This window comes from Budorcas taxicolor, chromosome 13 (genome assembly GCF_023091745.1).
Source record: "Budorcas taxicolor isolate Tak-1 chromosome 13, Takin1.1, whole genome shotgun sequence".
Lineage (NCBI taxonomy): Eukaryota > Metazoa > Chordata > Mammalia > Artiodactyla > Bovidae > Budorcas > Budorcas taxicolor.
This window is the reverse complement of record NC_068922.1, coordinates 23,866,912-23,939,000: the sequence shown is the minus strand read 5'-3', so window position 1 is coordinate 23,939,000 and position 72,089 is coordinate 23,866,912. Positions and strand designations below refer to the sequence as shown.

The following is a 72,089-nucleotide window of genomic DNA, read 5'->3' as shown; positions in this document are numbered from 1 at the left end:
AGCTGGAGGCGCCCAGATTGCTCGGACCCCCGCCGAGGCCGGGAGCTGCGCCTCAGGCGAGGGGCTGTCACCGAGGAAGAGCACAGTCGATTTTAACTTCTGAAAAACGGGGCAAGGAAGCGGCAGCAATCCGCTGCCTCACGTCGCTGCCGATCTCCATCTCATTTTCGATTTTCTACTCTTTTGGTTTCAGATAATTGGGCCAGAGGGAGGGGTGCACAACCTGGATGCTGGGGACAATTGGCAGATATATATCTATGTATCTTGCTGAGGAAGGACCAGGAGAAAGGAAGACTGGAAATCTGACTGTTTTGGTTGGCTTTTGTCACTTATTCACTGTGTTCTCTTGGGCAAGTAGCTTAATCTCAGGCTTAGCTTCTTTATCTGTGAAATGGGAATAGTATTACCAACGAGTGATGTTTGCCTTTGAGGATTTTTATTACTTAGTAGGGAAGGACAATCTTTATGGTAGGTTGTTATTGTTTGTTAGCCTTAAAGTCAAGAGCTATACACAAACTCCAAGATAAAATATCTCACAAACACGAATCTTGGAAAACTATAAAGTGCTGGGCGAGGGGCGGAGGGCTTCTCACCCATCTCCCCTCCCTGTCCCGGCAGAGGAGACTCACCAAGTTGGAAGGAGGCCAAGAATGCTTTCCCCAACTGCTTCTACGTGAGAAGAGGTGCTGGGAGTGACAGGAGGAGAATTTAACCAACATACAGGCCATCTGACAGCGTTTGTGTGAGAGTGTGTGCGCGCGCATAGGCGCGCGACTGTGTTCAGAAGGATTAGATCTCCAATAAATTTACCATTTTCATCTATCATTGTCAAAAGCTTTTCTGCTGGTAGCAGTGACTACTCCATGAACAGCAACTTATGAAGCTCATTTCAAGAGTTAAGATGGCATGTTTCATTGAGAAAGGGCATTTCTTTATTGCAGTTCTGGGGCGTGAGAGTTCTGCAATGGGGAAAGTTGGGGGAATCCTCGAAGAGCCAGGTACGCTGGCCTTGGTGCTGAAGGTAACGGCCAGGCCTCTGGAGACAAAGTCCCTCAAATTAAGGGCCATTGTTAGGGGCTGCTCAAGGAAACGTGATTACACCCTCTTACTACCTCCTGCCTAGAGTGTGAGCTTGTTTCGTGTGTGTGTGTGTGTGTTTAAAATGAGAACCGCATGTTAAAGCGCAGTGCCTGGAATATAAACAGGCACTCAATAAATGTCAGTTACTAAATTTCAGTTAATACTTGGACACCTTTCTCTTATCCCCTTCCATGAATTACTTATTAAATTCAATGTGGGAAACTTTTTGCTAAGTAATAGTCTTAGGATATCTTAAAAGTACATGAATTTTTTTTCTAGCTGTCTGTCCATTTGGATTTAAATATTATTTTGGGAGAGTTTGGATAGAGAGCAACATTTATCAAAGCCAAGAGTTGTTCACCCAATGTTCTACTTTTGAATGGTAATTTGGTTCTGTATTATCTCTGGGTGCAGAATATGGTGATTCTATCTCAAGAAAAGAGATGATGACTGGGGCAGAGAGTTGTTAGAAAGGTACATATGGTTTTAATTAGTGATTTTTTATGAGGTCTCTGAGAAAACAGTTTGTACTGAGTTACACTGATGATTAAGGTTTCATGCATGTCATTTGTGGGGAATATTTCCCTTGGGCTAAAACATGGTCAGAAAACTAAGAACCAATATTTCTGTTCAGTTTTCTGTCACAGAATCTATTCAACCATTAAAAAATCAACCTGCTCATTCAAAACAGATATCAAGTGGAATGTGCACATATGTGTATTTTAGTAAGATGAATAAATGTGAATATTTGGGTTGAAAGCAGGAAAAATAAGATGTATTTGGGATTAAGTTCTGTATACTTGCTAGGGGCAGTCTCAAGTTCTCGCTTCCAATTTCCCAGCAGTCAATACAAAGAGGAAACACAATAAATCCTATAAATCCTATGATTCACCAAAAAAAAAAAAAAAACCCAAGCAAACAAACAGCTATTTAAGTTACTGATGCCTGAGAGAATTTCTTCCATGTGTCCCCATAAAATGATGATGCCATGAACATTGACCTCAACAATGTCCCTAAAGCAGAGAGATTTGGGCTGTGAGGACTGGCTTCTATTTTTGCTGTTCATTGTAGCCCTGCACTATCCTCTTTGTCTGAGTAAAGATAAAAGTGCTGAGAAAGGAACCCAGCAAATGTCATGCTTACCCACATTTTTAAAGGGATACTGGAATCTGAGTGTTGAAGACAAACTGTTCTGGGAATCCTCACAGTACAGTTGTTGCAGCTTCTGAAAAATTTGCAAAAATGCTCTGAGTACCCAGCCTGGAATCTAAGGGAAGATCAATGGCATGGCTGTCCTCGGAGAAGACGTGTTTGTGCTGGAGCCCTTGTAGCCATCTCTGGGCTCCAGCTTTAGTGCTGATAAAAACCATCTGTTTAAACTTCACATTCCTAGGCCCCTAACATTCTGATTTAGTAGGTCTGGGTTGCCTCAAACATACATCAGATCTGAGACTACCCAGACCTACTAAATATATATATATATATATATATATATATATTTACAATCACTCTAGGTATGCAATGAGATCACCAACATCATTTCCATTTCCTCTGGGACAGAGTTAAACCACAGTTCCTAGCCTCTTCCACAGCTGTGTGAGACTGAGTAATTGAGTCCTAACCAATAGAATGTCAGCAAAATGATGTAGATCCCTTCTAGCACTGGTCCCTAAAACCACTTTTCCCCACTTTGGCCATACCACGTGGCTTGTGGGATCTTAATCCCCTGACCAGGGATTGAACCCCTGCCCATGGCAGTGAAAGCATGGAGTCCTAACCATTGGATGGCCAGGGAAGTCCCTTAATACCACTCTTGAATCCTCTAAGTTGGTTTTCCCCCTGTCTCGTTATCTGCAGCTGGCTACAGAGCATCTGGCAGAGGACTCTGTAGCCCTGGATGGCTGCAGAGACATGTGCAGGTGGAGAGAACTTCAGCCACTGGGTGGGAAGACCATCCGTTACAAGTTGCTAAAGACCCCTGGACTGTGAAATGAGCAATGGCTAGATCTTCACGCTGTTAAGCTACTGAGACTTGGGGACTGTTTACTACAGCTTCTAGCTTTACTGGCCCTAATACACCAGGTTGATTCTAAAAAGGTCCCATAACCATGTTCGGTGAAGCACTACCTTAGACAGAACTATGGAGAAGAAACTCATTCAGCCTTCTGATGACCATTCATTGAAAGTGAAATTGTAGTCACTCAGTCATATCCGACTCTTTGAGACCTCATGGAAAGTGGCCCACCGGGCTCCTCTATCCATGGAATTCTCCAGGGAAGAATATTGGAGTGGGTAGCCATTCCCTTCTTCAGGGTATCTTCCCAACCCAGGGATCAAACCCAGGTCTCCCATACTGCAGGCAGATTCTTTACCATCTGAGTCACCAGGGAATTCATTAGCTTGTAAGAATAACTCAGATGATAAAGGCTCCCAGATGTAGTCCAAGAATGGGGAGAAGTTTCTCTCTGTGTGTGTCAAGTCACTTTAGTTGTATCTGACTCTCTGAGAACCTATGGACTACAGCCCGCGGGGCTCCTCTGTCCATGGGATTCTCCGGGCAAGAATACTGGAGCAGGTTGCCATGCCCTCCTCCTGGGGATCTTCCTGACCCACGGATTGAACCTGTGTCTCTTATGTCTCCTGTAATAGCAGGCGGGTTCTTTACCACTAGCGCCAACTGGGAAGCCCATGTGCTAGGAAGCCATGACTGCTATGTTTCCTGAATATTTCCCTCTTCTTTCTCTCTTGTCCTTGATCTTGTAACCACTGAGGGAGAAAGATGGGTCTCAGGAAAAAGGGAAGAAGAAGCACTCACATATGAAGACAGACTGTTATGGGGCAGACACTGTATTTAATACTTTCCATGCATCCTTTCATTTATGCTTACACATATTCCTTCAAATCTGACAGTCATTCTCAATCTCATATTCACATTCATTTTACACTGAAGACTCTAAGGCTTTGTTGGAATTATTGCTCTAAGCATTTGGAAACTTACAGGTGAGCTTCTAGCTCTGCTCTTTTAAGGAATCTGGCTTGGTGCTAGAAGTAACCCTGAGCTGTGCATCTTCTCAATGGGAAGATAAACGGGTGTAAACTAATGTTTAGTGGCATCTGTGGACTCAACCAGCAGTTTGGGGAGATAAACAGATTAACTGACCTGGTTCTGGGAGGAGCTATTCCAAAGGGACCCAAGATGAGCCTGTTTGGACTTGATAATCTCCTTGAACTCCTGGGAAAGGGACATGTTTTGTATAAAGAGCCTTAGAAAGGCACTATTTTTGGCTCTTGAAAAATCCATCTCTAGGGATCAATTCTAATGAAGCATTTTGAAATAGGCAAAAGGCTGTACATGAAAAGCTGTGCCATGATACTGCCTATAGATAGAAAAAGAGGAAATAACCTAAATATTGTTCAAGTTGATATGCCAGTTACTGATGCACCACTAAGTGAAAGATGTGGTCATTAAAATAATTACATGGAGAGTTTGTAAGAACTTTGAAAATGCTTACAGGATAATGTGAAGTGAAAGATATTAATATACAGGTTTGAATAAATCTGACTACCATGAAAAATAAAACATCAAAAACTAGTCATGCAGAAAAGATTAGAAAGAAATATACCAAGATATTAACAGTATTTGTCTTTAGGAGAAAGAATTTAGAGGTCCTCTCCCCCCACCCACCCTTATCTGATGTTTTTCAAATGTTCTCTTAAGCTCTTGAATATGTTTTCTAATGGAAATTCATAAAAAACAGAAAATTTCAGGGAATTCTCTGGTAGTCCAGTGGTTAAGACGCTGTGCTGCCAAATCAAGGGGCATGAGTTTGATCCCTGGTCGGGGAACTCAGATCCCACACAGTGTGTGGTGCAGCCAAAACATTAAAGAGAAAACTTCAAGTGCGAGGAATTTGTTTTTAGGGAAATAGTTAAGAATTAACACTTCAAACTTTTCATCTTGAAAGTGTGAAACACAGCACACAGACAGTAAAATGTGTAAAATATACAACTCAAGAATTTATCAGACAAGCACCCCGGTGGTCAACATCAGGCTGAAGAAAGAGAGCAGGGCCTGTCCCCCAGAAGCCCCCTCACGTCCCTTCCCTCCACCAGCCCCTTTCTGGCCCCTAGGAGCAATGCATTTTAAACTTCTCTGGGAACTCCTTTCTTTTCTTTAGAATTTTGTCTCTAAGTCCAAATCCACAAGTGCTCTGATTTCATCTGTAGTTTGGATGTCATGTAGATGGAATCAGACAACCTTCCTTTCTGTCTGCTTTCTTTTCTCCAACACTCTGAGCAAGTGCATCATCCGTGGTGCTGTGTAGTACTGCCTTGTATTCATGCGAATACACCCATCTTTCCTTAGCATTCTGCTATAGATGGTTCCGGTGTGCACCGCTATGAGTGAACAAGTCCCTTAGTGCACACCTGAAGACACTTTGACTATAAACCTAGAAATGGAACTTCTGGGTCATGGAGTATGTGTGTCTTTCACTTCAGGAGATAACTCCAAACTATTTTTCACAGTGGTTCTGACAGTTTATATTCCTGGGAGCAGGAAGCATGTACTTGGACTCTTTTTGAAGTGGGAGCATATGGTTCATAAAAGGAGATTCAAGGAATTGGTTTTCAGCCCTTTCCTTTTCTGGGACAGAGTGGGGAAAGTTTTTGTATCAGATTATGGGGTCTCCAAGGCTCACCATGGGGGCCACCATCTCTGTATGTTGGCTGACCAACATCTAACCTGACCTCAGAGTAAATCTGCCAACACAGAGAAAGCAATTCTCCACCCAGAGAACTCAAAGACAGTCAGAAATGACACTGGGGTGAAAAGACTTTAGATGCTGAAGAAAGAGTAAAACTCTGGATCTAAATGGATCTCACAGATGAAGTCTTTTTCAGTAGTTCTCAATCTGGGGCCTTTAGGAGGCCATAGAGGTGATAACTGGGGTTCACTGAGCATTATTTTCAATATGAAATAAAAGCTTAGAGAAACCAACCATTTACTGAGGATTGAAAAGGGTAGGATTTCTAAAGCTTTCCAGCTTGACTCTTGCCTGGAATTATTAATAGATGAGTTCATAGTGAGAGTCTGGTTAATTCATGCTCATTATGAGCTTTGGCTGAAAGTCAGATGTATCTCTGATGAATAAAAATAGAAAAATTCACTAAAAATTAACATATGCATAATTTCTCTCCCCGCCCCCCCCCCCCACCTTTTTTGGGCTGTGCAGCACATAGGATTCTAGTTCCCTGACCAGGGATGGAACCCTTGCCCCCTACAATGGAAGTAGGGAGTCTTAACTACTGGAATGCCAGGGAAATCCCCATGCATAATCCTGTAAACCTTGGGCCCATGAGCTCCGTGATGATGAAGAGGTTGGGAAGCATGGAAGGGTTTATCAGGCAGAACATGGGAGCTCTTGGCAACCCCTGAACACGCCCACAACTGCTGGCTCCAATAACTCCTTCTTGGTCATTCTTACTTCCTTGGGCAGGATCTCCCAGGGGTTCTCTCGTGTGATGATGACTTTTAACTATACGTGGGGGGGAAAGGTTTCTTAGCCTTTAACTGGCCTGTTCCATCAAAGTACAGTAAAAATCACGGAGATGATACCTCTGTAGGAAATACGCCTTGGGAGACAGAATGGATGTCACGAGATGATGAGTGGAAAGGCTGTATTCATTTTCTGTGGCTGTCATTCAAATGACTGCAAATTTGGTGGCTTCCAACTGTGCAAATATATTGTCTTACGGCCTGTAGGTCCAGCCTGACACAGGTCTCAGTGAACTAAATCAAGATGTCAGCAAGGCTACATCCCTTTCGGAGGCTGGTGAGGGGTGGGGAGTGGGTGATGGGAGAGGAATCTGTTTTCTTGCCTTTTCTGGATTCTGGAGGCTCCCACATTCCTTGGCTTGTTGCCTGTCTTTCCAGTGACATAGCATGCCTCTAACCAATTTTCCCCCTTGTCACACCTTCTGCATCCTTTTCCCACTTTTAAGAACCCCGTGGTCACATGAGTCCATCTAGCATTCTCTGGGGCCATCTCTCTGTCTTTCAGCCAGCTGATTATCAGCTCTAATTCCATCTGCCACCTTAGCTGCCCCTGGATGTGGAACCTACCATAGTCACATGTTGCAGGAACTAGGGTATAGCTATTCTCATCTTGCTATTATTCTGCCTGCTGCTGCTGCTGCTGCTAAGTCGCTTCAGTCGTGTCCGACTCTCTGCCACCCCGTAGACGGCAGCTCACCAGGCTCTCCCGTCCCTAGGATTCTCCAGGCAAGAACACTGGAGTGGGCTCAGACCATTCCTTACACAGCCTTGATTGACGTGGGGCTGGTCTCCAACAGGGAGGAGCCCTGGGGAGAGGCGGGGAAAGTGTGAAAACAACTGCCTCCCTGCATGTTCCTGATCAGGCAGAGGTGCAGAAAGACGAGCAAGTCCCGTAAATGACCTGACTGTGCACTGCGGTCCTGGAGGGGACATCCTTGAGTTAACTGAATTATCTATCGACTCTCCAGGTATTTTCAGGCCACTGCCTGACTTGTTGCTGAGACACTGAAGTGCTGGGTAGTGGTATGTTTGAGCCCTCTCCTCTTGCATCTCAGGAGACATATTGTCTGGAATGTTTCCGGGTGATTGATCGAGGGACTGTGTGTGTGTGTGTGTGTTAGTCGCTCAGTTACGTCTGACTCCTTGCAACCCCATGGACTGGCTTCCCATCAGGCTCCCCGTCCCTGGAATTTTCCAGGCAAGAGTACTGGAGTGGGTAGCCATTCCCTTCTCCAGAGAATCTTCCGGACCCAGGCATGGGACCCAGGTCTCCTGCATTGCAGGCAGGCTGTTTACCGTCTGAGCCAGAGAAGTCCAGAAATACCAAGTGGAGGGACTAAAAATACTATATATCAACGTGGTCATAACAGCTACAGTGAACTGCTATGTGCCAGACATCAGCCGTAAGTCCTTCATAGGCTCTGTCTTAATCTTTGCAAAAGTAGGCATCATCTATTATTACACAGATTTAGAGATGAGGAAAAGAGGCAGGTAGCCCACCCCGTTGGCCCTCACTCTCCCACAGGCAGGACCACATCCGGGTCTTTTCTGGAGAATGCTTTCCTCTCTGAACCAGAGGGCTTTGGGGTTGTGCTTTCTCAGCTTTTGCTAAGCCTCACAGAGTGCACTTGGCTGTCTGTACCTTCTTCCTTGCAGCCTGGCAAATGGAAGCAAGAAGTCGTTACATTTCTAATTGAGCGGATTTAAAAAATGCCAGTTCCCAGGAACGGATGGCAGACTGGCCCTAGGTGCCACCTGGCCCCTTTGAGGCCGCAGCGAGGCTGAGAGGGGTGGGGGGCAGGGGTGGCCAAGGGATTTAGGTCTCCTTTGTCCCCAAACTCTCTTGTTTCGGTGGGGCGGCATCTGTTGTGGGGGACGGCTGTCCTGTAATGAGGCTTGTGGCATGGCAGTTTCTGCTCCCTGCCCTCGTTGGCATGGGACCAGCCTTTCCAGGATGGGTGTGAGCCTGGTGCCCTCTTTTTGGAGGAGGAAGGGCAGAGCTTTGGAGACTGGCTTTCCAGACCTTCATTCTGATGCTTCTTTTTATTACTATGGTTCTCACTGGTCTCTCCTGCTGGAACCCCCACACGACCAAGGTAAGGTGCCTGGCTTCCGCCTACCTCAGTATCTAAGCTTGTACTGTTTCTGGGTTCAAATTATTTCCTGCATGTTACTGTTAGCGCTGAAGGAATTTTCTACAATGCAAATACCATCCTTACTCTTTGGTATGTCTTCACTCACTCCAGTGCTGAAACAGAAGAAGCACATATATAGTTGCTCATTTATTTGCTCATTTATTTATCCTGCTGAATTCTAGCAGAAATTAAGCTGTCTGGATTGCTGGCATACATGGACATCTGGTAGAAGTAACAGATCAGCAACTTATGAGTAACATGTATAAATATAAAATGCTTTTCCTGCTTTACTGAAAAATGATTTTCCATTACGTACATTTTATCCACTGAAACAAAGAATCATGTCAAAAAATTCTTTCAGCTGTTGTGTCAGTAACTGCTTTATATTTCATTAATGTGGTATGGCTTCTCCTTCTTGAAAATGAAAACAATTCAGGCAATTCTGTTTTCCTTTTGTCAGCAATCTGAGAGACCCCCAAACTTAGAGCAGTGATATGAAGAAAGGGAAAGTGGATGTTATAGGAAGCTTAGGGAGTGTGAGACTGGCTTACTGACAAGGAAGCATCACTGGAAGATGTTTTTAAAGCATTATACCTATGTTTTAAAATGTTTTAAAACATTATACCATAAACAAAGATGATTGTCCTCTTGTTAGAGCCACTTGATTCCTGATCCCCTGCCCCAACTTCCTTCACTGGTATCCACAGGGAGCCTGGCAAGATGGTTGCCATTGCGGACCCCCAACCAACAGCCCTGAATGAAGGGGACCTTCCACTCAGATCTGTGAAGCCTCTCCTCACCCTACCTGGTGATGGGAGTCACAGGCCAGCTGACACCAGTGAGTCAGAAAGCCTGAGGCCAGAGCAGAAGACTCCTCTGACACCAGAAGCCTTGGCAACAACTGCCGTTAGGATTTCCATCTTTCCCTTTTTTTTTTTTTCCCCCAGTTGTGAGTTTAGAGCTGTGAGTGGGCTCTTTTCCAGAGTACTCGGGGCTTTAAAGCTCATAACAGCCCTAGGAAGTTCTGCTGGGAGAGGATAGCCTTCACTTCAGCATGTTTAACTGTGCCGGTAGCCCCATCCTGCTGTTTGCTCATAGTGAGCTTAGGATATACTGCAATCCTGACTCCCCGCCCTTTCCCTGGTGTCACTATCAACACCTGTCTCCCCATCCCATACTTGTGCAGAGGGTTTTCAGAATCTGTGAGCTGGATGTTAGACAGGGCAACAGTGCATTTCATTTATTGGTGGGAGCCCATCATTCGACCTGCTTGTGTTTTGTCTTGATCTTGGCCATGTGACATGCAGGGTCTTAGTTCTCCAGCCAGGGGTGGAACCCATGCCCCCTGCAGTGGAAGCTTGGAGTCCTAACCACTGGACCACCAGGGAATTCCCATGATTTCTTTGAACAGCTTTATTGAGGATTAATGAACATACCATACAAGCCCATTTAAAGTGTACAATTCTGTGGCTTGTAGAATATTTGACATACTCTAATATACTATATACTATATCCATCGCCAGAGTCAATTTTGAACATTTTTATAATCTCCAAAGCAACTCCACACCTCTTAACTGTCACACCTCTCCCTGGCTTCTTCATCCCTCCAGCTCTAGATAACCACTGATCTCCTTTCTCTCTCTGTACATCTGTCTGTTCTGGACATGCCATATGATTGGAATCATGCAACATGTGGTCCATGTAGCTGGCTTTCTCCTCTGAGCTTAATGCTTGCAAGGTTCATCCATATTGTACATGTATCAGTCTTTTACTTCTTTTTTAAAATTTGGACATACATTGTATAATTTATTTTTAACTTTTAAAAGTGGAATTGTACTTGTCTTACAATAGTACATTAGTTTCAGCTGTACAACATACTGATTCACTACGTTTTAGATTATACTCCATATAAAATTATTATAAAATATTATTCCTTTTTTTCAAATAATATTCCGTGATACAAATATATCACATCAGTTGATGGCCATTTGGGTTATTTTCCCATTTTGGCTATTATGAATGATACTGCTGTGAACATTTGTGTACAGATTTTTGTGTGGACATATTTCTCTTACGTGTACACCTAGGAGCAAACTAGGGTAATTTTATGTTTACACATTTGAGGAACTGCCAGAACATTTTCCAAAGTGGCTGCACCATTTTCCTTCTTTACCAGCAGTATGGGCTTCGTGGTAAAGAATCTACCTGCCAATGCAGGAGACCTGGATTCAATCCCTGGGTCAGGAAGATCCTCTGGGTGGAGGAAATGGCAACCCACTCCAGTATTCGTGCCTGCGAAGTCCCATGGGGGAGGAGCCTGGCTGGCTACAGTCCACAGGGTCACAAGGAGTCAGACATGACTTAGTGACTAAACAACAACCAGCAGTATATGAGTTACAGTTCCTCCACACCTCTCCAACACTTGTTATTATCTGTCTGAGAATAGCCCCTGTAGTGGGTGTGGAGAGCTGTCTCGTGGGTTTGATTTGCATTTCCCTGATGGCTGATGGTGTCGAGCACTTTTCATGCGCTTATTGGACATTTGTATATCTTCTTTGGAGAGTTAGCTATTCCAGTAGTTTGCCAATTTTAAGAGTTGGGTTCATTTTTTAATAACAATAAGGTGTAATAGTTCTTTATATATTCTAGGTAGAAGCCCCTTCAGTTTAGTTTAGTCACTCAGTCATGTCAGACTCTTTGCGACCCCCATGGACCGCGGCACGCCAGGCTTCCCTGTCCATCACCAGTTCCCGGAGCTTGCTCAAACTCATGTCCATCGAGTCGGTGATGCCATCTAACTATCTCATCTTCTGTCGTCCCCTTCTCCTCCTGTCTTCAGTCTTTCCCAGCATCATCTTTTCCAACAAGTTAGTTCTTCACATCAGGTGGCCAAAGTATTGCAGCTTCAGCTTCAACATCAGTCCTTCCAGTGAACACTCAGGATTGATTTCCTTTAGGATTGACTGGTTTAATCTCCTTGCAGTCCAAGGGACCCTCAAGAGTCTTCTCCAACACCACATTTCAAAAGCATCAGTTCTTCAGTGCTCAGCCTTCTTTATGGTCCAACTCTCACATCCATACGTGACTACTGGAAAAACCATAGTTTTGACTTGATCGACCTTTGTTGGCAAAGTAATGTCTCTGCTTTTTAATATGATGTCTAGGTTGGTCATAGTTTTTCTTCCAAGGAGCAAGCATCTTAATTTCACCGCTGCAGTCACCATCTGCAGTGATTCTGGAGCCCAAAACATAAAGTCTGACACTGTTTCCATTGTTTCCCCATCTATTTGCCATCAAGTGATGGGACCAGATGCCATGATCTGTTTTTTGAATGTTGAGTTTTAAGCCAACTTTTTCACTCTCCTCTTTCACTTTTAGCAAGAGGCTCTTAAGTTCTTCTTCGCTTTCTGCCATAAGGGTGGTGTCATCTGCATATCTGAAGTTATTGATATTTCTCCTGGCAATCTTGATTCCAGCTTGTGCTTCATCCAGCCCGGCATTTTGCACGATGTACTCTGCATATAAGTTAAATAAATAGGGTGACAATACACAGCCTTGATGTACTCCTTTCCCAATTTTGAACCAGTTTGCTGTTCCAAGTGCAGTTCTAACTGTTGCTTCTTGAACTGCATACAGATTTCAGGACGCAGGTAAGGCGGTCCCATCTCTTTAAGAATTTTCCACAGTTTGTTGTGATCCACACAGTCAAAGGCTTTAGTGTAGTCAATAAAGCAGGTAGATGTTTTTCTGGAACTCTCTTGCTTTTTCAGTGATCAGCAGATGTTGGCAATTTGATTTCTGGTTCCTCTGCCTTTTCTAAATCCAGCTTGAACATCTGGAAGTTCTCAGTTCATGTACTGTTGAAGTCTCACTTGGAGAATTTTGAGCATTACTTTGCTAGTGTGTGAGTTGAGTGTAAGTGCAATTGTGTGGTAGTTTGAACATTCTTTGGCATTGCCTTTCTTCAGAATTGGAATGAAAACTGACCTTTTCCAGTCCTGTGGCCACTGCTGAGTTTTCCAAATTTGCTGGCATATTGAGTGCAGCACTTTAACAGTATTATCTTTTAGGATATGAAACAGCTCAACTGGAATTCCATCACCTCCACTAGCTTTGTTCGTAATGATGCTTCCTAAGGCCCACTTGACAAGTCCCTCACCAGATATATAATTTGCAAAAGTTTTCTCCTATTCTGTATGGTTTATTTTCATTTTCTTGATATCCTTGGAAACGTAAAAGTTTTAAATTTTGATGATATCAGCTTATTCTTCATTCGTTGCTTGTGTTTTTGGTGTCATACCTAAGAACCATTTCCTAAGTTTATGAGTTAGAAAAATCTTTAGGGCTTCCCTGGTGGCTCAGTGGTGAGCTGCCCATGCAGGAGACTTGCATTCAATCCCTGGTGTGGGAAGATCCCGCATACCCGCAGACTAGCGAAGCCCGTGTGCCACAGCTAGTGACCTTGTGCTCGAGAGCTCAGGAGCTGCAACTGCTGAGCGCACATGCCACAACAAGAGAAGCCACTGCAGTGAGAAGCCTGCACACAACGAGGGAGTAGCTGCTGCTCTCCACACCTAGAGGAAAGCCCAAGCACAATGAAGACCCAGCGCAGCCAAAAATAAATAAAAATTTAAAAAAATCTTCATCTATCATCCAACATATATTTTCTCTTTTCCATACTGGTGTCATCCTCTAATTTAACAAGCTGATAATGTCTGTCCTTATGGACGTGAGTAATACCCACTCCAGTATTCTTGGGCTTCCCTGGTGACTCAGCTGGTAAAGAATCTGCCTGTGATGCATGAGACCTGGGTTCGATCCCTGGGTTGGGAAACTCCCTTGGAGAAGGGAACAGCTACCTGCTCCAGTATTCTGGCCTGGAGAATCCCATGGACTGTATAGTCCACGGAGTCGCAGAGAGCTGGACACGACCGAGCGACTTTCACATAGTGTATAGTCAGTAAGCAGGTACACATCTGTGTAACCACCCTCTCTCTTATTTCCGGGCAGAACTCTGCTAATGCAGTGGGGGGTTCAGGCAGTGGCAGCACCATCCTGGGGTTCAAATCCCATTCTCAGTTTATATTATTCATGACCTTGGGCAAATTACTTAATCCTCCTCTTCAATCTGAAGTCAGTCTTCTCAGCTTTAAAATGTAGGTAATAGTAGTGAACATAAAGTGGTGACCACTCAGTCATGTCTAACTCTTTACGACCCCATAGACTGTAGCCTGCCAGGCTCCTCTGTCCATAGGGATTCTCCAGGCAAGAATACCCGAGTGGGTTGCCATGCCCTCCTCCAGGGGATCTTCCTGACCCAGGGATTGAAGCCAGGTCTCCTGCATTGCAGGTGGATTCTTTACCATCTGAGCCACCAGAGAAGTCCCAGGTAATTATAGCACTTATTACTGATTTCATAGGGCATTTCTGAGGATGAAATGCGTTAATACATATCTAGTGCTTAGAGACAGGCAGACACAGAGAAAGCCCTTGCTTGTTCCTTCCTTTTCTTATTTTACATCCTGTTCATGAGAATATTGTTTATTCCATAAAAACTAATTAACTCCTAATGTGCGCCTTGCACTCTGTTGGATTCTGAGGCTAAAACTTTTTGGAGAAAATTAAGACATTTCTTTCCTCAAGACATTAACAGTTTAATAAGGAATTCAGATTTTAAATAATCATAGAATGGACTTTGAGGTATAATTTTTTACAGAGTGAGTGGGATCTCAGAAGGATCCACTAGCCCCTGGCTGTGGGTTGACAAGGTTTAAGGGTGGGTACCAAGAAGGAGGGAGGGTATTTTAAGAATTCGGTTGAAATTCAGAGGCACTGTTTTCCCAGCAGTTCCTGGCTACAGAATGGCCAGTCACAGCCAATAAAAGGATGTTGTTGACCTTGACGGACAGTCTGCTAGGCCTAAAGCACAGCAGAAGCAGAAAAGATGCATCTGTGTGGGTGGTTCTTAATGCAGAGCCAGCCCCTACGATGTTGTTGTTGTCCAGTGGCTCAGTCATGTCCAACTCTATGCAACCCCATGGACTGCGCACGCCAGGCTTGTGGGTCCTTCACCATCTTCTGGAGTTTCCTCAAACTCATGTCCATTGAGTCAGTGATGCCATCCAACCATCTCATCCTCTCTTGTCCCCTTCTCCTGCCTTCAATCTTTCTCAGCAGAAGAAAAAATCACAGTCAAGTCCCCTTAAAAACAGATCCTTAAAATGTTGTCTGTTGAAAATATATGAAAAGTGATCAGCTCAATCTGGTAAATTGTTTATACTCATAAACCAGTCTCCCATCCCCTACCCCACCCCCACCCCCCAGCATTCTTGAGGATTTATTCCTCACTGTGCATCCAGTTAATGGTCTTTCTAAGGCAAGATTTCTCTAATTATTCTACTCCCTATTAAGAAGGCAGAGAATCTTCACATTGTTAAATACATCACCACAGCAGTATTATTTGTTTGTTTGAAGTCTGTGGGTTGCTAGGTAAAAAGATACAGAATACATATTTCTAGCTATGTTACTTCTGATTTTTTTTTTTTTAATGTCTGGGGGAGGGGGAGAGATGAGGGAGGAGGTTGGCCAGCAGCTTCCCAACCTCAATGAATGATTCTAAAGCAGTCATTTGGCTCCCTCTGGTGGACTTTTCCAGAATTACTCATTCCCCCTACTAAAACCTTGTTACAAACAACAAACTCACACTTGTTTGGAAAATGGGAAGATGCAATATAACAGTCTACCAACCCAAACTCTCAGTTGTATGTCAAGGGTGAGGGGAATTGGCTGATGTCTAGCCAGAGAAAGAGCTTAACGGAAGAGATAAAATTGATTCAACTCTGCCCCATGCAACAGAGATGTAGCATTTTAGCAATATTCATATATCAGTTTTCTAGTTACCAATCCTATCTATACCCTACCACCCTAGTCTACAGCAAAAAGCCCATTCAGATTCAGTACAACTCAGGGTCACACTACCCCTCAGCCCTCTTTAAAAAAAAAAAGTGTTCAAGTAAAATTGAATGACGCCCTCTATTGGCTCAGATAAGTCACATTTGTGAGATTTTTTTTTTTCTTCATTTGGAATACTCAGACAGAGTCTATGCCTAAATAGAGCTGTTTCTGAGGCTCTTAGACTTCCAGGACCCCCCTCCGCCCCCGTCCATTAGTTGTATGTTTCTAATTGTTTGATAAAAGATACTTAATTATAAACAGTCAGTGAAGTTCATGCACAATTTACATTCTGTGCATTGTGTGTGTACTTGGCTTGTTGGTGGGATATCACAGGGGTGGAAGATCACAGGGGTGCCAAGGCTTTCTGGGGTCCAAGCAATGCCCCCTGGAGGACAAAAGTGGGTCGGGTCAGACACTGCTCACCCCCTGAGTACTTCCTTCTACCTGTGGGGTCCTCTGAACTCCCTCCTCAGCCCCAAGGGCCAGGGTCATTTCCTGCCCACCTCTCTGTGATGCTATGTTATTATGTTATTAGATGGGACCAGTTGTGCCTGGAGCCCATTGTGATGGCTGAGCCATGGGACTCCAGGGAAGGGGTGTTTGTCCTTGGTGGCGTCTCGCTGTCCACAGACTTTGGCTTCAGTCCACTGACTCAGGGCAAACCGGAGGCTAGTTTCTCATGCGTTCTCTTCTCCTCAGCCCCACATGCGTCTTCTCTAACCTTACCAGGGCTGCCCTCTACCCCCACCCCCATACAACTTCTAATTGCAGTAGGAGAAAGTACTGGAAACTTAAAGGAGACACACTAAGCATTTGGGCTGTTAAATATATTTTTAGCGGTCAACTCTGAATTATAAAGTTTATCTCAGATCCAAAAGAGAAGGAGAATGACCCAAGAGGAAGGAAGCGGGGTGAGAGAGACTTTAATTAAACAATTTATATACACACATATACATAGGTGTAATAGGATCTATAAACAAAATGTACATATATATGTATATAAGGACTTCCCTGGTGGCTCAGATGGTAAAGCGTCTGTCTACAATGCGGGAGACCTGGGTTCGATCCCTGGGTCGGGAAGATTCCCTGGAGAAGGAAATGGCAACCCACTCCAGTACTCTTGCCTAGAAAATCCCATGGACGGAGGAGCCTGGTGCAAGCTACTGTCCATGGGGTCACAAAGAGTTGGACATGACTGAGCGACTTGTACATTAAAAAAATGTATATATATATTCTCTTTTCCTCCAGAAAGGTCTTGAAAAGGGGAGACATTTTTCAATTTATCTAAATATGAGTTCCAGCACTTCTTATGACTGTAACCACAAAGAAAAGTGTTGACAGTGATTAAGATGTCTAGGGGTTTACAGATGCTTAGAACACTTTCCTAGATTTCCTCAAATAGGGATACAGGGTTGAAAAGAATCTTCAGAGATCTTGTTGGCCAGATCCTGCTAATCTTCTGGATGCCCCAGTGATCTCCCCCTTAAAGGAAAATTGTATCTATTGCTTTTTTGAAAAGTCCTTGTTGTTCACGTGAATGACAAAACCCAGCTCTTATTCCAAAAATGGAGCAGAGTAAGTAAAAGGAGTGGGAGATAGCCCCGTGCTCGTGCAGAGGAAAGACCCCCAGCCAAGGTTCTCCACCTGACTGCTGGCAACGTCCCGGGGGGGAGTGGCTGACTGCTTGGGGCATGGCCCAGGTTGACCAGGTACCCAATCAGGTGCGCTCCAGCCCGCTCTGGGCCAGATGGTATGTCATCTGAACAAGATGTTGGGGATCACACAGGTTGCATGCTGTCTGACAACTTGCATGTTATAATGGTGCCCACCCTCCACCCCTGAGGATTCTCTGACAGATAGAGCTTTTGATTGGTCAGTGGCCTGAGTCACAGATCAGGCTCTCCTGTTATCCCGCTGTGAGCAGAACACACGGCCTTTGCACCTCCACCACCCTGGGCTTGGCCACAAAAAGTTCGATAAAACCTCAGGTTGACACCCACTGGTCATGCCTGGAGCAAATCTGCATCCAGAAAGGGGTGACTGGGGAACCAGCAAAGGCGGCCCAGCCATCCACAGAGAAGAACTGCGGTGTGGACTCCAGGGAATGGAGCGTGCTGAAGGGATGGGACTTCTCATTTACCACTTTTCGAGATTCCAGTTATCCTGTCTCAAAATGGCTTGAAGCACCAGCCAGTGCACACCTGTGGCCTCCCTTGTTTTGTTTCCACAAATCAAGCTGACTGGCGTCTAGTTGTGTGACCGGGGACCAATTGTTAATTCCTCTGAGCTGCGTTTCCTCCTTCGGGGCAAATCGAACTTGACTGTGCAGATCCACTTGGGTACCCACATTCTATCCGGTTTCAGTTAGACTTGAACTATAGGTATTTACCAAATGCTGGTTACTCGTATATGCCACACGGCGCAGAAGCCCTCTGCTCTGTTGCACCCTCCTTCCAACAGCCTTCTGAGTTAGGTCCTATTATTGTGTCCAGTTTTATAGGTGAGGAAACCATGGCACAGAGAAGTTAAAGGACTTTTTTAAGGTCACACAGCTATTGAGTGTCAGAATCAGGATTCAAATAGTAGCTGGCTTTGGAGGCTGAACTTCAGCCACCTGCTGTGCCGTGAGATCCTATCCTACAGGGACCTGCCCCGGGCTGCACAGCGGGCAAGTAATAGATTCCGAATGAAAGCCAGATTTCGTCTGAATCTAAGAGAGTCCATCCTTTCACCACTCTGCTGTACTAGCTCTCAAGTGCTGGTTCTAGTAGCAAACTTTTGTAAACATAAAGGCAAACAGGCAGGGCATTTGTTAATTAAATAAACAGTGGCATAGCCATGCAAAACAATACACTTTAACATTACATGGGAGAATATTTATTTACACGGGAAGGCGTTTATGATATATTAAGTGCAGCAAGCAGTTACAAAACAGTGTGTGGCTTAGATTTACATGCAATCCTGGAAAGGGTCATGAAAAAAATCATGAAATATGATTTCTAGCCTATTAGCTTGTAAACATGTAAACGTTCTGGCGATACTGATCCTGGTGGTATGTGGATGTTGTTGTTCAGCTGCTAAATCATGCCCATCTGTTTGTGACCCCACGGATTGCAACACGTGAGGCTTCCCTGTGCTTCACTGTCTCCCAGGGTTTGCTCAGATTCATGTCCATTGAGTCAGTGATGCTGTCTAACCATCTTACCCTCTGCCGCCCCCTTGCCTTTTGCTTTCAGTCTCTCCCAGAATCAGGGTCTTTTCTAATGATTTGGCTGTTTGCATCAAGTGGCCAAAATATTGGAGCTTCAGCTTCAGCATCAGTCCTTCCAATTGAATATCCAGGGTTGATATTGAAAGGCTGTTGCTGAGCTGTGAAAGATGCCAGGATTCTTGGCCTCCAGAGGAGAGGAATTCAATCTGGGGCCAGTGACGAGGCTTTATCACTCAGAGCTTTTGTGTAGTGAAGTTTTATTAAAGTATAAAGAGACAGAGAAAGCTTCTGACATACACATCAGAAGGGGGCAGAAAGAGTGCCCCCCTGCTAGCCTTTAGCAATATGTTATATACCTATCAGCAAGCTGTTAATTAGAGAAAGGAGATGTCTCAAAAAACTCTGAGTGGCACCAGGCCCCTCACCCACAACATGCATTTTGAGATAACATTGGCACCAGGTGAGTCATCCTGGGCCAAAAATGATTGACATGAATCTTGAAGAAAGGCAGGTTTCCAAGTAAATATATAGTTTCATTAACATAGATTAGGAGAACAATGTGTGAGTAAAACATACAGATTTGTTGAGCCTTTATTGGTTCTGAGTCTTAAGTGAACTGACTTGAAGAAAGACAGAGTCTAGGGTAAATACATAGTTGATTAACATAGCTTAAGAAAAACATTTCCATAAGAAAAACTCATTGATTAGCTCAAGGTTTGAGAAAAATTAAGTTCAGATGGAGCGAGACATTGTCATGGCAACACAAATTTTTTCTTTACATTTAAAAAAAGTTTTAATTGGAGGCTAATTACTTTACAGTATTGTGGTGGTTTTTGCCATACATTCATCTGAATCAGCCATGGGTGTACATGTGTTCCCCATCCTGAACCCCCCTCCCACCTCCCTCCCCAGCCCATCCCTCAGGGTCTTCCCAGTGCACCAGCCCTGAGCACACTGTCTCATGCATTGAACCTGGACTGGCGATCTTTTTCACATATGATAATATACGTTTCAATGCTATTCTCTCAAATCATCCCACCCTCGCCTTCTCCCGCAGAGTCCAAAAGTCTGTTCTTTACATCTGTGTCTCTTTTGCTGTCTTGCATATAGTGTCATCGTTACCACCTTTCTAAATTCCATATATATGCATTAATATACTGTATTGGTGCAACACAGAATTTTAAGGGAAATCTCCTTTTAATTTTGCATACAAAGGATCATGTGAAGTCGTGTCCGACTCTTTATGACCCCGTGGACTGACTATATGTAGCCTGGCAGGGTCCTCTGTCCGTGGGATTTTCCAGGCAAGAATACCAGGGAAGCCCCTTAATTTTGTATAGAGAAGGGGAAAAGAATCTGACCCTTGTAGAGTTTCCTCTTGCCACTCAAGAGAGAGATAAAAAATGTCTGAAACTTGCAGCTTATTTCCTCCATTTGGAGACCCCTAGTCTTTCTGCCTGTTACCCTCTCAATATCCTTTAGGATTCACTGGTTTAATCTTGCAGTCCAAGGGACTCTCCAGAGTCTTTTCTAGCACCATAATTCGAAAGCATCGATTCTTCTGTGCTCAGTCTTCTTTATGGTCCAGCTGTCACATTCATACATGACTAGTGGGAAAAAACATAGCTCTGACTATACGGACCTTTGTCAGCAAAGTGAAGTCCCTGCTTTTAAATATGCTGTCTAGGTTTGTCATAGCTTTCCTTCTAAGAAGCAAGCAGGAAACGTCTTTTAATTTTATGGCTGCAGTCACCATCCACAGTGATTTTGGAGCCCAGGAAAATCATATCTGTCACTGCTGCCACTTTTTCCCCTCTCATTTGTTGAAAAATGATGGGACCGGATGTCATGATCTTGATTTTTTTAATCTTGAGTTTTAAGCCAGATTTTTTATTCTCCTGTTTCACCCTCATCTAGTGACTCTTCGCTTTCTCCCATTAGAATGGTGTCATCTGCCTATCTGAGGCTGTTGATATTTCTCCTGGCAATCTTGATTCCAGCTTGTGATTCATCCATCCCAGCATTTCACATGATGTACTCTGTATATAAGTTATATAAGCACGGTAACAATATACAGCCTTGATATACTCCTCTCACGGTTTGGAACCAGTCTGTTGTTCATGTCTGGTTCTAACTTTTACTTCTTGACCTGCATACAGGCTTCATAGGAGACAGGTAAGCATTTTCCACAGTTTTTTTGTGATCCACACAGTTAAGGGCTTCAGTGTAGTCAATGAAGCAGAAGTAGATGTGTGGGAACTCACACGTATTATGGGAGGGAGTGTATATTGGCAAAATTACTTTGAAAGTTAGCTAGTCAGTCTTGAAATATTTATACCCTTCAACTCAGAAATTCTAGTTTTAAATACATATCTTAAGAAACTCTTGAAGAAGTGCAGGAGGCAGTTTGTGCATGGGATTTCCCACAGCATCAACTGTAAGAGTAAAATGTTGGGAACAACCTAAATTTTAATAATAGAGGAAGAAGTAAGGTGCTGTATTCATACAGCAATACTGCACAGACCTGCTGTTAACCTGCATAAAAGTCAGTTCAGAAATATAAACACCTTGACAGGACTTTCATTTCTTTACTAAGATGCTTTTATTTAATCGGAAGAAGATGTTGGCGTGACTGACACTTCTACAGAGTAGTCCAAATGTGTTGCCATCCGAACTAGGACAGTCTTAGGAAGGATGGGACAGCTGACAGATCAGTGCAGCCCAGCACATGGGCATAAGGTCATCCTAAGGACAGCCACCAGAAGTACTTTGTGCAGCTATGAGCCAGACGGCCAGCCACCCAACATGCATCGTCATCCAGTGGGGTACTTACTGGGCACCTACTGCGAATCAGACACATGTAGGTCCCGAAAAAACTGCAGTGACCTTGATAGCCTTGGTGGCTGAGCTAATAGCTTCTGAGCTAATACCTTCACTGAGCAGACTGGCCCTGCCTAGGGCCCCTTGCTCCAAGGCAGGACAACAGCAGACTGTGGCTTTTCAGGCTATACATGAGACTGGCCATTTACACCAGCGTAGGGAAGGGGGGTCAGGAGGGACTGCGGCTGAATGGAAGCCAGCAAATGGTAATGGGGATGTTTGCAGCCCATCGTTGTGACAGGAAGAATAAAAACATTCTCTTTTTTCTATCAATGTTTACTTTAACATTTTTAAAATTAATTTTTATTAGAGTATAATTGCTTTACAATGTTGTGTTAGTTTCTACTGTACAGCAAAGTAAATCAGCTATACATATACATATATCCTAAGAGGGGAAGAATGTTAAGTAATTATATAATTTATGAACTGCAAATGTAATAAGTGATTTCAGAGAGTCCAGGGTGCATGAATGGGAGGATCTGACGCTGCCCAGGACCTCACAGGTTTTCCTAAGGAAGTGACTGGAAGCTGAGACTTAAGAAAGAGATAGGAATGAGGCCAGTGGGAGGGACAAGGGAATCTACCAAGAGGCCCTTCTCACATTGAAAAGAATGAGCACGCAGCATGTCTGTGGATTCAAATGAGAAGTTCATGTGCTTGGTTTATTTTTTATTTTCCTACACTATTAGGAAAAAAAAATCCCATCCTGCTCTTCAAAGCTGCACTTCATTTTGAGTATTTGACTTGGCAATAAAAGGCAACAAAGGGGACTTTCTTGGTGGTCCAGTGGCTAAGTCTTCATGCTCCCAGTGCAGGGGGCCTGGATTCGATCCCTGGTTAGGGAACTAGATCCCACATGCTGCAACAAAAACCCGGTGCAGCCATATAATAAATATTAAAAAAAAAAAAAAGAAGGCAACAAGGATAAATCCTAAAGCAAGCACAGAGAATCATACCCAGTGTCTTGTAATAACCTATAGCCGAATATAATCTGCAAAAATACCGAATCACTATGCTTACCTGAAACTGACACAATATTGTAAATCAAATGCACATCAATAAAACTTAAAAGGCTTCCTGGTGATTTCGAGTAGAGCAGTCTGCAGACTCACTGGTTTGCTGGGATGTGCCCAGAGTTCCACGGCAGACAGAGAGTGGGGAGAATCCCTTCCTGATGCTGACCCTGGGGACGGACCCACCCCTGCTCCAGCACCGCATGGCCAGGCGTCCTGGGACATGTGCTGCTGGTGGCCCCGTGCTGCCGCAGGCCAGCAGCTGTGTTCTGTCAGGGCCCCTCTGCGTGTTTTTATGAGCTGACTGGTTTTGATGTCCCCAACTCCTGCTTGCTGCTTCCTGTGTTAGGGTTTTATCTTTCAAGTGGCCCCGGAATTCTGTATGCGGAGGAGCCCACAGTGATGGGACCCAGCTGGGATCATCATGCTGCTGCTGCTAAGTTGCTTCAGTCGTGTCCGACTCTGTGTGACCCTGTGGACTGCAGCCTACCAGGCTCCTCTGTCCATGGGATTTGCCAGGCAAGAGTACTGGAGTGGGTTGCCATTGCCTTCTCTGGGGATCATCATGAGACAGGGGCAAATCCTGCGCGGATGAAAACAGTCTTCTTGCCTCTGCCAGGCTGGCTCTGCCCTTTCCTCTGGGGCAGCAGCTTCACTGCCACGATCTTCCTGGGAATCAACCTGGGACGTTTGATCCAGGATTCATGACTGACCAGGGACACTGGGAGCTTACCTTCTATCTCTGGAGTGCTCCTTATTTCTAGGGCTGTTCATGGACAGTTAGGGCATTAATTTTGCTTAAGATAAAATGAGGGTTTTTTTAGAAAAATAAAAAATAACTTTTTTGACTGCCCTGAGTCTTAGTTGCTGCATATGGGATTTAATTCCCTGACCAGGGATCGAACCCAGGCCCCATGCATTGGGAACATGGAGTCTTAGCCACTGGACCACCAGGGAAGTCCCAAGTCTCCTTAACTTTAAAGATCTTTTTACAATATTTATTTATTTATTTATAAATAAGTTGGGTTTATTGGGTTGGGTCTCAGTTGCAGCACACCTTTCGTTGGGTCTTTTGTTACAGCACACAGACTATTTGTGACACAGGCTTAGTTTCTCTGTAGCATGTGGGATCTTAGTTCCTCCACCAGGGATGGAACCCACGTCCCCTACATTGTGTGGCAGATTCTTAACCACTGGACCCAGTGAAGTCCCTCTCTTAACTTTTAATGCCCAAATTACAATAATTAGAGGTTCTCTGGTGCCTTTCCTGGTGGCGCAGAAAGTAAAGAATTTGCCTGAGATGCAGGAGACCTAGGTACAATCCCTGGGTTGGGAAGATACCCTGGAGAAGAGAATGGCAACCCACTTCAGCGTTCTTGCCTGGGGAAAAATCCCACGGACAGAGGAGCTTGGTAGGCTACAATCCATGGGGTTGCAAAGAGTCAGACACGACTGAGCGACTAACACTTAAAATACACCTTAAAAAGGACATAGCTATCTTTATGTCTCCCAGTTGTTCTGGGGAGTCTCGGAAAGGGGTCATGGAGGCAGCCTCCAGCCAGTCTCTGGTGCAGTCACCAAGCTGTGCAGCTCCTGGTGGAGGCTCTTGGGGTGCAGGATGCGGTGATGTGTCAGTGGCGGCTGCTATGGGGACACCAACACTGACCACTCCCTCACCCCACCACTGACCTGCGAGGGAACGAGACACCGCTAGGACACCTGAAGAGGCTGGTGTAAAGGCTGCCCCCCAGCACTCTGCTGGACTATTTCCTCCCCTCTCTCCTAGTCTGTACTATTCTCCTTAACTATCTCCAGAAGACCTGCTTCTGATCCTTGTCCAAAATCTTACAAATTTTCACGAATAGAGTTCCTTCCCTGGATGGTTCAAACCCCATCCAGGAGGCCTTCCTCTGTAACACAAATGCTGTCATGCATATGGATGAACGCAAGCAGATCCGGGAACATGAGTTCCCTATACTGACAGCGTCACCTATACTAACAGCATCTGTGTTTGCCCCACCCCAAATGTCCCATCCCAGGGGCAGCTCTGTGCGTCTCATGAGCGCACAGCAGAATACACCATTAACTGGCTCTGATTTATAATAGGCAGGAATTAGTGATTGGAAACCAATTTACATCAGTTTATTTATTGATTAAAGGTAAACTGAATCACCCATATATTTTTTTCCATATTTATTTAGTTGGCCGGGTCGGGTCTTCATTGCATCACGCAGGATCTTTTGTTGTGGCGTGTGGACTCTCCACTTCTGGTGGGCAGACTTTGGTAGCTGCAGCACACAGGCTTAGTTGCTATGGGGCATGTGGGATCTTAATTCCCAGACCAGGGATGGATGGAACACGAGTCCCTGGCATTGCAAGGCGGATTCTGAAACCTGGACCACCAGGGAAGTCCCACATGTTTAAAAGGTAAAATAATTGACAAAAGTGGATAAAATTACTGGAAAATACATTTAAATGTAGATTATTCCGGAGTACACAAACATTAATAATAAAAAATTCTAGTGATCTGAAAGATTCATTTTGATCAACAGTCATTCAGAGGTTTGCTTAGAACTAAGGAGGAAATTTTAAATTCATTCATGGAAAACAGTGTTAAGCAAGCAGAGTAAGCACAATGATTCAAAAGCATTAGGAAAAATACCCCCCAATTTGGAAACAATTTTCTTAAAAAATACAAAAATTCATAGGACTTGTAAATGTTATCATCCTCATTCAAACTCTTACATTAAAAAAAAAATTATGGTGAGTAAAAATAATGCTTAAAGGCTCATAGAAGTTTGCCAGAATTTTGTTTGCAGTGATTATTTTTTAATTTGTTCACTGGTTGCACTGGGCCTGGACTGCCCCACATGGGCGCTCTCTAGTTGTGGCAAGCAGGGGCCATTAGTTGCAGTTTGAGGGCTTCTCATTGTGGAGCACAGGTTCTAGGGGTGCTCGGGCTTCAGTCGTTGCTTCCTACAGGCTCTATAGTTGTGGCTCAAGGGTTTAGTTGCTCTGCCACACTTGGAATCTTCCCAGACCAGGGATTGCACCCATGTCCCCTGCATTGGCAGGCAGAGTCTTACCCACCATGCCACCAGGGAAGTCCCTGTATTTATTTTTGTTTATTTATTTTACTATTTTTTACTTCTCTAGCTTTTACAATTGGTTATTCGGTGTCATAAAGCTATCACATATTTGGTTTGGAGGTGGAGCCACTTTTGTTAAGTGGAGACCACCATGGGGGTTCCCTGGGCTCCTGGCTGCTTCTTGTCTATGGCAAAACATGTGACACGTTGCTCAGCCATTCTAGAAGCATTGTTGAACTTAGAATGAACCATGGTCTAGGTTTCACTGAAGACCTTTAGGAGGGGGTGTGATCACCGTGGGTGTCATGGGGGCCGTGCTCTTGCCCATCCTCCCTGCTTGTGGATTTCCTGAGGGTCTCTGGGCCAAGGAGGAGACCTCAGGGAGCAGCTCTGCCCCTGCAGTCATTGTTCCCATTCTAGGATCACTTGTTAGCCTAGGATCTGGGGAGGTGCCATGTTTCATGTTCAGTGGAAATGGCCACCCCAAAGACCTCTCAAAGGGGCTCCTCCTCCCAGTCCTGGCTCAGGGCCCAGACCCAGGTAAGGGAGGCTCCACTCCTGCTGGGGACGATTCTTCTCCATCGTCCCTTCTCTTAGTGGCCCTCCTCAGTGCCCACCCCCAGTGCAGCTCACCCTGCCCCTTGTCCTTTTCATCCCCCTGTTCCTACGCCCTCTGGGGTACCTGCAGGAACAAGCATGAGGCCAGAAAGGCACCTAGAGGCAGCATTTCAGCATGGGCTGCCTCGCGTGCTCTCCTTCCCAGGGCAGGGCCTCTCCCATCTCATACTGTCCAAGCGCTGAGGCAGATCTTGGCCTCAGTCCTCAGCGTTCCGGCTCCATGAAGGTGGGTCTGAGGGGGTGCAGGATGGCCACCCATTTACATGGTGGAACACTGCTGAAAATGGAGCACAGAGCTTGAAGCTCTCAGAGACTCCTGGTGACCCCTGACGGTGGCCTTGCAAAGTCCTCAAGTGCATTCTTCTGCCCGAAATCAGGATAGTACCTGAATCGTTATGCAAATTTAACATCCTAGAGAAGCCGCCTAATGCAGTTTCCACCCATGAGGACCACCTTGGGAGAGGCTGTGAGGTGTGAGGGCTCAGGAACCTTGGGTATCCCAATCGTCATGAGCTAGTTCAGTCTCTCTGGGATTCACTTTGCTTAACAGAAAGACGCTTGCTCCTTGGAAGAAAAGTTATGACCAACCTAGACAGAATATTAAAAAGCAGAGACATTACTTTGCCAACAAAGGTCCATCTAGTCAAAGCTATGGTTTTTCCAGTGGTCATGTATGGATGTAAGAGTTGGACTATAAAGAAAGCTGAGCACCAAAGAATTGATGCTTTTGAACTGTGATGCTGGAGAAGACTCTTGAGAGTCCCTTGGACTGCAAGGAGATCCAACCAGTCCATCCTAAAGGAGATCAGTCCTGAATATTCATTGGAAAGACTGGTGCTGAAGCTGAAACTCCAATACTTTGGCCATCTGATCCAAAGAACTGACTCATTGGAAAAGACCCTGATGCTGGGCAAGATTGAAGGTGGGAAGAGAAAGGGACAACAGAGGATGAGATGGTTGGATGGCATCACTGACTCGATGGACGTTGAGTTTGAGTAAGCTCCAGGAGTTGGTGATGGACAGGGAAGCCTGGCGTGCTTCAGTGCATGGGGTTGCAAAGAGTCAGACACGACTGAGCAACTGAACTGAACTGAACTGAAAATGTACAGGGATTAGACCTAGTGCCTTCTCATTCTCTTCTCTCAGTGGCATTTTACGGTGTTTGGAGTCTGTTGGTGTCTGGGGGAACAGTCCTGATGACGGGATACTCTGTGTAGGTGAAGGAAGGGCTTTGCAGGCGATGGTCAGGGACCAGGGAGAACATGGATACCCCTGGCCTTCTGCCAGCACTCACCCTGGCAGGTGGTTTCTTACCAAGACATCAGTCCCCAGCAGTGGAGATCGCAGGGGAGTCTGGTGACCCCTAGAAGCAAGTCCGGTTCTCAAGTTAATGATGTGCTAAGAGATTCACAGACAAGAGCATCCTCATCATTTGCGATGCCTTCAGTGGTTCTGAGAGCTGGGCCATCGATGAAGATGCTGATCCCGAGCAAAGCTTGAGACTGAAACCAATCAAGCAGCCGTGTTTATAGATTAACATGTAGAAAATAGATGCTTTTAATTGCTAATTGTTCTTAAGACCCCTACTAAGATTTTTTTTTTTTTTAATGTGGCCTAAATGTTCTCCTCGCAGGCATGGGTGAAGGAATTACAGTTTATTCAGAGGCTGACATGCTGCTGATTGAAGTACAAAGCAGGGTAATCAAGGTTGGTTTTGTTTTTTGCATATGGCTTTTAACATTTACAAAGAAAATGATTTCAAGGGGTACATGCTAGAAAGAAATAAGCTGTAAACAGTTACCAATCAGTCAAATACTCCGATTACTAAGAATATCTCCCCCTCCCACCCTCATTTCTTACCACCCCTCCCCCATAATCAGCATATAAATGCAACAGGAATTATTCTTTTGTTCACGACTCTCGGTGGGGAGGGGATAAAGGGTCAGACTTAAGGGTGTCCCAAGCTCTGAGACTCCAGTTCCCTGGCTTGGATACCTTCACACACTCAAACCTCCTCCTTGACCCTGGCAGGGAGGCAGCCTCATGGGATTACCTCCAATTCAGGTGAAAAGAACAGAAGCCTCTTTGTCTTCCATCTCTGCTCCCCAGAACTAGACTCGGGGGGTTCCTCGATGATGCATTTTAATATAGGAGAAAGGTCAGAGAGCATGAGGAAATTGAGCTGACATAGACAGCAAGTCTGCAGAATGCCTATTCTTGGAGGAATTCCTCTCTTGCTGGAGTATTGAGAAAATAGCCTTTTCCTGGAGTCCTGCAGCCCCAGGAGTATCTTGCGGGACACCTTACAATGTCAGTGGGTTGACAGGCCTGGGAACCTCAAGGTCACTGGTAATATAATGTGTTCAGATCACCTTTACATTATGGAGGATGGATAACGCTGTTCAACCACGCCAGGGCAGAATCAAGCCATGGTGACCCTTGAGAAACATCCTTGGGCTATTTTTCAGGATAGGTGGTCTTAAAACCCTTCAGAGCGATGGGGTTTTCCATTGCTCCAGTACCCCTCTGGTCATCAATCAGCCTTCAGACTGAGGTCTACACCTTTTTAAGGCATGAGTGCCTTGTTCAGTTGTGTTTTTAATTAATAGTTATTTATTTGGCTTCCTCGGATCTTAATCGTGTCATGATCTTTCCTTGCGATGCATGGAAGGCTCCAAAGTGCAGTTGCTAAGTTGTGTCTGACTCTTTGTGACCTCATGGACTGCAGCTCGCCAGGCTCCTCTGTCCTCCATTGTCTCCTGGAGTTTGCTCAAATTCATGGCCATTGAGTCAGTGACACTATCTAACCATCTCATCCTCTGCTACCCCCTTCTCCTCTTGCCCTCAATCTTTCTCAGCATCAGGGTCTTTTCCAATGAGTCAGCTCTTCGCATCAGGTGGCCAAAGTGTTGGGCCTTCAGCATCAGTCCTTCCAATGAATATGCAGGTTTGATTTCCTTTAGGATTGACTGGTTTGATCTCCTTGCAGTCCAAGGGACTCTCAAACTGGGTCACTTTTTAAGCTCAGTTTTTTAGCCAAGCCTAACTTCAGGACAAGATGTGTACACAGATGGCAATGTGACCTGTGTCTGCTCCCTCCTTTCCTAAGTCTAATATTAGCCCACAGGACTATTCAGGTCTTCCATTGCCTCAAAGGAAACCACAGTTCAGAGGAACGTACAGAGAGCAAGAAGAATGTCAGAGACAGACAAAACGGAGCTCTCTCTACAAAAAGCAGCCCTTCATCTTCAGCTTCACTTCTGTTTTATTTTTTGTATTAATTATTTATTTCCAAGTGTAATGGGTCTTTGCCATTTTCCCTGGGAGGTAGTATTCTTCTGGTTTACTGTCTTGGTTGGGATGAGATGGGGGCACAGTTTGAACCTTCCTATCACGGTTGCCCTTGCTCAACAGATGGGGTCCTGCCAGCTGGGAGGTATATGCATCCTGAGTAAGTAAGGACTGGCAATGACCACAGGGTGGGCCTTTTGGCTCAGTGATCCCCTGTTGAATGAATCCAGACCAGGCCCACATGCTCTGTATACTCTGTGACCATGGTGCTTCTGGGGTCCCTGGAATCAGTGACAGCTCGGATCCCATATCCAACAGACCTCAAAAGTTCAAGGTTTTCTCCTCCCTAGTGTTCAGTGACCACAGAACAGGACTCTATTTCTCTCTGGGGAAAGATTAGGGGAATTAGTACCACCCTCAGAGACTCGTCTCAGATAATAAAGAATCTGCTTGCAATGCGGGAGACCCAGGTTTGATCTCTGGGTCTGGAAGATCCCCTGGAGAAGGGAATGGTCACCCACTCCAGTATTCTGGCCTGGAGAATTCCAGGGACAGAGGAACCTGGTGGGCTGCAGTCCATGGGGTTGCAAAGAGTCAGACATGACTGAGCGATGAACGTTTCCACTTTTTTCAGACACTTCAAGCATATGGGGTGGTGTCCCCAATTCATCTCCATTTAATGCAGCCTATTGAAATGGGCTTTGTGAGAGGGCTGGGTTCAACCCCTGGGTTGGGAAGATCCCCTGGAGAAGGGAAAGGCTACCCACTCCAGTGTTCTGGCCTGGAGAATTCTAGGGACTGTATAGTCCATGGGGTCCCAAAGAGTTGGACACGACTGAGCGACTTTCACTTTTTTCATTGAAAAGAGCAGACACCACCTTCTTCTGGCTCCTCTTCAGTCACACAAGTCTCCTCTGTTTTCTAAAGAACATCCCTCCATGCAACCTTTACAGGGTGCGGCTCCCTCTGCCTGCAATGGCCCCCCTCAGCTCCAGGTCTTTTCATGGTACTTCTTAGTGATACATCTCCTGACTATGCTATCTAAAACTATAACCTAGGACTTCCCTGCTGGTCCAGTGAGTAAGAACCAGCCTTGCAATGCAGGGGATGTGGGTTTGATCCCTAATCAAGGAACTAAGATCCCATATGCCTTGGAACTACTGAGCCCACGCACTTTGGAGCCTTCCATGCATCACAAGGAAAGATCATGACACAATTAACACCCAAGGAAGCCAAATAAATAACTATTAATTAAAAACACGAACATGTAATCCACCCAACCCATCCTATGCTCTTTCTAGGCTTTTCTCCATAGCACTTAGAACCACCTAAAATTTTATTGTATTTATTAACTGATCTCCTTTATTAGAATTGATGCTCCAAATGAGGGCAGGGATCAGTTACTGTGTTGGTGATGGCTGGGTCTCCAGTGCCTAGAAAAGAGCCCAGCACAGGGCAGGTACCCTTTGGTGGTGGTGGTAGGTTAGTTGCCAAGTCATGTCTGACTCTTGTGACCCCATGGACTGTAGCCTGACAGATTCCTCTCTCCATGGGGTTCTCCAGGCAAGAATACTGGAGTGGGTTGCCATTTCCTTCTCCAGGGGATCTTCCTGACCCAGAGATTGAACCCAGGTCTCCTGCACTGCAGGCAGTTTCTTTACTGACTAGGTTACCAGGGAAGCCCAGGTACCCTTTAAATATTAGTTAAATAAATGATTGAATGATGAATGATGTGGGCTTAATTACTCTCCACCCCCAGGAGACCCAGTCTTTTCTGAATGCTCACTGTCTCACTTCCTGTTAGAGCCCCACCCCCACCAGTCCCAAGTGCCTTCTTGTAGGCAGTGGAGGCCAAGCAACGTAATTCGAGACATGACTGTTTCATGCAAGTTCTATTTTTGTTTTGTTTAGTCTTGAACTGGGAGGGACATCCAAAGAATCTAATTTTTCATACTGATCAGAGTAAAAGTGAATGATTCTTTTAATACCCCTTGAAATCATTTTGTTAGAAATTTGCTTCATGTTTTCACACCCATTTTCTTGGGTGAAATGGGTTTATAGATCTCCTTCCTTTGTCCTATACTCTACCTGTGACATGATTTAATGTTTATTGTTATATTATTTCCCCCAACATTAAATTGACTTTCTCTCCCTCTGCCCCGCTTCCAGGATCTATGTTATGACACAGGAATTACTGGATGTTTGAAAGAACTCACTCAGGAAACTCTCCAGGTCCAGTCATTTTTGCAGGCAACTGTGAGTAATTTCTCGGAGAAGGCAATGGCACTCCACTCCAGTACTCTTGCCTGGAAAGTCCCATGGACAGAGGAGCCTGGTAGGCTGCAGTCCATGGGGTCACTAAGAGTTGGGCACGACTGAGCGACTTCACTTTCACTTTTCACTTTCATGCACTGGAGAAGGAAATGGCAACCCACACCAGTGTTCTTGCCTGGAGAATCCCAGGGACAGGGGAGCCTGGTGGGCTAGTGTCTATGGGGTCGCACAGAGTCGGACACGACTAAAGCAACTTAGCAGTAGCAGCAGCAGTGAGTAATTTCTACTCTCCTTCATGCACAGTAGTCTGTTCTGGTATTATAGATTTTATTACAGTAATTTTGGTAATGTAATATTTTTTGCTAAAATTATCTAGTTCACCTATATTTTTCATTTGAGCTCTACAGAGCATATGTTAACAATTTTAAAATTTGCTGTATCTGTTTTAATACATTTCATATCTATTTTTAGTTCAGATATTCTTCTAGATTAACTACCAGAAGTTTGTTTTATACTGTTGTGTTTCATTGATATTTTACTCTACATTTCTTTAGTTTACTCTGCTGTGTTTCTCTCCTAATTCATTAATGTCTCCTTTTAATTTGTTATTTCTTTATCCTATTTTCCTTAAGGTTACCTTACTCTTTTCTTCTAACTTCTTTATATGCACTTTTAACTTCATTTATTTTCTCTTATAAATAAAAAAGCATTTAAGTCTATGAATATAGTATTTAAAAATCTATATATTTTTTATATTTAGTGTTACTGTCTAAAAGTCTTATAACAAAGAACTTGTCTGATCTTTGTCCTAGATTCCTGGGCTGGAGCTCCTACACTCTTGGAAATTCCCAAGTGATATCTGAATCTTTGTTATTCATGATGAGCACTGGATTCTATCTTAGTTTGTGCCAAAGAGATGACTCAGGTGGGGGCTGGTTTTGCTGAAAAGACCAACCATGTGATTAGCGGGTTTCTGTTTTAAGCCATGAGATACAAGCCAGCCCAGCCTCCTGCCCTCCAGATAGGGAAGGTGGAAGAGAGATTGAGTTCAATCACATGAGCAATGCAACCAGTCATGCCAGGGACTGAAACCCCAATAAAAACTCTGAAGACTGAAGCTTGGGTGAGATGCGCCAGGATGGCAGTGCATCCTGACTGCACAGGGCGAGGGCGCCGAAGCTCTGTGCTGGGACCTCCCCTATTGTCTCTTCACTGACTGGTCTTGGTTTGTGTCGATAAGAATAAAGCTGTAACAATAAGCATAGCACATTCCTGAATTCAGTGAGTGTGGCTAGTGAATTATTGAATCTGAGTGTGACGTTGTAAGAGCACCCCTGGATTGTAGCCAGTTGGTCAGAAGTGCAGCTGGCCTAGGGGTCCCCCAAATTTGCCACTGGAATCTGAAATGAGGGCAGCCTCATTGGGGATCAGGCCCCGAACCTGTGGACAGGGTGCTAACTCTAGATGGTTTGCGTCAGAGCCGCACTGCAGAGTTGCAGTCTATGCATTATTTAATATTTTATTTTTTAACATAAGCATATATTTTAATCTCTTTGCTCTAGGAGTTGTTTGATATTCCTTCCAGATTCTCGATATAATTCGGAATAGTTGTGGGGTGTTTTGTTTTTCATTTGTTGCTGTTTTGTGAACAAAGAGGAGCAGAGGTGTAACCAGCTCACCAGTCCAATGGCCATTTCATCAGTCATAAGTGTCTGTAGCTATTCAAACGAGTCATAGTTTCAACTTCTTCATGACTCTTCTATTTTTCCACACTGTGTGTATGTGTGCTGATTGGATGGTGACAGGTAGGCATGTTCCTGGATATGAGGTTAATCTATAAAGTTGCTAATCCAGTAAAAAAAATGATTGAGGTTCTCTTCAGTGACCAAAGGAAGACCTGCCTGGAGAGGAGATGGAAACGACTTTCTTATATTGCTATTATTCCTCTGCATGCATGACTTGGTGCTTCAGTGGGAGAATGCTCACACAGTTAGTACTTGGTTGGAATGAATGTTGGAGGCCTCCAGAAAGCAAAGTAGACTAGGGCAGTAATCACTATTTCTAGTTTTCAAATTTATTTTATTAAAAAAAATTTTTTTGGCCATGCTACATGGCATGTGGGATCTTAGTTTGCCCACGGGGGATCAAACCCACACAACCCCTGCATTGGATGCATGAAATCTTAACCACAGTTTCTATTTTTTAGTAAAAGTCTTAAATGAAAATATAGTCAGAGTGGAAACATTAACAGATATGTGGCAAACATGCCTGAAATCAGGGAAATCGCCTGGAGAAAAAGTGCTGCAGCCGTGGGGCTTTGAATGAGGCAAAGGATCTTTTCTGATGAGTCATTATTTTCTAATGGGTCTTTCCCACCCTCTTGCTCCAGGAGATTCTATCTGAAATGCTATGAGAGCCCAAGAGCTTGAATCATAGTCTCTGACAATAAGAGCAACTTTAATTTCTTTAAGTTGAGAGATGCAAAGAAAAAGAGAAGGAGCAGAGACAAGCAGAATGGGACCCCTAAAAAGAAAACAGAAATAAACATTTAATATCAAGGAAAAATGGCCACAGATAAATATACAACTCATCTTCCTGGACTTCCTTCTTTTCTAAAATAAATACATTTCCTCAAATTCTTACATAGTGATAAAAAAATAAAATATTAGAACCCAGCTGACAGAGGCACAATGAAATTGGCACCAGGGATTCTTTTTTTTTTTTTTAGGGACTTTTCTTTTTTTAACTGACAACATAATATCTAGCAAATGTAATCTGTGAGCCTTAACAATGATTTATATTTTTTAGAATATGATAATAGCCAGCTGTTAAAAGGAGTACATCAAGGCTGTATATTGTCACCCTACTTAGTTAACTTATATGCAGAGTACATCATGAGAAATGCTGGGTTGGAAGAAACACAAGCTGGAATCAAGATTGCCGGGAGAAATATCAATAACCTCAGATATGCAGATGATACCACCCTTATGGCAGAAAGTGAAGAGGAGCTAAAAAGCCTCTTGATGAAAGTGAAAGAGGAGAGTGAAAAGTTGGCTTAAAGCTCAACATTCAGAAAACGAAGATCATGGCATCTGGTCCCATCACTTCATGGGAAATAGATGGGGAAACAGTAGAAACAGTGTCAGACTTTATTTTTTGGGGCTCCAAAATCACTGCAGATGGTGACTGCAGCCATGAAATTAAAAGACGCTTACTCCTTGGAAGAAAAGTTATGACCAACCTAGATAGCACATTCAAAAGCAGAGACATTACTTTGCCGACTAAGGTCCGTCTAGTAAAGGCTATGGTTTTTCCTGTGGTCATGTATGGATGTGAGAGTTGGACTGTGAAGAAGGCTGAGCACCAAAGAATTGATGCGTTTGAACTGTGGTGTTGGAGAAGACTCTTGAGGGTCCCTTGGACTGCAAGGAGATCCAACCAGTCCATTCTGAAGGAGATCAACCCTGGTATTTCTTTGGAAGGAATGATGCTAAAGCTGAAGCTGCAGTACTTTGGCCACCTCATGCGAAGAGTTGACTCATTGGAAAAGACTCTGATGCTGGGAGAGATTGGGGGCAGGAGGAGAAGGGGACGACAGAGGATGAGATGGCTGGATGGCATCACGGACTCGATGGACGTGAGTCTGAGTGAACTCCGGGAGATGGTGATGGACAGGGAGGCCTGGCGTGCTGCGATTCATGGGGTTGCAGAGTCGGACACGACTGAGCCACTGAACTGAACTAAATGGTGATTTATATTTTTGTAACATGCTCTCAACTGGCTGTAATATAATGAACATATTTTAAAACCCACAAAAAGTTTAGGAGCCAGAATATAGCACATAAATTGTATTCACAGCCAGCATCTAGCACAAAATATCTTGATTCATCAGACACCACAGGAGGAGTTGAAAGGCCTTTGGCTGGAACCTCCACCTGCCAGTAATTCGCCAAAATGATGAGCTCAAGCAAAAGAGAGGAGGAGCCTGCTGTATGTTCTTTAGACCTTTAGAAAGCATGGAGTTGTTTCTTTGGCCATGTACACATAAATCTGCCAGAAAGGTGATACTGCAGAGGTCAGGGGAATGGGGACTGTTAAAAATGCATGCCTGGGACTTCCCTGGTGGTCCAGAGATTAGGACTCTGAGATTGCACGGTAGTAGGCTCAGGTTTGATCCCTGGTTGGGAAAATAAGATTCTGCATGCCACGTTGTTGCTGTTGCTAAGGCGCTTCAGTCGTGTCCGACTCTGTGTGACCCCATAGACAGCAGCCTACCAGGCTCCCCGGTCCCTGGGATTCTCCAGGCAAGAACACTGGAGTGGGTTGCCATTTCCTTCTCCAATGCATGAAAGTGAAAAGTGAAAGTGAAGTCGCTCAGTCGTGTCTGACTTCTAGTGACCCCATGGACTGCAGCCTACCAGGCTCCTCCGTCTATGGGACTTTCCAGGCAAAAGTACTGGAGTGGGTTGCCATCGCCTTCTCCTGATGCATGCCATGAGGTGTGGCCAAAAAATTAAACAAACAACACATTCTTTTTTGTTTGTGCATGTATGTGCTCATCTGCCAGTGCTCCCATTGCAAAACTGGAAGATTCTACAGTGTCACTAGCATGCCTTTGATGTTGAACACCAACAAGGGTAAGATTCTTGCCAAGAGAATCAATGTACATACTGAGCCTATTATGCTCTCCCAGACCTGAGACAGCTTCCTGAAACACATGAAGGAAAATGATCAGAAAAAGAAGAAAGCTAAAAACAAAGGCAGCTGGTTCACCTGAAGCCCATGCTACTCCACCCAGGAAGCCCACTTCATGAGAACCAGTGGAAAAGAGGCTGAGCTGCTAGAACCCATTTCCTGAGAATTTAGGAGAAAAATGATCCCAGGTTAAGAAGTGAAGTCACAAAGGATAGCCATGAGAGTTTACAGGCTGGAAAATATTTAAATTCACAACCTTTGGCTTTAGAAAAATTTCTCAATGATGTGCCTCTAAAACATCAATTTTGAATCTGTGTAGCTTTCTGGCAAATTCCCCAGGACATATCAGCTGAAGAATGGATAACATCATCGAACAAAAATCCAATTAAATTTCTGGAGACTATGCCAGAAAGGAGGATACACCACAAAGAAAAGTACTGGCAACTGAGAGTCTTACGTCTCCACTTCCACGAATAATGACTAAAATGCCTTCAGACGATTGTGCTTCTGCAGAAAACTATGAAACGGGACATCATACAAAGAGCAACTACCTGGAGGAACCAGAGAGTAAAAGAAAGCAAATTACCTCCAGTGAAGAATGCCAGCTTGCTTGAAGAAGGCACAATGGAACCACGCCGGCAAGTCTCATCGGCCCAGATTTTAGCCCGAGGCTAAGAAAAGCCTGTGGTGCACCCTAGTTGGGGCAGGGAATGGTGGGTGTCCAAGAGGAGTCATGGGAATATTAGAAAATATGTTGATGGTATATCATATAAATATGATAATTAGAATATGTATATCAAAATCTGTGAGATGGCAAAAATAAGGTAAACAGGGAAATTTAATTTTTAAAATATTTATTTGACTGTGTTGGGTCTTAGTTGTGGCACTTGGGCTCAGTAGTTGCAGTGAGTGGACTTAGCTGCTCTGAGGTATGTGGGATCTTGGGCTTCCCAGGTGGCTCAGTGGTAAAGAATCCGCCTGCCAGTGTAGGAGACACTGGTTCAGTCCCTAGGTCAGGCAGATCCACTGGAGGAGGAAATGGAAACCCACTCCAGGATTCTTGCCTGGGAAATTCCACAGACAGAAGAGCCTGGCGGGCTACAGTCCATGGGGTTGCAAAGAGTCAGACACGACTGAGAACACACACACATGTGGGATCTTAGTTCCCCAATCAGGGATCGAACCCGAGTCCCCTGCATTGCAAGGTGGACTCTTAACCACTGAACTGTAGGGAAAGTCCCACGGGAAATTTGGAATTTTAAATACCTATGTGGGAAAAGAAAACCCTAAAACTCAATGATGTAAGCTTCTACTTTAAGAAACTATAAAAAGAAGAATAAATTATACCCAAAGCAAAGTTAAAGGGCTTTGGAGACTAAAATTGTGAGCTATTATCCATGGGCAATGAGTGGCTAGCAGCATACCAGCACCCCCATCCAGAACAACAAGAACAGCCAGGCAGAACAAGGACTTATTAATTTATAAATATGTATTAAATCTATTAGATTGTAAATTATTGATGATAAATTATTATCTCCATAGGCAGCAGAAAATTTCTGAGGTGACTAGAACTAAAGGGGATAAGATTCTTTTTTTTTTCACTGTGGCCAAATGGGATTTATTTCTGGAATACAAAGATAGTTCAACATGCAAATATTAATCAACATAATACACCATATTAGCAAAATGAGGGAGAGTGGGGAATCCATAATCATTTCAATCAACGAAAAAAAAAGCATTTGACAAAATTTAACACTTTTTCACGATGTAAATACTCAACAACCAGGAATAAAAGGTAACTACCTTAACATAATAAATGACACATATGAAAAGCCCAGCACTAACATCATACTCAATGGTAAAAGACTGAAAGCTTTCTCTATAGGATCAGCAGCAAAACAAGAGTTACAACTTTCCTCATTTCCATTCAACATAATACTAAAAGTCTTAGCCCAAGCAATTAGACAAGAAAAAGAAACAAAAGGCATTCAAATTAGAAAAGAAGTAAAATTATCTCTGGTTACAGATGACACGATCTTACACAGAGAAAACCCTAAAGACTCCACAAAGAAACCATTAAAACTAATAGATGAATTCAACAAAGTTACAACATTCAAAATTAACGAACAAAAATCAGTTGCCTGGTTATGCATTGTTCTTGCCTGGAGAATAGCAGGGATGGTGGAGCCCGGCGGGCCGCCATCCATGGGGTCGCACAGAGTCGGACACGACCGAAGTGACTTAGCAGCAGCAGAAGCAACTTAGCAGCAGCAGCAGCACTTTAAGTCAGCATGGCAGGGGTGGCATCAATCCGTATGCAGGACAGGGATCAACGGGTTGCAACTGAAGGACAGCTGAGGACAAGCAGAGGGCTGGGAGCCCATGTAAAGCACTCCTGAAGACTCCGTAGGTATAGCTGATTTTGCATACTCTTCCAGCTCAATGAACCATGCTCTGCAGTGAGACCAAGGGCAACAGGAGTCTGGTTTTTCCTGAGCTTGTAAGTGTCTCTCACTGTGGGTGCATCTGTGTCAGTCGTTCAGTCGTGTCCAACTCCTTGCGATCCCATGGACTGCAGCCAGCCAGGCTCCTCCGTCGATGGAATTCTTCAAGCAAGAATACTGGAGTGGGTTTCCATTCCTTTCTCCAGGGGATCTTCCCAACCCAGGTATCAAACCCGGGTCTCTTCATTGCAGGCAGATTCGAAATGAAGAAATGAAATGAAGTCAGTGTGCATCTGACTGCACAGAATATGAATCTAGGGTTTAAAGATATGTATTTTTTAAAACAACATAGTTCTTATATCCAAGCCAACTACTTCACCAGATGCCCAATGCAATGGAGGTCAAGGACATGGAGGAAAAAGGGGAATCCTATTAGTGGATTAAATAAAAGATGTATGTTAGTCTCTGTATTGGATAGGATGCAGGCATATAAGCAGAACCACCATCTATGAGACAGAATAAGGAACATAAGCATTAGACCTTATACAATTATGGAAGTTGGTAAAAGGTTTATGGAAAGCTGTTGTCCCAGGCATCGGGAAACGGGCCTGAAGTTGCTGTAGGTCAGGAAGACCGGCAATGAGAAGGAAAACTCGGATAAGATTCTTGTATTAGTTTTCTGTTGCTGCTGTACCAACCAACCACAAGCTGGGTGGTTTAAGGTAAGGTAAGGTAAGGTAAGGTAAGGTAAGGTGAAGTCGCTCAGTTGTGTCCGACTCTGCGACCCTGTGGACTGTAACCTACTAGGCTTCTCCATCCATGGGATTCTCCAGGCAAGAATACTGGAGTGGATTGCCATTTGCTTCTCCAGGGGATCTTCCCGACCCAGGGATCGAACCCAGGTCTCCCTCATTGAAGGCAGATGCTTTAACCTCTGAGCCACCAGGGAAGATCTTATTGAGACAACACATTTATTATCTTGCAGTTACACAGAAGTCTGAAGAGCATCTCACTGGGTTATAAAATAGAAAACCCGTGGGGCTGGTTATCAGTGGGGCTGTGTTCCTTTTGGGACGCTCTAGGGGAGAAGCCGTTTTCTGGCCTTTTCCATCTCCTCGAAGCTGTTCCCATTCTTGAGCTCATGGTTCTCTTCCTTCATCTTTCAAGCCACCAAAGCAGTATCTCTCTGACCCATATTCCACCACCACCTCTCTCTCTGACCCCAGCCAGGAAAGGTTCTCTACTTCTAAGGACTCGTGATTAGAATGGACCTATCAGAGGATCCAGGATAATCTATTTCCCTGCATCAAGGTCTTTAATTCATTCACACCTGCACAGTAATACAGAGAAAAGTGGAACACTTAAGCTTCCTTTCTGTCCATAAACTCTCAAAGAAAATGATGTAAACATTTTCAGTAACAAATCATTAAAAACTCAGTTTGTAAAAAACACTGGAGTTGCTATTACCATTGATGTAACCAATAGCTACTACCAGGTGATTTAATTATTTTTTGGCATTTGATTTAGTCACTTTTGTAAGAGAGAAAATTCACAGATTTAGACAAAAAGCAAACAAATGTTAGTAAATATTTTATTTGGACATTTTCAAGTTTAACTTTGTAGCCACTTGCATTATCACTGAAATCTAGCAGATTCCCATTGTAATTTAGTTGCAGGTAGAGAGGTTGGAACTAGAATGTTCAAGACAGTTTATTAACATTTTGGAAAAAAAAAAATCATGCATCCCATGGATCTCCAGGCGTGCTCCCCAAACCCACCTTGTCCACAACCCTCCTCTTCCTTCTCCTCAATGCCTCCTTCCATGCTGGAACTGTGGAGTACTCTAATGCCATATTTTCCTTCCTCTTTTCACTTGATCTCTCACCTGTATATGTCTGGGAAGAACTGTGATGGAAAGTTCAGGGTTGTTTTGTAGGAATTTTTTTTTGGTTTATCCATCTGCCTCCAAGCGTCCCTAGAGAGTCATGTCCTCCGGTCCAGGCAAAGCCCACAGAAGTCGATTTAATGGAAATAGTTGTCCCTCTGTCATTTTGTGAAAGTCTAGTCAAAACCAGAGCCAGGGCTGAGTTGACTCCAGGTAGTAAATTAGAGAAGGTGTGGTTTGCATGGTGCCAGCAGCGAACTTAGCCTTGGTTTGGTAGTTAATAAAACTACCATTCACAACGGGTAGTCATTCACACCGGGCTTCCCTGGTGGCTCAGACAGTAAAGGATCTGCCTGCAATGTGGGAGATCTGGGTTTGATCCCTGGGTGGGGAAGATCTGGAGAAGGGAGTGGCTACCCACTCCAGTATTCTTGCCTGGAGAATTCCATGGACAAGGAGGCTGGCCGGCTACACCTGATGGGGTCACAAAAAGTCATTCACGTAAGTTCTGCAAATTGAATTTGGAAGTGAGGGAGTGTCGAGGGAGGGCAGGGAACTCGGAGGTGGTCAGTGTTTCTTTGGCTTGAACCTGAGCGCCACACTGTTGATGCAGAACCTCTGCCCAGAAGGCCCAGGTCCATCGGGGAACACATGGCCGAGGTGAGCTTCGCACTGCAAGGAGAGCAGCCTCTGTCATCTCTCACCAGGGACAAGGCTCTTTAAGTAAAACCCAGACAGATGAACCCCACATGGCGGGCCCACTAGAGTCTTTGAGCTTGGTGTTGGGAGAAAGTCTATTGTATCAGAATTTGATTCAGAAATGAAAGGATGTAGACCGCATGGGGTGGTAAATAGCTCTCTACTTGATCAGTGAGAATGTGAGCAAGTGATTTAACTTAGGCCTTGATTTATTCATCTATGAAATGGGGATGATAATTACACCTACGTAACAGAGCTGTTATTATGATTCACTGATACAATGCATTGGGACTTCCCTGGTCCCAGTGCAGGGGCCTGGATTCTATTCCTGGTCAGGGAACTAGATCCCACATGCCAAAACTAAGACCAGGGGCAGCCAAATAGATAAATATTAAAAAAAAAAAAAAAAAAAGCAGTAGCACAGTTTCTGAGTGGGTGAATCTTGTAGCCAGTATATTATTATTGTTTTTTTTTTCACTGAAGACAAGACTAAGCTACATTTATCTGCTTACAAAACCAGAACATTTGAGCACCCAAAGATATCAAGTTGAATCTGCTGTCTGGATTTAAGCCACTCTCTCCTGCCAGGCTCCCAGGAGAAATAAGCCCTGATGTCACCTTTAGTACTGCTCTGCTCTGCTTGTAGGCGACACGCTGCAGAGCGGGAAGGGGGCAGAGAGATGCCAGCCACCCTGGACCTTCCTGCCGCTCTCCCTGCACAACAAAATGTGAAGGGCCAGCTCTTTCTTTCAGACCTTCGCTCACTCCCATGTCTGCAAGGCTAGGACCAGGCAAGGCTCCTTCTCTGGTCTGCAGTGCCGGGAGTGATGGGAGGGAGGAACTGGTAGCAGCTCAGGAGAAACCCAAAGTGCTTCCGTGACAAAAGTGCTCCCGTCCATAACACCAGATGTGCAAGGACAAGTGAGCTCTCCACTGCAGTCAGGAGGCACAGGGGAAAACAAAACACACAAAGCAAAGACACCCACCTGCTTACAGACGACCTCTGTGCGAGCGAGTCCCAACGAGGTGTCAGCACGTCTCAGGATCCCCGTGTTACTCTCATCAGAGCCAGAGGTCCCGTGAGCCTCAGAGAACGAAGGCCATCCCGTGCCGGAGCAGAACTTCTTCTCAGAGCTGTGTTAGAAATCAGGACACCTACAGCTGTGAAAACTGCTATGAACAAACAAAGAGCACTGTGTGCCCCAACCCACGTCTCTACAGAGCACAAACTGATTCCCTTCTTATCTGCCAGATCTCAAGGCCAGTTCTCTGAACCACAGGGGTCTTCCCACTGCACCTCCACTATTCAAGATGCTGTCTTGTCACGTCAAAGATTTCTTGTTCCTTTGATGTTGAAGGCATCCCTCTCAAGCTTCGACAAGGACCAAAAACACGAGGAGCTTTGTGAACTGCTCCATGTTAGGAAACAGATTAAATGCCTGTGTTTGAAACGTAAGGAAGGGGGAAATCGAAGTGAAATGAGTGGTCAAAGGGTTTAGCATATCGTGGGTTCGGCAAATCAGAGAAACGTGAGAACTGATCAAATGGCCATGTTCAGCCACAGGAACTTTTGGTCTGAACACGGAGCCTGACTGCCTTTGGGGATTCAAGAGTTCCTCTGCCACTTCTTAGCTGTGTGAAACTGGACGGGCTGCTTCCCTGTCCAAGTCAGTTTTCTTACCTGTAACATGGGGACAGTAACACCTACGTTATAGAGATGCTCTGAGGGCTTAGGGAGCTATGCAGTGGAGCACGTAGTGACTAATAAGCCTGGGCACCCAGACTCGTCACTGCAGGGCAGTGACCTTCCTGGGAAAGCCCCACAGGAATGAATGATGCTGGGGTAGGGGGTGGGGAGAACAGAGGCACCAACAAGAGGAGGAGGAGGGCAACAAGCAAATCTACTCATCAGAGACCCACTCTCTAAGTACTTTGTTAGGTGAGCTCCTCTTCTTTCTTTTTTAAAAAAATTTTGGCCACACTTTGCAGCATGTGGGATCCTAGTTTCCCTAACTAGGGATCGGACCTGCGTCCCCTGCATTGGAAGCACAGACTCTCAACCACTGGACCACCAGGGAAGTCCCCAAGGATGAACCCCTTTATATCATGCTAGAAAAACAAATTCCAGAAATTTAAATGGCAGGGAAATGGCTCTCTCCATCTGGGGGAGAGACAAGAAATGAATGGTAAATTCTGCAAAACAAAAACAAAAACTGAGTGAAAAGAGGGGCAAAGTGGCAAATAATCAACCCCCTAGACTATGAGCACAGAAGGAAGCTCAGTTTAGAGCACACACCCAGCAGAAAGAGTCTAGGGTAAGTCAGTGACTCAAACACTCCGGTCTTGGGACCCATCTGTTACTAAAAAATTATCGAGGCTCTCTGAGAGCTTGGTTTACATGAGTTGTGCCTATTAGCACTTAACAAATTAGAAATTATGAGTGAGAATTTTAAAGACATTTATGCATTGAATTATTTTTTAAAATAATAAATTCATTATAGGCTAACACAACCTATTGTTACAACAGATAATTCTGTTTTCCAAACTGAAACAAACATTTAGTGGGACGAGTCGCACTGTTTCATAACTTTGCAAATCTCTTTTTAAAAAATTACTTTTATTGGCGTGTAGTTGCCTTACAGTGTTGCGTTAGTTTCTACTGTACAGCAAAACGAACTGGCCACACATATACAAACGTTCTTTCTGGTTTTGGATTGCCTTCTCATTTAGGTCACCACAGAGCCCTGGATAAAGTTCCCTGTGCTACACAGTAGGTTCTCACTGGTTATCTGTTTTACACATAGTATCAATAGTTTATCTATGTCAACCCCAATCTCCCAATTCGTCCCAATCCCCCTTTCCCCCTTGGTATCCATATGTTTGATCTCTATGTCTGCCTCTATTTCTACTTTTTGCAAATCTCTTTAAGGTCTAGCCTTAAAAAAAAATGGCAACTGAATCTCCAGATGTGCCCACGCATTCAATCTGCAGCATTGTTTTGACTAAGTGTAGGAAGTGTAGTCTCTTGGACGTGTGGGTGTGTGCTAAGTTGCTTCAGTCATGTCCGACTCTGTGCAACCCCGTGGACTACAGCCCGCCAGGTTCCTCTGTCCATGGGATTCTCCAGGCATGAGTACTAGAGTGGGTTGCCACGCCCTTCTCCAGGGGATCTTCCCAACACAGGGATCGAACCCGGGTCTCCTGTGTTGCCAGCAGGTTCTTTACCATCTGAGCCACTAGGGAAGCCCCAGTCTCCTGGATACACAGTTAGAAAAGAAAGCATCTCGAAGAGCCCTGGAAAGATCCCAGGAACTCAGGTACAGCTCTGAGGTTGACTTCTGAGAGCCTGGGGTGTGAATCCGGGCTCTGGTATGTCTGTATGACCTTGGCAAGTTATTTAACCTCATAAAGTCTCTGTTCCCTCGTCCACAGAATAGTAACAGCATTGTTACCTCACAGGGTTGGGGAGAATTGACTGAGATGCTTTCTTCATTTAGCATTTTTACCATCGTGTTGGACACATGGTACCTAAGTTAGTGGTTATGATTTTTAAAATATCATTATTATTAACAGTAACAGGAATCCATGAAATTTGGGCAGCTGTGGGTCCAATTAGAAGTGTCTGCACATTCAGACTGGGGCTTCCTAGGTGGCTCAGTGGTAAAGAATCTGCCTGCCAATGCAGGAGATGCGGGTTCGAGCCCTTGGTCAGAAAGATCCTCTGGAGAAGGAAACAACAACCACTCCAGTATTCTTGCCTGGAGAATCCTGTGGACAGAGCAGCCTGGTGGGCTACAGTACACAGGGTTGCAAAGAATTGGATATAACTAAGCACGTGTGCACACACCTATTCAGACTGGGTTCTCTGCAACCCCTTTTCTTTTCCAAGGGTTCAAAAATATTCATCTGAGCCACTTTGGTCCAGGGAAAAACACTGTAAATATCCTTTAATCATAGCTTTTCCATCCTCTACATTATATATAAACTAGTGATCATTAAAGCAAATCTGATGGAGAATTATGAATATAATAATTTTTTTAATGAATGAATCTAAGACTAATAAAAAGTCATTTAAAACATTTTATGGGAAATGATAAACTTTTATTGATGCAATTAACAGAATCTGGAGATTTTACCAGGTAATATGAGAGGCCCATCATATATCATTTAAGAGGGAAAACTTAAATATTAAGGGCAATTAGAAATTGCAATATATATATTTAAATGATTAGCAGATTGTAAGGCCTGCCCTTGAGAAACTAAAACCATTCTGGACCATCTTTACTCTTAAAGGGAGTAAAGATGTATATCATGTATACTCTTTAAGGGATTCCTTTTATTTAGTTTTGTTATATGTTTATTTGCTTTGTTTTTGTCATTGTTTCTAGAAACTCCATGGCCCCCAGACCAGCAGCAGAGGCACTTGGTGATAACTGACAATCCTCATGGTAGAAGAATTTCCATTCATTTCAAGGAACAGGAGCACAGAAAAGGTTAACAATATTACCTAGTTCCTACAACACGTGGGATGCCAGGATATTCTGTAAAAAGGGAACTAACATCAGGCTCTCAGTTTCCTTCTATTCTAAAAAGATTTATGACCATGAAACATGTGATCTCACAGTAGATTTTAATAAACACATCCATAATTGGAGAGGAGGAAGGAAGGGGAATAGAGGAAGGGGTCGAAGTCACATAATTCCAAGGTTAATGAAGTGACAGTCTGGAGTCCAGTGCTCTTGACCTAGAAACCCTGGATCAAATGACTCTGAGTTGGAGAGTCAGCAGCTCCCCTGAACAATACTGATTCAGCTCAAAGAGAAGTTTGCAGGCAGCAAGGAGCCCAGTGGCCAAGTGGCTGTGATCCCTCATCCACTTAATTTCTTAACTGTTTAGTTTTGGTTGACTTATCACCTCCTTTCGACTGTGTGCGAGTATTTGAAGGGATGTTCATTTCTTCTCTACCCCTGCTCTCTGTTACTGAGGATGGAGACTGGGGACAGGAAGAGAGCAAAAACGAGAGGTCCAACAGGAATCCTGACAGTTATCTACCCTCTTGACTGGGAAGCACTTTCAGGAATATAGTCTTCATTTATAGATTCTCATTAATTAGAAGAGATTTCTTAGGAGTTCCTCATTATCAAAAACACTTTCATGCATAAGGCCCTAAGAAGGCTGTGTCTGCAAGAATCTCATTGCTAACATGTATCTGGTGCTTGGCAGGGGTCAGGCATTGCTCTAGTGCTTTCATGTGTATTAACGCATAACTCAGTTACTCCTCCCAATAGCTTTATGAGTTCAGTACTACTAACACGCTCACTTTACCAGTGGGGAAATCAAGGCACAGAGGGGTCAAGAAACTTGCCCAAGGTCATACAGCAATTAAGCCAGGATGTATATCTACAGACTTCACCACTCTACTACATCGTCTCTCTTATAAACAAATGCATCTTTAATAACACAGAAGATTCTAGAACATAAAAGATTCTTATGAATATATTCTTATTTTTCTCAGACTAAGCTGCAGGAGGCAAAAAATAGAACAAACTCAAAAGTCCTTAAGAAATGAAAATGGGAACTGCAACTAAAGCTAAATGATTAAAAAGAAACAAATAGGTTGGCAGATTGGCAGATCAGTAAACTAGCCACGTGCTGAAAGGGCTTTTGGAGACCTGGCTGGTTTTATTAGTGTTGGCTGCCGTGGGGATGGTCACTCAACTTCCTTAATTTGGACTAGCAATGTGCTAACACAGTAGTTACTGCTCATGGTGGTCTTTCAAGTTTAAATTACCTTAAATGAAATAAGATAAAAAATTCAATTTTTTAGTCGCATCAGCCACATTTCAGGTGTTCAATAGCCACACATGATTAGTGGCCACCAAAGTGCGTGGAGCAGATATAGAACATTTCCATCACTGCAGAAAGTTCTACTGGACAGAGCTTTTTGCTCTGGTCTCTCCAGTCCCTCCCTGCCCCAACACTCTGATTCCCCAACAGAGCCTGCGAGGTGCCCATGTTGGGCACTGGGTAGTAAGAAAGTGTCATCTTTACAGGTGCAGAAACTGGAATACCAATGAAGTCAAAACAACAAAGACTAAAACGTAGGAACGTGTTCTCGCAAGGATAACAGTCAAAAGCTAGAAACAGAACCTCTGGCGGCTTACTGCAGTCACAAAGCCATCTCTTCTATGTTTACAACACGGTTATTTGGCTAAAAGCAGGTTGGCCATCTCAAGGTCCCACCTCTCCCCCTTTAAACAGAACCAAAGGTCAAACAGTAACTGCTGCTGCTGCTGCTGCTAAGTCACTTCAGTCGTGTCCAACTCTGTGCGACCCCATAGACGGCAGCCCTCCAGGCTCCCCCGTCCCTGGGATTCTCCAGGCAAGAACACTGGAGTAGGTTGCCATTTCCTTCTCCAATGCATGAAAGTGAAAAGTGAAAGTGAAGTCGCTCAGTTGGGTCCGACTCTTAGCGACCGCATGGACTGCAGCCCAGCAGGCTCCTCCATCCATGGGATTTTCCAGGCAAGAGCACTGGAGTGGGGTGCCATTGCCTTCTCCGAAACAGTAACTAATGGTTCAGAAATCTGCGTGCATTTTACCATTCACAGCTTCCCCCAGGCCATCTTCTCAGCCTGACTACCATCTTTGCTGTCTCTTCACCAGCCACTGACAGAGTGAATGAATCCCAGCGAAGGCCTGCCCTTCTGTGAGCATGAAGGAAAATCAATCCTGATCGTTGCTCATCTTTGCAGGCGGGGTTTGGCTTTCCAAATTCAGCCCCCATTAGCAGCCAGCAGCCCGGGAAAGCCCAGTCTGCTGAAAGCCCAGAGCACATAATGAAGCACTGCCTAATGGAAGATTCACAGAGCTGGCTTGATTTATATTTTATTCTAAACCAATTTAGGGTTGATGCAAAAGAAATAAAAAACATCTTTGAACTTCTGAAAAATGGGACTTCAAAGATGTTTTCCTTTCTTCTTCGTCAAATCTACTTTTTTAAGACTGTTTCCTGCATGTCTAAACAAAAAAGCCTTTGTTGAGAGATTTCAGATCCTGATTGACTTAAAAGAGGCTTTGAAATCAAGGAGCAATTAAATTTACTTTTAGCTACATAGAAAAGGCATGGTATTCACTACTGTCAAGAACTGTGGGGAATCTATCCTCATAAAATTCTACATTTCCTAAATTAAATTATAAACCCATTTTTTCCCTGGGAGAGATACAGTTTTAATCACATGGGTCAAGCAAATACCATTATGGTTTAGATGTCTTTAAATACTTTCCCAGGGAAAAACTAATAGCTTTATCTTAAGGTGCCCACCAAGTGTTTTTTTTTTTTTTTTTTTGGTTTGCTTTTTGATATTTCTTGCAGATACAGAAAGAAAGAATATAGGCTAAGATGTTAATGCTATAAATAATAATAAGACAGGCAAGAATCTTAAATAAACAGCCCTCCTTATAGTAACCAAGGTAATCGGGAAGGGCAATGAAAACCATTGTATGTATTGGGTTGGTCAAAAAGTTTGTAAGATCCTATGGAAAAACCCAAGTGAATTTTCTAGCCAATCCAATATTTATCCAAGGCCCCCAAAGACAGAGCACTATGACTTTTGAGGCTCACTTTCCTTTGGTACCTCTTGGTCTTTATCTCACCTGAAGAGCGGGCTGTCGCAACACACACAGTGATACATCCCTGGTTCCTTGTTATTCAGGTAGATCCCACTGAAAGGCTGAAAGTAAATGAGATATATCACTGTTCAGGTTTCTCATAACACCAGCAGGACATGATACAATAGGTCTAAATCCAAGATTAAGTTCTCCAATAAAGGAATTGTTGTACTAATTTCACAGAGTGCAAGTATTACTGGAGAGAAAATTACAACATGCTCAGTGAAGCAGTCTGCAGGCTTGTTTACGACCGGCCTTTATTGTGCCAAATATTCAAATTATGACATTAATAATGCTTTGTATTTATATAGCACCTTTCGCCCAAGAACATCAAAGCCTGTGACAAAGCAAGAGAATGGGCCTCTGGATTGTGTTAGATCTCGGCCTCCATTTCAAAAGTTAATACAACAGGAATCTAGTCCACTGACTAAAACACTCTGAAATCTCCAATTAAAGACAGGATATAGATACATTAAAAAGCAAAGCTCAGTGAGATTGGGGTTGCGCCTTTAATATGCTTCACGTGGTGTTTAGGATACTTCATACTGAATAAATGCTAAATAATGAGCGAGATTCTCCCAGTGCCTTAGTTACTACTTAGACGAAATTACCACGTTAAATTGTGGCTTAAGGAGTTTGCAGGTTCCGAGAACAGGAGTGAGCCAAGACTATTATATATATATTTTAAATGTTATTTGGTAAACTGATCTCATTGTTTGGAACAAAGACCATTTTTGCCCAATTCCATCTTTTCTATCAAAGAAGTTTCAAGAAAGAGAAACTGTTGCATGAGCCTCCTGTGAAAATCCACAAGCAGTGGCTGATGGCAGGCACTGTCCTACTCTGGAAGAGAAGCTGAACACGGGATGGGTCACTGAGTCCCCGAGCTGATTCAGGAAACAGGCGGCCCCTTCAGCCCTCTCTAGACAAATCCCCAGTCAAACGTTCACATTCCCTGTGGTAAGAGTAACAGCACATTTTCAGGGAGCAGCGTAACAGTCAATTGCAAATTAACCTACTGAGCCCACCATCTGGGCACACTCAGATGTTCTCCCTCTAAAATCCCTCAACTTGGCTGCAGACATCAAACAGTGGTGAGCTGGTCTTTTTCTGGCCTGTCCCCTTGAAGGCTTGCACCTCACGCTGGCACAAAGGGGTATCAGGGTGAAAAGGAAGTTTCGCCTCCCTCCCACCTGGGCTGAAGAGACAAACACGCCAAAGGGCTACCCAGATGTGAAGCTGATCTAGAAATGCCTACTTATGGGATCTGGACAGCATACTAATATTCACAATATAATGTTTTGTTATTGCAGGGGCAGTTGGACAGAGGAAGTGACAAGGAACTGGTAACCACAATAAGTTAAAAAATCAGACATAAAAGAATCCTTCACTGACCTATTTTATGAAATGACATCTCTCCTCTGCCTCCTTGCCTGATTTCCTACTGTCTACCCTCTCACCCTTTCTCCTTAATTTTATACAAATCCTGTCATATTATGTAGGGCCACACTCAGCTTCTATTTCACTCGCTCATTCCAGTATTACTTGAAAACCAAGTGTGTATCCAATGATGCACTGGGTACTAAGGTTGCAGAGGTGGAAAAACAAAACAGAATTAAACTAACCATGGTTCCTGCACTAGGAATTTGCCAGCAAGTCGGGAAGAGATGTGAGCTGGCAGTGGTCACACCATGTGACCGCAGTTCTGATGGGGAAGTTAGCAGCGAGCTGGGGTACCACTAGTCCCTTCACTACTAGGGAAGTCTTCATGAAACCTTTCTGGACCAGGTAATATATGAGATGTCGGAGATCAGGGTTTTCTTTTTCTTTAACCTTTTATCATCATGATTTTTCATTGCATGGCTGACTGGTGTTTATTACAGGAAAATGCCAAGACACTAAAATGAGTTTTGAAGGATGAGAAGGAGTTAATCAGATAAAGGAGTTAATCAGATAAAGAAATTTCAGACAGAGCATGGGCTGGGCGGCTCACGTCACAGAACAGAGCAATGTGGAGAAGGAAGACGAGGTTGCTGGAAAGGCAGGGAGGGCCAGATCATAGCAGCTTTCATCAGACCATGCTTCTTGTTGTTGCCCAGGCGCTCAGTCATGTCTGACTCTTTGCCACCCCATGGACTGCAGCACACCAGGCTGCTCTGTCCTTCACTATCTCCTGGAGTTTGCTCAGACTCATGTCCATTGAGTCGATGACGCTAAAGAGTTAAAGTGCCAGCTTACTGAAGATGGAAAGCCATTGGAAACTTTTAAACTGGGTTGCACACACAATCAGAGCTGGTTTTTAGAAGGAGTGCTCAAAGGACAGTCAAACAGCCACCAGTTCAGGCCTGGATTTAACTATGGCAAGAATAGTGGAAATAAAAAGATGAGGACGGATTTAAGAATTGTTTTGAAGAGAAAACTGAAATGAGTGACTGTATAGGGAGGGGTTCAGAGACAGAGACAGAAAGATACCCCCATCCCTGGGTTTTCGAAATCTATCCTATGGACTAAATGTTCTGCACTTCCACGGACTGTAGCCTACCAGGCTCCTCTGTCCATGGAATTTTCCAGGCAAGATACTGGAGTGGGTTGCCATTTCCTTCTCCAGGGAATCTTCCTGACCCTGGGATTGAACCTTTGTTTCCTGCATTGCAGATGGATTCTTTACTGCTTTACCACAGGGAAGCACCTAAATGTTTGTGTATCCCCCTCCAAATTCATGTTTAAGCCCTGACCCCCGAGGTGATGGTATTGGAGGTGGGGCCTTGGGAGGTGATTAGTTCATGAGGGTGGAGCCCTCAAGAGTGGGATTAGTGCCCTGGGAAGAAGAGACATGGGAGAGATGACCTTTTTCTCTCACACACTGGGACACGGCAAGAAGGTGACCATCTGCAAACCAAGAATAGAGTTCTTATCAGAACCAAATTGTTTGGCACCTTGATTTCTCAGCCCCCAGAACTGTGAGCAACAAATGTTTGTTGTTTAAGCCTCCCCGTCTGTGACATCCTGCTAGAGAAGCCCAAACTAAGACTATGTGTGCACCAGCGTGGCCTTTCCCTTCTTCGATCTTGTCAGTACTACACACCTGTTGGAAACAGATGATACACTTAATGATCTGCAGGTTATTTCACAGAGAACTATTTACAAAGATGGGGACAGGGCTGATGGATACCAGCCAGGGAAAGTGAAGCATCCCTGGGCCGGTGACTGAAAACACACTGCCCTATTGGCCTGTGGGGCACAGAGTGGGCAGATCCCATGAGGCCGAAGCTGGAGGGGCAGGCTACCTGCAGGGGTGGGGGGTGGGTAGGCTGCAAGCTGCGTGGGAGGAACACAGCCCCAGGGGACCCTCAATGCCTGTTTTTCTACTGTGTCCTCTGATCTTGCTGGCCTCTCCCAGGGGCCTAACTCAATCAGGAATCAAGAGGGCAAGGGAGCTGCTTAGCCTTCCCAGAGTTCAGAGCAGAGTGAAGCACGTGGATGGCAGATCTGGAAGGAAAACAGTAACCTGCACAAAACCTAGCTTCTACTGACATTTGACTTTTTTAAAAAATATTTATTTATTTGACTGCACTGGATCTTAGTTGTGGCACATGAGACCTTTAGCTGTGACATGTGAACTCAGTTGCGGCATATGGGATCTACTTCCCTGACCAGGGATCGAACCTGGGCCCCCTACGTTGGGTGTGCAGAGCCTTAGCCACTGGACCACTGGGGAAGTCCCTGATATTTGATTTTTAGTTACTGCTCAACTAGTCTGTGAACCCCTTCGTCGTACCTGGCAGAGGACTAGCAGGTTACTGCTGCCCAACAAAAAGCACATGCAACTGAATTTTAATTTTGAGTCACCAAATAGAAGGCTGAGGTGTTTCCCTTCTCTTTTCCTAGCCTCATGGAGCTTATGGAGGCTTATTGTTCTACTGCATTCTAAAAAGTTACATGTGGAAATGAATCAACTGAAAGGGATTTATAACATTACTTAAAATAATGGATGATGCTCATTTTGTAAAATGGCCAAATGCAGAGTATAATACACCATCTGTTTGAGAATCCCACGTATTTATTCTCCTAAACATCTGGCAGCTTATCTTCAGGCTGCCATTTCCAACTCCAAACCCTGTGTGGCTCTGTCCTTCAGAATAGGGCTGACTTACAATGCTCCGGGAAGACACACAACTGCTCGGGGAATCACAGGTAGCTCTCTTGTGCTATCTGCATAATGGCTAGTTTCCTGTGTCTTTCCTGGGCTTACCTGGCTCAGTGGTAAAGAATCCATCTGGCAATGCAGGAGATTCGGGTTCAAATCCTGGGTCAGGAAGGTCCCATGAAGGAGGAAGTGGCAACCTGCTCCAGTATTCTTACCTGGAGAATCCCATGGACAGAGGAGGCTGGTAGGCTACAGTCCATGGGGTTACAAAGAGTTGGACTCAACTGAGCACACACACACATAAGGAGTACTTGCTCTATGCTGGGCTCTTTTCCAGGCACTGGAGAGAGACTCAGCCGTCAACAACACAACTGACCAGCTAAACAACAACAACAGTCTCTTTCTGAGAAAGCCTTTATTAAAACCCCACCCACAGGAAGTTTTCAAAAATACCAGTATTTCACCAGAATCTATGGGATCTCCTGGTCTATCTAATGACTTTGGATTGGCAGTGAAGTTGAAGGTGAGACCATGATTATATGGCTCCAGCACATGGATAGCTTACCTGAATTTTGCAGGGACCTCTAACTTCAAAGATATAAATATCCTACAACATTCAAAACCGCTGTGCTGGGGTCCACTCTAGGGGGTCTGATTCACAAATGAAAATATCTACTAACCTGGCCCAATAGCTATTTTCCAGTGGTCATATTTGGGCCTAAGACAAATGACTTGCTGTGAAACGCAGCGTGGTAAAAATGGTACTATACTGAGTAACCACTGAGGGGTGCTTTCTCAGGAAAGGAAAGAAAGCCAGGGTTACTGAAGACAGTTTCAGTAATATGTCCCCCTCTTGGCCTGCAGTGGTTCAACAGTCCCAACGCTTGACTTTTTGAGCCCCCACTACCTGCAGGATATGTCATGTGCTAGGATGTCAGGTACTGAGCAGGGAAAACCCAGCTTGGGGCTGGAGAAAGGCTTCCCTTTGGGGGTGAGATTGGGGCCAAGAGCTGAAAGGTGGGTTTGAATGAGTTGGAGTTGGGGGAGGACACAGGGTGAAAGGGCCTAAAGTGGGGAAAGCCCAGGGTCTTGGAGCTGAATGAGGAAAAGTGGCCAGATCTGAGGATGGGGGTGGGAGGTAGGGACCAGAGCTTTAGGGCCTTATTAGCCACTTTTAAACATTTTTCTTTTACTTTGAAAACAAGAATTTAGAGTAGGGGGTGATGTGGTCAGATCTGTTTACAAAAGATCTGTTTCGAGGCTGAGAGAATGGCAAGGTGAGGAGCAAGGACGGATGTGAGGAGCACAGCTGAGGCAGCTGCTTTTGAGCCAGGGATGGTGGGGCCTGGGCCAGGGCGAGCGGCAGAGAGAAGTGGGGTGATGAGAAGGTCATTCAGGAGGCTGAGTGGGTGGACTGGCCGCCGGAGGGCAGTGTGTCCAGAGAGAGGTTTCTGGCTTGCATAACTGGAAGGATATTCGTAGCCAGAGGAGAACAGTGGAGGGTGCCAGATTAGTAGAAAAAATGATGAATTGTTTTTTTTTTAATTGGAGGGTAATTACCGTATATCATGATGGCTTTTACCACACATCAACATGAATCGGCCATAAGCATACATGTGTTCCCTCTCGCCTGAGCCCCCCTCGCACTCCCCGCACCCCTCCAGGCTGTCTCAGAACACTGGCTTTGGGTGCCCTGCTTCATACATCAAACTCCCACTGGCTGTCCATTTTACACATGGTAAGGAGAAGGCGGGATGAACTGAGAGAACAGCACCAAGTTAGGTTTTGTAGTGAGATCGATTCCAATTTCTCATGCACCACACCCAACACATCTACTCAGGAACCATAAATGAGTGTAGCTTACCGGCTCTGTCCCTTTTTCTCTCGTGACATGGAACTGCTCTGGTGTCAGCTTCTTCTGCCACTCACTCTTGGAGAGAGCTGGCTGATGTTTTGTAAGAGACCCTGTATTGTTAAACAGGAATTTCAAAAAAATGAAAAAAGCAAGGAACACTGAGGTTGACTTCCTTGGATTTGTCTAAGAAAATTTAGTTATTTCTCCCAAAGAATTAGAGTCATGCCTTCACTACAGATATTTGTATTTTAATTGTTTCTTTGTATTTCATTGCATTTAGACCCTCCAAATAACTACTCTATAAGAATGTATTTAGTAGCAGTGGTTGACAAATTGCAAATTATTAGATGGGTGCTATTAGCTTCAAATGATGTCTTTGATCAAGTTACGGATTTGTATATATTTCTATAGAATTAAAATATATCTTGCTTCAAGAAAAAAGCCAGGAAGGCACAATGAGCTTTTCTTGCTAAGCCTCTCTCCTGAAGTGCACCAGTTGCCAACAGAACACACCATAACGTCCCCTCCACTCCCAACCTTTCCTTCTTCACAGAGACCAGAAAGTTCAGGTACAAAATGCTTTAATTGACTCGTAAGAGATGAGTAATAAGCAGAGAGCCAGTTTTCCAGTTGTACTGGGGCACAGAAGTTAAAGAGGCGGCTGAAATATGAAATAAAGCAGAATAAATTCTCCTTGGTTTGCTAAGGGTAGAAATCAATCCTTCTTCCATAACTACGTTCAAAGGAGTATTTCCTGTCAGGATACAGCTGGGAGTAGCTGTGAGACTGGAGAGAAAAGATCGTTGAGCCAGTGGGTTATTAAAACCCTCTTCCTTGTTGGTTTATAAAGATATCTCTGATTTTGTTCATCAAAGGAGGTCTCTATTAAAAACTCTTCTTGTGTGAAAAATAGAAGACTCCTACAGCACACATTCCTGAAAGGGAAACTGAGACCTACCATACTCTATGATTGGGCTTCATGGTTTTTATCCACTTGTGTCTTCCTTTCTTCTGCTTCCTACAGCTTCTATGTTACTTTTATTCCAATGAGTATAAACAAAGTAACTAGCATAATACTCTCTTTGGCCAAAGGGTTGGGAGGTGGGGAGGTGGGAAGTCTAATGTCTATTATAATGTTCTAATCACCCAGTGTTAAGAATATGAAAGGATCATATCATCTGCACACCTCAGCTTACACAGGAGAAAACAGAGTAGTGATCGAAGGCTTTATTAGGAAGGTGGCCTTTCGGCACAGAGTTGAAGGAAATGTAAACAGACACATCAGATGAATACCTGGAAGACCACTGCAGGCAAGAGAAGCAACAGGCTGGGTGTGCCTGGCATGTCCCATGAACAGCAAAGAGGCCGGAGCGACTCGGGTAGAGCCAGCAGGGAAGGTTAATAGAAATGAGAACAGACAAGCAATGGGGGCCAGACCACTTAGAGCCTTGAAGATTATTATTTCAATCAGTTGGTTAAGACTGAGCTGGGTCCTCTCTAGTTGCGGTGAGTGGAGGCTGTTTCATTATTGTGCATGGGTTTCTCATGGCAGTTGCAGAGCACGGGCTCTAGATGTGTGGGCTTCAGTAGTTGTAGCACGTGGGCTCAGTAGTTGTGGTGCACGGGCTTAGCTGCTCCAAGGCACGTGGGGTCTTCCCAGACCAGGGATCAAACCCATGTCCCCTGCACTGGCAGGTGGATTCTTAATCACTGGCCCACCAGGGATGTTCAGGCCTTGAAGGCTTTTGTAAGAACACTGGCTTTTGTTCTCAATGAGTTTGGAAGGCAGTGGAAGGTTAGCAGAGGCATGGAATGACCTAGCATATTTTAAAAGAATTAGTGGCAGTTGTTCCAAAAAAAAAAAAACAACCAAAAAAATGAAGCAGGGTGAAAGCTGAAGCAGGAGAACCATTACAGAGGCAGGCCAGCTCTGGGAACTGTGGCAGCGTATATCACGGCTGCAGTCTAATCATCATGTTTACTTATTCCACCTGGTGGGGGTTTCAGTATCTATAAGACAGCTCACAGGCTATGGCTCAGAATATTATCTGTATCCCTTGCTGAAAGGCAGAGACCTGGATTGGGGTTGCAGCAGTGTAGTGGCTTAGACGTGATCACACGGTGGACACAGTCTGATGGCGGAGTGGGGGGATCTGCCGATGGGCCAGTTGTGGAGGTGAGAGAAAGCAAAGGTCAAGAGTCATAAGCCACAGCTTCTGGGCTCTGGAAGATGGGGAGGACTTCGGGAGGAGTAGGTTTGGAAACATGGTTTTGAATTCGTTAACTTTTAAAATGCCTATCAGGTATCCAGGTGCAGGTGTCAAGTAGGCAGTTGGCTATATGGATACAGAGAGGGAGAGGTCTAAGGTGGAAATGTGCACTTTAGGATTCCTCAGCCTGAAGCTGTCTTTTATCTTGGAGGCTGAAAGATCCTCAAGTCAGTGAGTGAAGACAAAACAGAAAGGCCTGAGGATTGTACTCTGAGGCTCTCCTTGATATACAGGTTGAAGATACATGGAGGCAAGCAGGCAGGTGGGAAGGAAACCGAGATGCAGTGTCCTAGTGAAATGGAGCAGGATCCTATGGTTCTTCCCCAACATGTCCTCAGTCTGCCTTTTGTCTGTAAAATAACTTTAGTCAAAGAATAAGTTTAATCAGGAACTTCCCTGGTGGTCCAGTGGCTAAGACTCTGAGCTCCCAGTGCAGGGAGCCTGGGTTCAATCCCTGATTAGGGAACTAGATCCTACCTGTCACAACTAAGATCCCAGAATAGCCAAATAAAAAGTGTATTTAGAAAAACCACCAACATTTAATCAGAGAAGTGAGAAAATACAGAAACAAAACAGTCAAATGAGACAAAATAATAATAATTTAGTCATTAAGCAAAGTCAACGACTTTTAGTTCCTTCTCAAGGGATGCAGATATTATTCTGAGCCGTATAGCCTGTGAGCTGTCTTATACTGAAACCCCCACCAGGTGGAAGAAATAAACATGATCAGACTGCAGCCATGACATAAACGACCACAGTTCTCAGAGCTGGCCCGGAAATAGGAACAGACCTGCCCCAGAACTGAAGATGAACTGTACGTGAAACAATCAATGGCACCGATTAGATCACCGCATAAGCAATTTCAAGATGACTGTCAGAGCTGACTGTGCTGTTTCTGCATGTAGCCCCCTCCCATCACCTACTAAAGCTCTTGCGCACTGAAGGGGGGCGGGGGAGTCACCCTTCGGACAGGAGTCCTCCTCGCCCCTGCCTCGCCAAGCCCAGGTGGCGGGCCTCTGAAATTAAGCACTTTTCGCCATTCTCTCCTCTTTATTGGCTTTTGAGCAGCGAGAAGTGGGACCCTACTTTTAGTTAGGCTTTTCGGCTCTCACCGCGGGACCGCTGCGCTCTCGCAGCACCTGGCCCGCGGGATTTTCCTGAGCAGTGCTGCGGCCATGACGACGCGCCAGGGTGGCTGTGAGGAACTGCTGCTCCTGGCTTGCTGGCCCCAGGAGGCGGGTATGAGGGACATTCCTAGCAGCTGCCGAATCCGTTTTGTTTCGGGGATCCTCCCTGTTTCTCCGCTGCTCGGCACTGGCTGTCAAAGTACACTTTTCCTCGGTGGAATGGAAACGTGTCTGGATGAGCCGATGAGCTCCAAGACCCAGTAAGTCAGTCCACCGGTGTGCAGCCGGGCTAACTTCTCTTTGAGCACAAAACACTCTTTGGGCATTTCGCCAGTTGGTTCTGACATGGGTATGACGTCGAGGAGCGTTTGTGCTGGGGACTCTGTGTTGGTTATCGTCTTGAAGAATTTGTGACAGTTCTGTCTTCTGGTGTGTGAGTGTATATTCCATTTGTGTGAATGGTATCTTTCTTGTCTTTTATAAAAAATGGGAGATTTGGTTCAATTTATTTGAAAATTTTTAGCTATGAGATTATGAATAAAGAAAAAGAATTTTTTTTAACAACATATGGCAACAGTATTCTTTAGACTCCAAGAAAAAAAAATGGGTTAAGATGAAACTCTTCTGAAATTCCCAAACTGGTTCTTTCTGCATATGCAGTTATGAAATATGTACATAAGTCTGCCTTACATAAGTATTGGTATAACAGTTCAATTACTTTTGGGGGGTTTTGAAGGCTTTAAAGGGTTACAAATTATAATATGTAATTAAAGTTACTAAAACTGATGAGGGAGCACTTCAGTGTGTAAAGCAAGTGGGATACATGTTGTTGGTGAGAGGAGGTATAAAGAATGGAGGCATTTTTTGTTGAGGAAAAATGATGATAATAATTTTGTCCTGGAGCTGGTTGTGATCTCAGAGGGGAGAGCAGTGAGTGGTTCTAAAGAGAAAGCTTAGTTTCCTGCCTAGGAATTGAACCTGGGTAACCTGGATGAAAGCCAGGAATCCTAGCCAGCAGACCACCAGGGGCAAGAGGTTAGAAGCAAAGTGGTCCTGGCTCTTTCCCTCATTTGAAAGCAAGAATGTCTCAAGGAGGCAGAAACTGTAAAAACAGGTACAAAGTTTATCATTAGAGTATACAGCACAATAAGTGGGAGGGCATACAGATAAATCATTTGTTATTTAAGACAGAAGAATACACAGCTGGAGAGAAGGGGCAGGGGCACCCTCTCTAAGGAGGAGGAGGGCATAAGAAGTAAGGCAGAAATACACACCCAGAGAGGAGTGTGGGTGTCCTAAATGAGAAGCCAGTAAAAAGGTGATTTAAATCCCTTAATTGGACAGTTCTTCCCCATCTTTGTTTACATTTGGCCAATTCTTTTTCTTCCACAACTGACTGGTCCTTGAACCCTCCCCATGATAAGTGCGCAACTTTTTGCTAAGATGGATCCCATCACAGAGGCCTGGGGGTGCCTGTCCATGCTTATTATAGGGTGGGGCCCCTCCCTTTTCGACCCCCAAGAAGCCTTCCTGCGCATGTGTAGACAGGGAAGTTTTCTTTGACCTCAGGAGTCGACACCTTATCTCTTTAGCCAAGCTCAGTTTTTGCCACTAGCTTTGTCACTGGAGGGTTTGGGTAAGAAAAAAAGCTTGAATTTTATTCCACTTGACAAACACCAGCTGTCCAACCCAGGGGCCTATGTATCTCCTACCTCAGTTGTTTCTGGATGGGGACAACTCATATGGATACAAAAAGTGACAAAAGGTTTGTGAAAAAAGGGAACTTTGAGAAGAGTTTTATATGTTGTCAGGAGTGATTAAGATTAGACTGGATTTAATAAGGTAAATATACTTTGTTATTAATAGTAAGCTGCTATAAAAGTAGAATTTGGTTTTCTTTTTCCTTGTTAAGAGATAAAAACTTTCCTGGAATATTGTGGTGCTTTTGACAACTGATTTTAAGTTTCTTTCTCTAGCTAACTTTGAGTATCCCAAAGGGCCTATAGGCATCTCAGAAGAAATGTTAAAGTAACTAGGATTATTTGGTATGTTAAATTATATGGAACACATTTGATTAACTTTCAGGTCATAATGCTGAATTGGGTGAAAAATTTAAAGAATTCTAATGGAAAGCTATTGTTTTGCTTCAAAGCATATTTTTGACCCCAATGTTTGGGATGGAAGTTATCACAGAGTATAATTACTTACGATGTGTACCACTGCTGGTTTTAAGTTTACTGCTAAAAGTACATGTACAATGCTTGAGTGACAACTGTATATAAGTGATAAAACGTATAGACTATAAAATGTCTCCCTGTCAGCATCTCTCTGTACTTGTTATGTCTGATTAGTTTTCCCTCAACGTGGATAATTAAGTACACAGCATAGGGTTAAATATAGCTACACTTTTATCCTTTCCATTCACTTATGTAATTATAACTAATGCTTATTGTATAGCTACTAAGCACCAATACTGTAATAAAACATGTTTAGTTTTTTCATTTATTCTGTATAATAACCCTATTATTATCATTATCCTTATTTTACAAAGAAAAAAAAAAACAGGCTTACGCTTACCAAGTTCAAGACATGCTCAAAGACACACAGCCAGTGGGTGTGGCACCGTCAACACTGAAACCCCTTAACCACAAAACTATTAGCTGCCTATCATTCTCAATGGTTGCCTACTATTTGTTGAATTGAACTTTCATGGTTTACTTAAGCATTCCTTAACTGATGGACATTTGGGTTATAGCCAGTTTCTCCTTCTTAAGAGTAGTGCTGTTAAAAGCATCTCTGCACATATAACTTCGTTCTTCTTTGGAATTATTTCCTTAGAATAAATTCCCAAGGGTGGGTGTCTGATAAGTGAGCAGTTCCTGTTAAGTATTGGTGTCTGGCCAAATTTTAATGTTGCTGAAGAACCTCAGATTCCAGGGCAATTTATTAGGCTGTTTCCGACAGCACTAAGTACAAACATAAAGGGCAAATTTCCGCTGAAACCATCAGCCTCTAAAGGGGAATGAGGAGGGCTCCAGCCCAGAACTGTGATGCCTGAAGCACCACCTGTGGTTCTCAGGAAATCAACACTTAGTACTGAGTGGGCAAAGAACAAATAGGAGATTGGCTGACTAGAGACACCAGGAGGGGTCTGAAGTCCGTGACCCCAAGTCATATTTGATCAGCTCCCATTGCACCCTGCCAGGGCTTTTATTTATTTAACACTACATTTTGAAGTTTTCAGGGGATAAAAAGAATTCCGAGTGACTGGGGACATTTATAGCACAGCTATTTATCTTTAAATATCTTCAATGGACACATAACAAATGGATTTCAAGATGGGCTAGCTGGGGCAGCTGCCCAGAAAGGCAATCAACACATGGCACTGTATCCCCCAAACTGGACGTGAAATACAGTGCCAGCTGACCCAAGATCCCACTAGAATCCCCTTTAGTGACTCTGTACTAAGGATGAGGTGTCAGCGTGCCCCAATCCCACAGAGCAGCCAAAGCTATGTCGTAGAAGAAACGCACACTTTCCCCCGGTCTGTGTCACAGCCACTGACTAACGATGGTTATCAGGTTAGAGTGGGGAAGGGATTACGAGTCCCCACATTCCCCCTGGGTCCTGGAAACACAGATATAGAGGTCAGGGAGCAGATCCACAGGCATGCAAAGTTAGAACTGCCTGCTTCTGAGAAGCGGAAAGCAGCAGGCATAACTGGATGAGGGGGACAGTGTAATTAACAGCGCAGGGGGTGGCTGCAGCAGAGAGCGCTCTGGGCGGGCTGCTGACCCAAAACCGCCATCCTTCACCTGGAAGCCCGGCTCCAGAGTACATTTTTTCCAAAAAAAAAAAAAAAAAAGTATGTGTGCACGTGGGAGGAGAGGACCTGTACTTTTCCACAAACCCTCATACGGGTCAGGGACTCCCCCGCCCACGCCCCTGCAAGTTTACAGCCCGCAGTCCTTAGATGGCAGGGGGTGGGCGGGCAGGAGCTCCCCGACAGAGCTTCCGGAGAATGGACGAGTCAGGTCCAGGCCCAGCCGGCTGGGGCCCCCGAAACAAGGCAAGCGAACAAAAATCGAAAGCCGGGAGGTGAGGGCGGGGCCTGCGAGGCCTACCTGCTTGCGGGGATCCAGCACCTGCGCGGAGGCCGCCGCAGTCCGCTCGGCCCCGCGCAGTCCACCCGGGCGCCTCGCGGAGGGCCAGGCCCCGCAGAGCCCGCAGGAGGCGCGCCATGACGTTTAGCGCGGCCGGGCGGAGCCCACGCCACGGCCCCGCCCACTCGCGTAGAACCCGCCCCCGTCTTCGAGACTCGGTTCCGCCTCCTTCCTCTTTCCGCTCTTGTAGGCACCACAGCCACCGCTCCGCTCCGCTCCGCCTGTTTTTAACCTTCCGGAGCTCCTGCCCCCGAGCTCCTGCCCCCGCACTCCTCCCGTTCCTCCATCCCTCCTCCTAATCCCTTTCTGCTCCTGTCCCTACCTGCCTCCCCTTGGCCTTCTCTGGTACCCTCTACTCATGTACCACCCCCCAGCTCCCTGCGTGCCTCCACCACACCCTTTCCTGCCCCTACCCTTGCGGCTCCTCCTCTGGTCCCACCTAACTGCATGCATTCCCACTCTGCTCCCCACCCCCAGCCCACTAATGTTTTAGTTGGTTTGCATTTTCTAGAATTGCTTATAAATGGAACCATTTTTTGGGGGGGGGGGTGGGTCTAGTTTCTTTCATGCAGAATAAATGTCTTGACACTCCTTCCAGTTTTTGCATATAGCAACCGTTCATTCCTTGTTAGTGCTGAGTACTATTCCGTTTATAGCCGTACCACATGTATTTATCTAGTCACTTGTTGATAGATATGTATAAAGTTACCAATTTTTCCTTATTAGAGATGAAGCTGCTGCGAACATTTCTGTACAAATCTTTGTGTTACCGACCACAGTTCTTGGACTAGAAATTGATAAAGAGGCCAGATAAGAAATTCAGACAAGGCTTAAGTGGGACTTGTGCTGCCACAGGAGAGAGTGAAAACAAGAAACAGGTGCCCTTGATTCCTCCCTGAGCAGGGGTGAACTGCTTCCTTATATGAAGTGAGGGTAGGGGCGGGTCCAGGGGTCATGCTGGAGGGGTTCTTTGGGTGGTTTGCCCACCCTCTTGATGGTGCTGTGTGCAGGGTGTATGCACAGTACCCTGTTTTTGCTCCTGGCTCCGCAGCAATGGCAGTTGTGATTTTGGTCTTTTTGTACCTTTTTGTTCATAATTTGTCCCAAATGCATGCACTTATTTTTCAGTCCCTTATAGATTCTTTGTATTTTGTTACTGGAGGAGACATTTGTCCAGGTGCAAGCACTATAGCAAAGTGTTCCGAGTCCCAGGTCCCAGCCTGTCTCATTTGTATGAACATGTGATTTCCTTTCTGTTGGGTAAATAACTGGGAATGGAATGACTAGGTTATAAGATGAGTGTAACTTTTAAAAACTACTAAAATGTTTTCCAAAGTGGTTGTTTCACCTTCCTTTCTAGGGAGGGCCACCAGTCTTACTGACTCCACCAAGGCTCCTGTCTTCCAGAAACACCCTGGCAGATACACCCAAATTATATTTAACCCATTGCCTGAAAATCTGCTGGCTCAGTCAAATTGACCCATTTAATTAACCATCACAGTCCCAAATTGGAAAAATAAATAGGAAAACAGTAAGGGGAGTGATGTAATAATCTACAAAGATTTACTGTTCTGAATGTAAGGAAAATTAATATCTATTAATAGCTGGACAATACTCAGCTCTGATTGGACAGATGGCTAAAGGATATGAGCAGATGGTTTGCACAGGAGAAAATACAAATAGTGAACAAACACTTGGGAAAATGTTTAGCTTCCCTAATAAAGACTTGCAAATTGGAAGAGCCCAATACTCTACTTCCTATATATGAAATAATAGATTTTTTTTAAAACCAAAATTAACAGTGCTTTGGAAACTCAGATATACCCATGCATTGCCTCTATTTAGAGGCATAATTTTTCTGGAAAAAAATCTACAACATTATAGAATTCATCATATCCTTCCATGTGGCAAATCTGCTCTGGGGAGCAAATCCCAAGGAAAGAATTCAGTAAGGGGAAACACCTGATTTTTGCATAGATATTTACATTTATACTTTTCATAAAGTGAAGTCACTCAGTCGTGTCCGACTCTATGCAACCTCATGGACTGTAGCCTGCCAGGCTCCTCCATCCATGGGATTTTCCAGGCAAGAATACTGAAGTGGATTGCCATTTCCTTCTCCAAGGGATCTTCCTGACCCAGGGACTGAACCCAGTTTTCCCGCATTGCGGGCAGATTCTTTACTGTCTGAGCCACCAGGGAAGCCCTACAACAACTTAAAAAAAAAAAAAGTTCAAAAGCATCAATTCTTTGGCACTCAGCCTTCTTTATGGCCCAACTGTCATATCCATACACAACTACTGGAAAAATCATAGCTGTGACTATATGGACCTTTGCAGGCAAAGTAATGTCTTTGCTTTTTAATATACTGTCTAAGTTTGTCATAGCCTTCCTTCTAAGGAATGTGCTCTAAAATCTGTCAGTATGCGTTTACAACTTGATTTTATCATTCAATATTTTGGTTTTTCAAGATTTATTGTAAAAGACACAGATACGGATATACTTCATTCATTTTAAATGCTGTATAGAATGCATTGTACTGACAAAGCAAAGGATATCCATTATCTTACTTAGAGACAGTAGATGTTTTCATTCTTTGCTATTGCAAACCAAACTAACATGTTACAAATGAATGACTTTGTACAAACCTCTTTGTTCACCCCAGATTACTTTAGAAAAGACATCTAGAACGACTGAATCAGAGATTAATGCATCTTCCGCTTTCCTGCTGCTGCTGCTGCTGCTAAGTCACTTCAGTCGTGTCCGACTCTGTGTGACCCCATAGACGGCAGCCCACCAGGCTCCCCTGTCCCTGGGGTTCTCCAGGCAAGAACACTGGAGTGGGTTGCCATTTCCTTCTCCAATGCATGAAAGTGAAAGTGAAGTTGCTCAGTCGTGTCCGACTCTTAGCGACCCCATGGACTGCAGCCCACCAGGCTCCTCCATCCATGGGATTTTCCAGGCAAGAGTACTGGAGTGGGGTGCCATTGCATTCTCCTCTGCTTTCCTAGAACTTCAATAATTGCTCTCCAAAGTGGTGGTACCTATAATTTGTATGAGTCCATTTCCCTACATCTTAATCAATATTTGATGTTATGAGATTTACTAATTTTTGCTGATATGATGGGTGCAAAATCATTTTCAATTTCAAAATCAGGTTTCAGTTTTCGTTTCCCTGATTGTTAACGGGGTTGAGAATCTTTTTAGATGCTTAATAGTTACCAATTCACAATTTTTGTGAATTGTCTACATTCTTGTCTCTTTCTCTTTTAGATTGTTGGTTACAGCCATGTTGGAATTCTTTATTATTAAGTATATCAATTATTTGATGATTATATGGGTTTTAATTATTTTCTCCCATTGTGTGAATTTAATTTTTACTTTATCTTTTACTATATCTTTTATGTAGAAGTTTTAAGTTTTGAGTAGTCAGAGTTATCTACCTGTAGAGTTTGCTTATGTTCTTCTATTGCATTCGTTCCCATACATGTGCAGACATAATTTTATACAAACAGCACATACTACTATTATCAAAATGTATTCATTCTTTTCCAACTTACTTTTCTTACTCAATATTTTGTTTTAACATTTTACCTGTATCAAGCAGTCAGTTCAGTCGCTCAGTCGTGTCCAACTCTCTGCAACCCCATGGACTGCCGCATGCCAGGCTTCCCTGTGCATCACCAACTCCCAGAACTTGCTCGAACTCATGTCATTTGAGTCAGTGATGCCCTCCAACCGTCTCACCCTCTGCTGTCCTCTTCTCCTCCTGCTCCTCTTCTCCTGCCTCCACTTCTTCACAGCATCAGGGTCTTTTCCAGTGAGTCCGTTCTTCACATCAGGTGGCCAAAGTGTTGGAGCTTTAGCTTCAGCATCAGTCCTTCCAATGAATAGTCACTGATTTCCTTTAGGACTGACTGGTTTGATCTCCTTGCAGTCTAAGGGACTCTCAAGAGTCTTCTCCAACACCACAGTTCAAAAACATCAATTCTTTGGTGTTCAGCCTTCTTTATGGTCCCACTGTCACATCCATACATGACTACTGGAAAAACCATACCTGTGACTATACGGACCTTTGCAGGCAAAATAATGTCTTTGCTTTTTAGTATGCTGTCTAGGTTTGTCATAGCTTGTCTTCCAAGGAACAAGTGTCTTTTAATTACCTGTATGGATTTTTAAAATCTATTTCTTTTAACAGATCTTATATAATAATGATATTCTCTTGTCTTCTAAAGCTTACAGTTTTGTTTTCATATTTAAGTCCACCTGAAATTAATTTTTGTGTCTAGGGTGAGGTAAGGATCTAATTTTGTCTTTTTCTGTATGGAGAGACAATTGTCAGAACCATTTTATTAGACGTCCGTTTATTAAACAGTCTATTCTGTCCCATTATCCTATTTGTCTTTTTCTATGGCAATACCCACTGTTTTAATCCTATAATTTTATGTTAAACCTTACTATCTAGTGAATAGATGTCTCCCTTCTTCAAAAGCTCTTCTCGGCTCTTCATTCATCCAAATGAAATATACGATCACCTTTCACGTGAAATTTAGTTGTATAAAAACAATGTTATTGAAGTGTTCATTGAAATTGCATTGAATTTACAAGTTAAAGGGCAGACAACTGCTATTTTTGATAGTATTTATTAAAGTAATAGGGCTCATTTATTTAGGTTTTACTTTATATTTTTCTGTAGGTTTATTTCACTGATAAAGGAGTTGATAAAGTTTATTGATAAAGGAGTTTCCCATCTTTTGTTAGATTTATTCATAGAAAATTGGTAACTTCTGTTGCTATTTTGTGTTTCGTTTCATGTTCTAATTTCTAATTATTTGTTATTTGTGTTTTTGAATGCAATTCTAATACATTGTTATTTTATCTAGTTGTCTTGACAAATTCTCTTCGTATATTCCACAGTTTTTCTTGAAGAGTTTCTTGAATTGTCTATGAAAACAATCTTATTGTTAGATCATCTTTCTTTCTTTCCAGTCCTTATATCTTTTATTTCTTATTGAACTGGCTTGGACTTCCAATAAGCGTGGAATAGATGTAGTGAGAGCAGGCACCTTTGTTTTGTTCCCGACTCTAAAGAAAATGCTTCTAATGTTTCTCCAATGCACATGATATTTTTTGTAGATTTTTGGTAAACTTTACTAAGATGTGGATATTTCCTTCTGTTCTTAGTTTACTAAGAGATTTTGCTTCAGTGAGTGTTGAATTTTATTTGCTGGTTTTCCAGTATCTAGTGATATGGCCTTTCTCTTTTACTATGTTAATGTAGAGCATTACATCAATAAACTTCCTCCTAACGTTAAGCCATCACTGAAATCTTGAGATCAACCCAGTTTAGTCATGTATTGAGTTGGCCAAAAAGTTCATTTGGGTTTTTCCATAACATCTTGCAGAAGAACCCAAATGAACTTTTTGGCCAACTCAGTATTTTTTTTTTTACACATTTTTAGACAGTTTGCCAATATTTAGTTAAGGAATTTCCACATCTATATTCAAAACTGAATTGACTTTATAAGTTTCTTCTCTCATTGTGCCACTGCATGGTCTAAATATCAAAATTATGCCACCAAATGAGTCTAGAGGCTTATGGATATTGTTCACAATCAATCAATGTATCTTAATTTTAATGGCTTCAGTATTGTTTATATCATAGTTGATTTATAAATTGAAGACAATACCATGTATCTAGTTTGTCTATAATTTTAATAGTGAAGATGTTACATATTTAATAAAACTTATTTTTAAATAATTTGTTATTTTCCTGATTGATCTGACTCTGCCTCCATATCACAGCAGTTTTCAGGTCAAATTGGTATGGCTGGCACTTACCATACCAAGAACTGAAGAGGTTCAGTTCTTCTTCCAGAAGACTAACATATTTTCTGCTCTGAAGACTGGCATGATTTCAGATGACCTGGGTTGGGCCAGGGAACTTGAGGGTGGTCTTTGACCTCCTGGGCCATCTTCTCTCTTCCCTGCTGCTGCTGCTGCTGCTGCTAAGTCACTTCAATCGTGTCCAACTCTGTGTGACCCCATAGATGGCAGCCCGCCAGGCTCCCCTGTCCCTGGGATTCTCCAGGCAAGAACACCGGAGTGGGTTGCCATTTCCTTCTCCAATGCATGAAAGTGAAAAGTGAAAGTGAAGTCACTCAGTCGTGTCTGACTCTTCACGACCCTGTGGACTGCAGCCTACCAGGCTCCTCTGTCCATGGGATTTTGCAGGCAAGAGTACTGGAGTGGGGTGCCATTGCCTTCTCTGTCTCTCTATCCCTAGATTATGCTAATTCATTTTCTTCCATTAAAATGTGAAGGCTTTCTCTGCCTTCCATACTGCTTTGGGTCCTCTGCTTTCTAAGACTAGTCTAAATTTGTTTCTGTGTTCTTTTTTTTTTTTTTAATTAAAGGATAATTGTTTTCTGTCAAACCTCAACATGAATCAGCCGTAGGTATACATATATCCCCTCCCTCTTGAACCTCCCTCCCATCCCAGCCCTCTAGGTTGATACAGAGCCCCTGTTTGAGTTTCCTGAGCCATACAGCAAATTCCTGTTGGTGATCTATTTTCCATATGGTAATGTAAGTTTCCATGTTACTCTTTCCATACATCTCACCCTCTCCTCCCCTCTCCCCATGTCTGTAAGTCTATTCTCTATGTCTGTTTTTCCATTGCTGTCCTGTGAATAAATTCTTCAGTACCATTTTCCTAGATTCTGTATATATGCATTAGAATATGATATTTATCTTTCTCTTTCTGACTTACTTCACTCTGTAGAATAGATTCTAGGTTCATCCACCTCCTTAGAACTGACTCAAATGAGTTCCTTTTTATGGCTGAGTAATATTCCATTCCATTCCATTCCACAACTTCTTTATCCATGCATCTGCCAGTGGACATCTAGGTTGCTTCCATGTTCTAGCTATTGTAAATAGTGCTGCAATGAACAATGGGATACATGTGTCTTTTTCAATTTTGGTTTCCTCAGGGTATATGCTTAGGAGTGGGATTGCTGGGTCATATGGTGGTTTTATTCCTAGTTTTTTAAGGAATCTCCATACCATCTTCCATAGTGGCTGTGTCAGTTTACATTCCCACCAACAGTGCAAGAATGTTCCCTTTTCTCCACACCCTCTCCAGCATTTATTGTTTGTGGACTTTTTCATGATGGCCATTCTGACTGGTGAGAGGTGACATCTCATTGTAGTTTTGATTTGCATTTCTCTAATAATGAACAATGTTGAGCATCTTTTCATGTATTTATTCGCCATCTGTATGTCTTCTTTGGAGAAATGTCTACTTAGGTCTTTTTCCCACTTTTTGATTGGATTGTCTGTTTTTCTGGTATTGAGTTGAATGAGGTGCTTGTATATTTGGAAATTAATCCTTTATCAGTTGTTTCATTTGCTGTTATTTTCTCCCATTCTGAGAGCTGTCTTTTTACCTTGCTTATAGTTTCCTTTGCTATGCATGCAAAAGCTTTTAAGTTTAATCAGGTCCCACTTGTTTATTTTTGCTTTTATTTCCATTACTCTAGGAGGTAGGTCATAGAGGATCTTGCTTTGATTTATGTCATCGAGCATTCTGCCTATGTTTTCCTCCAAGATTTTTATAGTTTCTGGCCTTACATTTAGGTTTTTAATCCATTTTGAGTTTATCTTTGTGTATGGTGTCAGGAAGTGTTCTAATTTCATTCTTTTACATGTAGCTGTCTAGTTTTTCCAACACCATTTATTGAAGAGGCTGTCTTTGCCTCATTATATATTCTTGCCTCCTTTGTCAAAAATAAGGTACCCATAGATGGATGCGTTTATTTCTGAGCTCTCTGTCTTTTTCCATTGACCTATATTTCTGTTTTTGTGCCAGTACCATACTGTCTTGATGACTGTAGCTTTATAATATAATCTGAAGTCAGAAAGGTTGATTCATCCAGCTCCATTCTTCTTTCTCAAGACTGCTTTGGCTATTTGGGGTCTTTTGTGTTTCCATATGAATTGTGAAATATTTTGTTCTAGTTTTGTGAAAAATGCCATTGGTAATTTGATAAAGATCACAGTGAATCTGTAGATTGAGTTTGGTAGTATAGCCATTTTCACAATATTGATTCTTCCTACCCAGGAACATGGAATATCTCTCCATCTATTTATGTTGCCTTTGATTTCTTTCATTAGTGTTTTATAATTTGCCATGTACAGTTCATTTGTCTCCTTAGGTAAGTTTATTCCTAGATATTTTATTCTTTTTGTTGCAGTAGTGAATGGGATTTATTCCTTAATTTCTCTTTCTGATTTTTCGTTGTTAGAATATAGAAATGCAAGGGATTTCTGTGTATTGATTGCTAAATTGACTGATTAGCTCTACTAATTTTATGATACTATCTTTAGGGCTTCCTATGTACGATATCATGTCATCTGCAAACAGTGAGAGCTTAACTTCTTCTCTGATCTGGATTCCTTTTATTTCTTTTTCTTCTCTGAGTGCTGTAGCTAGGACTTCCAGAACTATGTTGAATAATAGTGGTGAAAGTGGACACCCTTGTCTTGTTCCTGATCTTAGGCGGAATGCGTTCAGTTTTTCACCATTGAGAATGTTTGCTGTAGGCTTATCATATATGGCCTTTACTATGTTGAGGTAGGTTCTTTCTATGCCCATTTTTTGAAGACTTTTAATCATAAATGGGTGCTGAATTTTGTCAAAGGTTTTTTCTGCATCTATTGAAATTATCATATGACTTTTATTTTTCAATTTGTTAATATGGTATATCACATTGATTGATTTCCATATATTGAAGAATCATTGCATCCCTGGAATAAACCCAACTTGAGTATGGTGTATGAGCTTTTTGATGTGCTGCTGAATTCTGTTTGCTAAAATTCTGTTGAGGATTTTTGCATCTATGTTTATCATTGATATTGGCCTGTAGTTTTCTTTCTTTGTGTTGTCTTTGTCTGGTTTTGGTGTCAGCATGATGGTGGCCTCATAGAATGAGTTTGGAAGTGTTCCTTCTTCTGCAGTTTTTTGAAA

At 43.7% G+C, this 72,089-nt stretch overlaps 1 protein-coding gene across 3 annotated transcripts; it reads right to left on the bottom strand.

Annotated features, from left to right (window-relative positions):
* Nucleotides 1-37,388: 37,388 nt before the first annotated feature.
* MSRB2 (methionine sulfoxide reductase B2) lies at nt 37,389-63,142 on the bottom strand. Of its 3 annotated transcripts, none has more exons than XR_008200490.1 (6): nt 63,020-63,142; nt 55,508-55,608; nt 49,482-49,558; nt 42,812-42,959; nt 41,020-41,798; nt 37,389-37,491 (listed from the first exon to the last, which is right to left on the bottom strand). XR_008200490.1 is itself a non-coding variant. In XM_052650988.1 (5 exons), exons 1-5 carry the CDS (start codon nt 63,135-63,137, stop codon nt 41,694-41,696), a joined length of 549 nt encoding a protein of 182 aa, XP_052506948.1. In that variant the 5' UTR covers nt 63,138-63,142; the 3' UTR covers nt 40,934-41,693. The 3 variants fall into 3 exon arrangements, 1 of the variants encoding a protein (XP_052506948.1); XR_008200491.1 differs by lacking the exon at nt 37,389-37,491 and adding an exon at nt 38,291-39,482; XM_052650988.1 differs by lacking the exon at nt 37,389-37,491 and having other exon boundaries at nt 40,934-41,798.
* Between the last annotated feature and the right edge of the window lie 8,947 nt (nt 63,143-72,089).

What these genes read in the sequence shown, in the direction of transcription:
- MSRB2 (XM_052650988.1), bottom strand. Translation starts at nt 63,137, where the DNA reads ATGGCGCGCCTCCTGCGGGCTCTGCGGGGCCTGGCCCTCCGCGAGGCG. An exon ending in TGCGACAGCCCGCTCTTCAG is followed by an intron (nt 42,960 to 49,481) that starts GTGAGATAAAGA and finishes TTTCTAACACAG; the next exon opens with CTCTGAGAAGAAGTTCTGCT. An exon ending in CAGAGGTCGTCTGTAAGCAG is followed by an intron (nt 41,799 to 42,811) that starts GTGGGTGTCTTT and finishes CTCTCCTTGCAG; the next exon opens with TGCGAAGCTCACCTCGGCCA.